Source organism: Pteropus alecto, unplaced genomic scaffold, assembly GCF_000325575.1.
Source record: "Pteropus alecto unplaced genomic scaffold, ASM32557v1 scaffold103, whole genome shotgun sequence".
Lineage (NCBI taxonomy): Eukaryota > Metazoa > Chordata > Mammalia > Chiroptera > Pteropodidae > Pteropus > Pteropus alecto.
The window spans coordinates 1,014,872-1,086,960 of NW_006436288.1; the positions used below are offsets into that span (position 1 = coordinate 1,014,872).

The following is a 72,089-nucleotide window of genomic DNA, read 5'->3' on the forward strand; positions in this document are numbered from 1 at the left end:
ATTTCATTCTTAGCAGGGGTGCATGCCTAACTTGTTAATACAGAAATACAAGCATGGAGAAGCCTCCTGGAGTGAGAAGAGGAGTCATCTTCGAGTTGGAAGCCCTGGCCCACCACAAACTGCTGTGTGACTTTGGCAAGTCATTCCATTTCTCCAAGGTTCTTTTTTCAGAAGGGACCTTGGGAGCCCTTCTGGAAGCACACCTCTGACTCTGGTCCTGTTATACCTGTTACATGTAACAAATAGGTATTAAGGACAGATAAATTAATGGGGAGGGATGTGGAGCAGCATGAGGAATGAAGGCAAAGTAATTACCGCAGAGGCATTGGTTCATTAGAAACGTCGAGACAGTCAGACTCTACTCTTTATGTGCACCATCTAAAATCCTTTATGAGCATCAACTGAGGTGGCTCTTCCTTTGCTGTTATTGGTTCCTCAAAGCAGGTCACCGACCTCAGCCACATCTGCTGTCATACTCGCCATCATGGGGTGCAAACATCATGGGATGCAAACATCATGTGAGAAATCCTGCCAGCTTACAAGTCCATGAAATGTTTATTTTAAATGCCCAATTGTGAAGATCTTGAGAATTCTACTTTAACTTTTTTTGCAAATGCTGGGTCACTCATATTTGGAAACCATTTATGAAAAATGACTAGAAGAGTAATCCAATAGAGTTGCTACCGACCTCTAGACTATGTCATATTAGCATGACCCTAATTTCTTCAGACCAAGGTCTTTTGGCTCCATTAGTAAGAGGCTGCAATTTGTTCTAGCGTTGCTAAGGGAGGGAATATTTCAGTTATATGAAGAAATAGACACGTAGTCAAGGTAGGGTAGCCAGCAAGATTGTAATCACACTTGAAAAGGCAGTCTTCTAATGAAGGATCCAGATGAATGGAAAGTACCAGGAAGAAGAAAAGGAAGAATGAGCCAATATTTTGTTGGCAGCGTGACTCTGTGAGCTCCCCAGTGGCCCATCGGGGCTACATTAGGATGATCTTCTGGGTTTTCACTACTTGTGTTTCCTGTGGACTTTCTGATTCTGCCTCTTGCTGGGGGCCTAGCATACCCCATGGGATGAAATACTCTCGTGTGGGATCAACAGTCTGAAAAGGGAGAAATGCCATCATGAACTTTCCAAGCCAATACAGGAGATATTATCCCCCAGAACTGTGTTTGAAATATTACTATTTCACCATCATTTAACCCTTTGTTAATTAAAAAAGGAAAAGAAAAAAATTGAGCCTATACATATCAGAACTTCTTTACCATCTTTCCTCCTAGCCATTAATAAGAATCTTTTTGCCAGATTCTTGAGTAGCTGATCATTGGAAATTGAAAGTAATCCAAGAAATTCTTGGAAGGGATAATAAAGATTTTCCCATTGTGTAAATATCCTCCAGAGAGTTAATTACAGCAAATGACACAGCTATGTCCTGGTCTGTGTGTCGTTCCAGGAAAAGAGAAATTCTCAGATAATAGTCCAGAGGGATTAGCCTAGTTAGAGTTTGCCTATTGCAGTACAAGAACAGTCTGAGCATGACTTTCACTCTTGGATTTTAGTTACTTCTGATCCTCATAATACAAGAATTGTGTCCCATTGTGGTATTTTTGGCTGTCTGGATTTGTGTGTCTTTAAGGCACTGTGGCACAAAGGCACATTACCTTCAGTTCTACTCAGAAGTGCTCCTGTTTTTGCATGGCAGGATTAAAATTGGCACACCCATCTGGGCATCCAGATAATGTAACAGACCTAGCCCAGCACTTGGGGCAGCCTGGGCAGCTGGAGCTAGACAGTGACTCAGAGGCAGCCAATGTAGCTCAGGGTATACATTTAAACAACCAATACTAAAAACAGTTCCAACACTCATACATATTTACAATCCCCCATTGTGCCCAAGGCAAAAAGTGGTGAGCTTGTTCCTCTTCATCCTTAAACAAACCCTTGAAGATGCCTTCTCTTTCCACTCCCCTGCATCAGAATGTATTGTTGATGGCAGTGGCACTGGAGTTGGGAGGGGCTCGGGTGGAGGCAAAAGGCATGACTTGCCTTTACTGCACTGCCCTGGTGTGGTTTAATCTGGAGCTTAATGGCTCAAGCTCCAGCTGCCTGTAGGGATGACTCTGCCCTGCCTCTCCTCTCAGGTCATTAAAAGCCATTGGAGATGAAGCCTGACTGCTCTCCTGAGGAAGGAGTGCTTGCTTTGGCCCTCCTTAGTAAACATAGATGAGCACATTTACCTGCAGCTGAATATGGAGTTAATGCTATATCTTCCTCAGCTCCATCTCTGTCTCGGGCTGAAAGCCAAAGGAGGGAAGGGCTGGGTTAGTGTCAGAGATCCACCTGGGAGCAGCACATGAGGACTATAAAAAGACTCCATGGCTTGCAAAGAGGCTCTTGACCCTTTAAAAAGGCATTCTCTGTTGAGGCTGTTCTAAAAAAAAAAAAAATCTATGGTTTAAAAAAGAGTGTTTTTAAAGCTTATGAGGAAGGTTGTGTATGGATAGCGTTGCATGTTCAGAAGCTCATCTGTGTTTAGTAATTGAAGAGGCTGAAGATTCATCATATCACTCTCTAGAGAAAGAGCACTGGCACTGGGTCAGACAGAGCCTTTGCTTTCTCAGAATTACCGCATGACTATGGGCATCTCACTGTCTTCAACAGCAAAATAAAAGGCCTTAACTAGATCATCTCTAAGGTTCCTTTAGGCTTGATGGTCCACAAATTTTGATTTGATATAAAACGCTGGGCATAATATGGAAAAATCCTTAAAGACAATTTTAAGCTTTCATGGAATATCACACATGTGGTTCTTTGTTTAATGCCTGTCTCTGCAACAGGACTAAGCTCTATGAAGACGGGAGCTGTATTTGTTTCTAAGGCCAAGTCCTCGCTCAATACATATATGTTGTTTGGTGGCCACAGATATAGATGTGACACTAGTGTTCACATTTTGTGGCTCTAGCATTGGAGCAGGACGGCTCTGCTCTCACACTGGTTGGCTGTGTTTCTAGGGCTGTGTTACCAGTTCCTTAAAGCTTTTGTTGCTTTTGTTTCCTGATGCGAATAAAAGGGATCATGATAATCATAACGATAAATCTATTTCATAAGGTTGTTTTGAAGATTAAATCAATTAATATATATAAGTTCCTTGAAATAGGTAGGGCATGATATATAGAAAACGCCATACTGCTATCCTTTGTATATTATTATCTGTGGAGGTGCTGGTGGTATAGTTATAATTGATGTGCTGATATCTTCCTCCTACTGGTATTTTTTAAAGGGGTTGGAGCCTGTGAAATATAAAGTGCTCTTCTTTTCAACATTCATCCAACATTCTCAGGAGATCAGATCATAAATTAGAGAAGCCTTATTCTCCAGCTTTAGTTATTATTCATGAATTTACCAAAAGGCTGAGTGTTCCTCTCCCTTATGGTATGCAATCTGAGTTGAGTAAGAACTTACAGTTATATGTGGAGGAGGCAAGGACATGATAACCATCATTTAAAAACCAGGAGCCTGAGCTGCTAGAGGCGGTGGAGCTTGCTTTGGCCTCCAAGTTGCTAAGAAACTGAGCCCCAAAGCCAGGGTGTATGGGGCCAGATCCTGCACTCTTTCTAAGGCCCCATGCCTTCCAGTTATCTCTTGTTCCCTGAATCTTTGTGAATGTCATTATCCTTGCCTTATCTGTCCTCAGACCAAACAAGTCCTGCCCAGATTCACTGTCTTCTCCTCTGTTTTATATCAGTTCTCTGTGACATGTAGCTCTTGAGGGTGACAACAGAGTGGTTTTGCAATTCATTCCCATGAAAGAGCAAAACTCACAACCCCTGACACCATTCAATTTGAGTTTCTTGTAGTAAGGTGGGTACCTTGAAGAAAAAAATGTTGAGAATTGTTAAAAAGGGCTATGTCCAGCAAAAGTTGGTATTTGCTATAATGAAAACTACCTGAAGGTCTTACATTTGCAGAAACATTTTTCTCTTGGTTCAAAGCATTTTACAGTCATTGACCCATTTTTGTATTACACAGACTCATTATTTTTGTCTTAATATCTTCAAATAGAATCATACCAGGTGTGTCTGTACACATTCAAACACTAGACAGAAAAATGCACCCCCCACATCTTTCTTCTAGCAAACTTTATATAGCAATATTTGAATTAGTCTAAAACAGATAAAGCAGACAATAATTAGAACAGCTTTCCAGTTATAAGAAAAAAAGATTTATGGCTGATAGTCTATTATATTTAAGATCTCTGCAAATTATATCATATTTAAAATTCTCAGTTAAAAGAGCAACTAATTTTAAAAGGACAATCAATATATAGCTTTTTAGAAACACCTTTATATCATAGGGCACAGAATATTTATACCCAATCATTAGATGTCCTGTAGTAACATGCCTGATTGAATTTTCATTCTCCATCCAGATGTTTGTATATCTTGGAGTTAAGTCCTTAAGTCACTTCAGAGAGATAAAGCCTAATCCTCTTTTGAAAGACTCTTAGGGAAATGGAGTCCTTAATCTCCTTTGCTGATTTGTTTTAGTGTTTACCAACTCTTATTTTCATATTTAATCTAAATCCCTCATGCTTTAATTTGAGCCCATTTCTGAGAATTGTCTTCAGTTGGAGAACAGAAACTAACAGGACAACAGCCTCTTGGAGAGAGGTCTTTATATATTAGTGAAATTCCTTGCTAATCTTCTGGTTTTACTTCTCTTTCAGTTAAATAATTCTGTTGCCCCAGCAGTAAGTCAAATAATTATGTGACTGGAGACACAGCTACAAACAGTATTAATCATAAGAGTCACATGACAAATGCATGTCTCAGGAACTCAAACAAAATATCATTTTTTAATACAGAATTCAGAGAGCAAGAACTTCAATAGTCTATGAGAAAGGCACATTAAGAACTACCATCTCAGTCTACAGCCATGCCACCCTGAACGTGCCTGATCTCATCTGATCTCCGAAGCTAAACATGGTCGGGCCTGGTTAGTACTTGGATGGGAGACCACCTAGGAATATAGGCATTAAATCAGGTGCTATAGGCATTAAAAGAACTACTATCTCAGCTTCATTGCCTTAACTTTTCCACATTGGTCTGATGCTATAACCCTTTTATCATCTTTGTGGTTTCCCACTGAAACCTCTCCAAGTTCCCCACACATCAGTGGATCCCAGAACTGTGAGGGATATTCTTGTTAGAGAATGATAATGGCCTGCTTGTTCTTGCTGACCACATGTCTGTTTATACAGTATGGTGATTGTTTCTTGAGCAAATAAAAACAAAGACAGTGGTAAGCTGCTTTCTCACTGTCAGCTCACGACCTACAACGCACTTAGGATTTTTCAAGTAATCGTTATTATACTGTACTGGCCTGGCTCTTATCTATTTTGTGTCTGTATGTTTTTCCTAGCTAGATATAGTCCTGTACTTTTTACTATTTTAATCATTCTTCTAATATTTGAGATTTGTACTTTTTTCAGGTGACCTTAATTCAGATTCCATTCTCTAAGCTTAAGTTTCTGGTTATTAGGCCCAGTTTTGGAGCACGATCTATGTATTCTTTACTACACTATTGATTCCTGTCCCCTGCCTCTCCCCCCACCCCCTATATCAAACTACATTGACAATGACTATTACTGGGCAGGCTATTTCCTGCTCAGAAATAGATTTTCTAATCATGCTTAAGTAATAGGAATAGTACCAGGAAACACTGCTTTTGTGAACACTTGCTCTTCTATTAAGACACAACTTAGAACACTTAAAATACCTGCCTAATATTTTTTTGGCTTTGAATATTGATCATTACAAATCTCAGTGTGTTTTGCATTATTAAGAAACTAATAACTTTTTCTGTCTTCTTTCTTTCTGATTTTTGTTTCCTGGAAACATAAAATAACAATAAAACAAACATGGAAAGTTTTATCCTATCTGAGAAATAGTTTCAGGAAGGATTGACTCTACAAATCTGCTACAAACTTCAGTGATCTGATTACACATTATCAACAAGCAACTGTTATAAGAAGGATACATAGTGTTGATTTCCGATTCTCTGTCAACTGAACTGAAAAGAGTTAATGGATGCATCTATCTGAACAGGATTTAATTTGAATGTGTAATTAGTCATAGATTATAGCTCAAAAAAATTGTATGCACTTAAAAGGAAAGCTTCTGTGAATTTTTTGAGCCTTGGGAAGATTGTGTGTGCTATACAATATATAAAATAACATCATTTTTGCACATTAGAAATAAATTGTGAGTAATCAGATGCCTATTAAGACACAAGAATTGAAGTAACACTATATTTGGTTATAAATAATAGGTCAAATGTTTCAGAATGGAAATAATGAGTTTTGACATATTTCCAGATGACTGAAATTAGCCACTATTTTCCTCAGGTTGTTAGTGTCCAAGCTTCCTTAGTGTTATAGATGATATATATTTTTTTCTTTAACAAAGTATAGTCGGGTGGCTCGGTATTACTTTATATAAAGATAAAAATATGACCTAGAAATTATGAAAATGTCACATAAGCGAGTTGTACATCTGTGCCTTCACTCAGGATTCTGCTTTAATGACACTTCATGGCACTTTTTGTAAACCTTGAAGAGTTTCAAGCAGTGAATAGTTTGAAAAGTAGAAATTCAGAAGTTATTGGGCTTTGTGACTTTAACGAGGTGATGAATCCTACAAATCAGTTTATTATGATGTTTGAGCAAATTAGCTTTGAGACTTAAATTTTAAAATGTCAATCACTGCTGCCAGGATTGACTTGTGTACTTGACAGCCCAAATATCTGGACTTAGCATTATATGTCATGCAATTGCATGGCCCAAGCCTAATTTGAGACTGGTTAACTCATTTTATAGTGGGAGCCTTTCTTTACCCAGCGTGAGCATTCAGAGCCTCACCCACCTTACTTAAGGTCTTTGATTTATTTCTGTCTTGGTCTTGTTCCATCAATATTTGTATTTTGGAAGAACCGATTTTTCATAAAAGTTTAACCTTGATTCTGGGTGTCTTCATCTCCACGCATGAACTATTTAGTCATACACTAAATTCTGACCATTCCTTTTTGTTCCCTTTTGGTTCATCCTGTTGCCCGATTTCTCTCTTGTTTCTCCCACAGAAGAGCCTCCCTGCTCCCTGAATCCCCTGGGAAAGTACCTCTTGAGCATTCCTGGTTCTCCACTCTGAAGGTGCATTGGTAGCCTGGCACCGAGCCGGTGTTGTCTTGTGAAGGGCACTCCTGTTTACACGATTTGTAGAGAATGCAGAGCTCAGGTATGATGTACAGCAGCAGGAAAACCCATGCATTGGTGACCAGGGCAATGCAGATGACAGGGTCATCCCACTGCGGCTGATGCTGGAGCTGTGGGTTGCCTTTCAAGAGCATAGAGATCCACGCCACCCAGATAATGATGGAGATGAGCATGGTGACAAAGATGAGCCTTCCATGCTGTTTCCAGTTCTCACACGGGCCACATAAGGTGGTTTTGGAGACGAAGAATGTGAGGATCATCAGGAAAAAAACGTAGACCAGGAGTACGACAAAGTCCACATTGAGCTGACAGGGTGTCATATGTACAAACATCATACCTCTGGTCATCATGAGAGTCACATACTCAATGGCAATGATCGTCTGCAACAGGCTGAAACCAATAGCAATGCACAGAACTTTTGTCCAAGAGAAGGAGACTCTATCTCGGACGAGCTTCACCAGGTTGCAGGCATGAGCCAAGAGGCATGAGAAACAGAGAGCAAAGAGAACCCCAAAGAAAAAGTAACGTACAGGGGCAGTTTGCTGATTGAGCTGGATAATGAAGGCAAAAGCAAGGCCAAAGAGCCCCAGCACACTCAGGAGGAAGAGGAACTGGGTGGGGAGGACATTCCACACGCCACAGTCTCGAACCTTTCGCATGAGGAAGAGAAATGCCAAGAGCAGAATAATTGTAACCACTATGCCAATTATTGCCAGGCACTCCAGGACAATGCCCCATGGCCCCTCTGTGTCACAGAGGAAATAATAGTCCCCAGTGGACTCGACACAGTCCTCATACATGATGACTGTAGGTGGACCTCACGAGAATGGACTTCTGTTCCCCTGCAGGAAAAAGATGTGACAAATGTATGACTTTACATCTATTCTCAAGAATGCCCGTCAGGGTATTTGCAGGGCACTATAATACCTCTCAGTTCTAAACGGAGACACCTGGACAAACTGAACAAAATAGCTCAAAGCTATCCAACCCTCAAAACTATCCTAGCTCCTTCCTGTTGGAAAAAGCAGAATAGTCTCTGCTTGGGGGCTCCAAATAATTCATCCATTTCCATGTCACAATTTCCGCCAAGGCTTTTTGAAGCCTAATGCAGAATCTCTTTTCATAAAATGGGGGTGTGAAACGAGGTTTGCGAGATTGATGAGATTCCAGTTATATCAGGCTCCAGAACAAGGGCTGTCAACATTAATGGATCGTTAAATCATTTAAGACACTGATGCACTGCTTCAAGTAGACAGGCAGGCGATTTTCCCCAGTAATTCTAATGACTGTTCTTTCTTTTAATTCAAGTCAATTCAGTGCAACATGTTACTGTAAAATACCTACTAATTGTTCATCAAAGAGTTATACAAAACAGTCCCTGCCTTTTAAATAACTTTTCGGACAGTTTCACACCAAAATCTATGTCTAGGGGTTGCCTAGGAAAAAATTCCACATATTCATTTGGAAAAAAGTACCTTGCAATGGCATACTCCTAGCTCTATTCCTCTTCAGTTATTTCCAAGCCAGATGAATGGAGTGACCCAGGTTTATACCTGAGGGCATGGCCCCTTCATCTTAACTTACCTTCCCTGTGTCCACTCTGGAAGCTGAGGCTGTGGTGGCTGTGAGGTTGTAACTGCCAATGAGTAAGAAGGAGACAATCTCAGCTTCTTTATTCTCTCCTCGAATGGGCGGAAGGACTGGAGGCCCTCACTCAGATTCCCGCAGTGCCTATAAAAAGAACCGGAAGGTCAGAAAGACACACCTATTCCAGTTTCACAGCAACTTTTCTACAGAGATTTCTTTGGTGAGGACAATTATTTTCCATTCTACTGCTACCTAGAGGCACCTTGGCCTTAGGGAGGTCCGAAGGGGGTGTGCATTTAGGAGAGACTGTTTCGTCCCTTTATACTCCAACATGTTCTGGAAGCTGTGAGAGGTCCCCAGTTGGCTTTACGTAAGGACGTTTCATTCTGCTTTTGCCTCACCCTCCTAAAAAGCCATGTCCAGAGTTTTTCCAACATTTTGATTTTAATCATAAGATCCAAAGGAGCACCCATTCAACAAAGGAGTAAGACTTTTACTGGGCCATAAAGAAGGGTATGTACATTAAAAGAGCCAGTGGTTGGCAAAATTGTGAATTAGAAGAAATTTGTCTTCCGTACTCTACGACTCTCTTTTCCTCTCTTTTGGAAGCCTTTCTTCAGGCCTTGGATGTCCATCAAGTATGGGCTTTGGTGTCATTATCCTCTGTCCTTCTTCTCCTCATCCCCATCAGAATGAACTTGTCTGGGTCTCATTCCATTGGGTCATTCTTTGGGCCCAAGATAGAACACAGAATTGAAAGTTACTAGCTGACAGTGATATAGCATATTCCTTTTCTCCTGTGAGATATAATAGAGCACACAATTCCGTGTCCTCCCTATACTGACTGTGGGTCTCGCCCTACCCTTACATGCCTTCCCCTCCGCCCCCCAAATTACTCTTTGATTCTTTTTGTGGATATTGCATTTTAACAGAGGACATCTGAAGACTCCAAATTGGTACCTGTTAGTCTGGTTTCAAGTCACTTTGCGACCTGATTCTATTTTTCTTATCCATCCGTATTTCTTTCAGCTCTCCTGGCCCTGAGGTTTATCTGGGTTGGTTTTCCCACTGCCTCACAAGGAAACAAGCTCCTGTCTGCTTGCCTTCTCTTAGGTGTTGTTCCTGACCTAAACTGCATTTGCTTTATTCCTATTTATCCTTTGCACTTTATTCTCATTGATCCTGTTTCCTACCCAAGTGCTTTCCTTGCCTCTGAGATCCAGCTCATCTTATCTCCTCTATAAGCTTTCTCGCTTTCTCCGATCACTTGAGCCCTTGTTCATCAACTCTCACAATGAACTCAACAACACGAGGGTCCATGCTGTTCAAAATTACGGAAACCATATTTTCTGCCTATATTATTTGCATTAATTTATTAATAAGTAAAATAATAAGCAATTTTAAAAATAATAAGTCTCATCCCCTTGATTAGATTTACAGCTGCTTGGGGGTCAGGTTCCACATTTTACACCTCCCTCATAGCACGTGGCCCCGAGTGAAGCACCTCCTAAGTGGTGGACGGAATGTTTAATTGAAGGACTCTGATGATTGAATTCTGGGCCTTGTGAAGGTTCTTTGCAGCAGTGTGGTTTACCAACAGATGCAAGTAAACCATCTGCAAGTAAGTCAGGACCTTAACAAACCCCAGACAAAGTCATTCTGTCATGGGGTTCTATCTTTAGGATGCCCTGACTTTAAAAAGCCATTCCTTTTCCTTTGAGAAAAGAATATTCTAGGGAGAAGAGTCCTCTCTTTGCTTACTTTAGGGTAATTGAGGTCACACTGAAGCTGCTAAAGCAAATCTAAAGTTTACATTGAAAGATAAAGGGATTTTCTAGATGATGAAATGTGACATTCATGAGAATTCACTCAAAAAGCCCAGTGAGTGGTTAAATTGCTGTCAGTAGAACGACAGAGGATTTCCCATTTAATTCTTCCAAGGGAATTATTTTGGTGACCCCTTCCGTCCTGCCCCTCCCCCGCCTTCCAGCTTGTTAGTCATGGTCATTCCTCCCTGTTGACATTCCGCTGATCTTGTCTTTTTAGGAGAGTCCTCTTGACCCCAGATGGCTCTGAGGCAGGCGAATTAATGGGTTAATGACTACAAAGCCCTTTGAGCAACTTAGATAAAAGAACTTGTCTCAGGTACTAATTATTGTTATTTAAAAATCTGGGGTTATGGAATTAACCCATCTGCTGCCAGGCCTACACTCATCTGCCTCACTCACACCTCATTCCTTTGGCTTTTATGTGGCAACAGCATCACACCAAACAGTTCAGATATGACTTTGATGAATCAAAGTATATTGATTACCGAGTCCATTAAAAATGGAGATAAAACAGTCAATAGGTCAAATGCCCTTTTTTGAAACATCCATTTGTGTTATTTCTTTCTTTCAGAAACAGAGCTGGAGGAAATGTGAGAGGTCACCTAGTCTAACCCTTCCATTAATGATTAATAATAAGGAAGCTAACACTGTTAACATGAGGAATTAAGTAGTAAGGACGCAGAGGCCCAAAGAGATGGAGGAATGGCTATACCTAAGGTATGGAGTGGTAGAGGAGACAGCCAGGGTTGTCTGACTCCTGGCCACATCATTGCTGCCATACCAGGCGACCTTTCGTGATACGTCCCATCTCAGGAGGACAGGCCCCAAAAGAGAGAAGCCCTTAGAGATGACATGTGGGTCGTGATCAGAAAAAAAAAAAAAAAAAAAAAGTATGAGAGTACATCAGATATTCTTCATTCTGCAGCAAATCCTGCAGCTGCCATGCCTGGCCGTGTGAGAGGGTTGTGTTGGCAGGAATAGATCATTTGTTCTCTTGCTCACTGGCATTTCTGAGGCTGCCTTCGTGGGGGTGCAATCAGTGCAGTTGTTCAGAGCTCTCCACTTGGAAGAGTTTTGTGATTGGAGTTTAATTCTCTGTGGTCACCGTCTTGAAATTCTTAATGATTTTATCTTTGAATTTGTGTTTTGTAAGTGAGGTCATGTGGGACAATGAAACATGTGTTGGAAGCTTAGAGCCTTGGCTCACATGTGATGGTGCCTCCCATTGCCTCCCTGCCTCCCGGGGACAAGCTCTCAGCCGCTTACTCCATGCCACCACATAGTGCTCTGGGTTACCCAGCCTCCCCATTTTGGCCCCTGTCCCATGACGGCTGCCACACTCCACCTGGCGTCATCTGTCTACCATGGGTTGGGTGGTGGCCCTTTGGAAAGATGGGATTGACTACCACGTCTAGGCAGGGTGCCACACTTTCATTTGTACTGGGCCTGTAAATTATGTAGCTGGCCCTGGGCACTTCATTCAATTTTTTGGTATATGATGGGTAATTCGATCAGTATTATATCAGGATATTAACATTATACAGTTGAATCGTATATTAACATAATGTACAGTTGGTTGGAAAAAACCTCTGTGTTTTATCTGGATCAGCAAATTGTCAGGACTCTCAACTGGGTGTCATTAATGAATGTTCGGGGTATTTTTTGGAAGGGAAGTTATCTGATATTTTTTCCTGTTTGTGACTATTATAACATTTTAATTGAATTAGTATACATTGCTCTTTATATTGGGCTGTTTTATCATTATTAGAAGAAAGCAAATAATGTGGAAAATATACAGGTATGTTCAAATTCAGCTGCTGGATCTGGAAGTGTAGATATGACAATATTGAGAAAAATGTTGACTAATAAAATTTTTTATTTGACTTGCATTATGAAAAGGAAAAATAGATGTAGGACCTTATAATAAATATTATATAAATGTGATTTACTAAAATATGCAAAGCTTTAAAAAATGATAGATGACATATGATTTATAATGAAACTTTTACAAATGAAAACAAAATCTTCAAAATTAAAAACAAACCTGGGGAAACAACATGATGTCAGTAAGCCCTTCATATGTTTCCAAAAATGAATACATAAATGTATCAATAATTTCTAAGTTGTCATCTACTATTAATAAAAACAACTTTGTAACATTCTATTTCCCAGTATATTAGGTACAAGAGAAGAAATGGGTCACACAGCTGCTAAGTAATCTTTTAGGTTGTATGAAATGGCACATATGATTTTGATGATAAAATGATGAATCAGTTGATAAATTTAAAATTATACCTCTTAGTATACCATAATATCAAATCTGTACTATTGCAGAACATAGAAAAGCAACTTTTAAAATTAAAGTATGATTGACGTACAATATTATATTAGTTTCTAGTGTACGGCATAGTGATTTGACATTTATATTCCTTATGATGTGATCACCACAATAAGCCTAGTAACCATCTGCAACATAAAAGTTATTATGATAATGTTGACTATTTCCCCTATGCTGTATGTTACATCCCACGACTTATTTGAGAAGCAATTTTTAGCATGATTATAGTTTGATATAGATTTTGTGATTCAACTTGATAGAAGCATTGATGTTGTAAGTTGTCAATACCTATAGTTAGATCAGATATGGGTGATAAAATTTTATAGAACATATTTTTGTTGTTTAGCTTTACTCACAACTAGATTAGATATAATCTCAGAGTTGGAAAAGTGTATTTTTGATTCAATATTATTTGAACTGGAAAAATCATAAAGGGATTACAAGCTTGGACAACAAACACAACCAGAAAATATGGCAGTTATTAAAAATTGTTCCAAATGGTTAATGACAATGGTTTATTCATCATGAAACTTTGACACCTAAAGAAATTTTACTTGAAACTCATGAATTTATTGAAATCAAATGAGCTGTGAATGAGCAAAACTTTTCGAAATATTTTGTTCAGATGTTGGAGCTGACCATATCCGCTTACTATACCTGGTGAAATTCCTGGTTGCCATAAGGTAAAATACTAAGCTAAGCCTGGTACAAAAACTCAGAAATAAGATTTGGATTTTTTGAATTCAAAACTATCTCATTTGGCAAATATTTTTGGACATAGTATTCGGATACTAAAGTGCATATTTAGATGATTTTTAGGCATTTAGGGAGAAAACTGTGATATACTTTATATGTCAAGCACACTAAAGTGTTCCAAAAGACATGACAGTTTTAAAAAAATGGCTGTAATTATCTGACATTCTTCCCATTAAAAGATGGGGTTGAATTCCTCTCCACTTGAATCTGGGCTGGCCTTAGTGACTTCACTCTTGTAGCCCATAAAACGTGGTAGAAGTGATGATACATAGATTCCAAGACTAGATCAAAACACGCCTTGTAGCTTCTGTTTTTGGTCTCTTGGAATACTTGGTCTCCAGATGCTTTCTCCTGAGACACAGCTGCCATGCTCTGAGAACCCCGAGCCACACACCACATGTAGGTTCTCTGGTCAACAGCACCAGCTGAGCCCAGCCTTCCAGCTATCCTCGCAAAAGCACCAGATATGGCAGTGAAAAAGTCATCTGTGAGATGAATCCTCTTGTTCTAGCTGTTCAACTGAAACTTCACTGAACAGAATTTATGTACATGTCTATATGCGAGAATTATTTTCATTGCTCTAAGTTTTATATGAGTTAACATTTATTTCTACTCAGTTCTAAAAAGCCTAGTCAAAGCCAAAGGCACACATCTATACAGCATCAGATAATCCTAGAGGCACCAGCATTCCATTGACTTTGGATATTTATTCCAAATATCCAATATGTGTGTGTGTGTGGTGTATGCTTGTACTGGTGTTTCTGATTGTAGGTTGGGACAAAAATAAAAGGTTTGAAAAATGCTAGTCTCATCAAGTGAGGTCTGGGCTGGGCTCTGACTTGGGTTTAAGTATCAGCTCTGAATTTGATCTCTGATCTTGGACAAGTTTCTTGATCTCTCTAAACTTGAATAAATGTTTCTGCTTCCTTGCGGGTATGCTTACATAAAGGAAAAACTTTGTGATTTTTGTGACAGTTGGGTCTGGGCTGAGTTAAAGAGTTAAATAAGACTGTTTAACCTAGAAATACTACTAATTTTAAAGGATTTTTATACCTTAAATAGTGACATAGGAACTATTCAAATGATAAGTCTACACAGTAAAGTAGCCCATATATTTACTTTTAGAGCCTCTCTCTAGAAATATATTATTAGCATTAATTCATTCATTATTTTGTTTGTTCTTCTAATGACTTTTTTTGAACATCTATTTTGTGCCAGCTTCTGTGCTTGTGCTTGAGATAGCATTTCTAATGAGACTTAGGTCCCATTACCTGTAGTATTAGAGTTGCTTATAGACTAGGGTGGGTGGAGGTTAAACAGATAATAAAAACATCAGAAAGTGCACCAGAGAGGCAGGCAGAGAAGGCCTTTCAGAGGTAGAGGTGTCTAAGCTGAGGTAAGCTTTGTGTAATGAGGGTAACAGTGCTCTGGACAGAGGAAACAGCCAAGATGAAAAATGAAAAGTAAGTGAGTGTGGTGAGGGCATGAAATGGGTGAGAGAGGAGGAGGGTCCTAGAGCTTTGTATTTTAAGGAGAATGGATGTTATTCTGAGAGTAATTTTATTATATTTAAGCTTTATGAATTATTTAATATAATTCATTATTCAGTTATCTAATACATCGTTACAGAACATCTATAATTATTTCTTGTGCCAAATGTGATGGATATAGTGGTGAACAAAAGAGACTTGTTTCTTGCCCTCAGTGAGCTTACAGTTTGGTGGTAGAGCAGTCAGTATAACAGCAAATAAAATTGTGTGTGTGTGTGTGTGTGTGTGTGTGTGTATTACCAATTGTGGAAAGTACTATAAAAGATTCTGCAATAGAGAATAAGGGAGTGGGGGTTCATCTTTTAGGATGAGTTAGGAGAACCTCTCTGCCTCTCTGAGAAGGCAATGTTTAAGCAGAGACCCAGGGAATGGGAGAGAGCCAGCCATACCCATGCGGAGTGGGAGTAAGGGCATTACAGGCAGAAAGGTCAAAATGAGCAGGAGCTCGAAGATGCCAACGAGCATGATGTGCTTGAGAAAGTGAAAGAAGGCATTGCATCTGCAGCAAGGAGGGGAGTAGCAAAGGATGAAAGTGGAGTAGTAAGTGGGGATCAGATGGTACAGGTACTTGAGACCAGTGGAGTTTGATGCAGCAGGAAACCATTGAATGACATTAAGCGGGAAAATCAATTGTATTGTCAAAAGATCAGTCTGGCTGCAGACTGTCTAACCTGCTAAGGGCCATGAGGCATTGGAGAATGGATTAGTCAGGGTAGGAAGCAGAAAGCTATCTCAAGAGTCCAGGTGAGATGATATGATGGTGGTATGAGCTTCCTAGGGTTGGGTGGGAGTGATGGAAAGAGCCAGTAAGGTTCAAGACACTTTGGAAGTGGGATCTCTGTCTTGCTGGTGGTTGGGAGACAGAGAATGAAGGAAAACTGGGTTCCTAATAGCCCCAAACCTGCTCTACCAGCAGCCTTCACAACTCAGTTTACAGTAAATCCATCCTTCTAGTTGCTCAAATCAAAAATCGTGGTGTCATCTTGAGTTTAGATAGTCTAACAGGAAATCCTGTTGGTTCTACTGTGAAAATATATACAGATTCTGATCACTTCTCACTACTTCAATGTCACTATCCGGGTTTATGTCGCTATCATTTCTTGTCTGCATTGCTGTAGTAGACTCCTGACTGGCTGGCTGCTTTCACTCTTGTCCTCTAACCACAATCCCCATCCTGTGTTTTTTACAGCAGGGGTCCCTAAGCCCCAGGCCTGGACCAATTCCAGTCCATGGCCTGTTAGGAACCAGGCTGCACAGCAGGAGGTGAGTGGCTGGTGCTAGTGAAGCTTCATCTGCATTTGCAGCCTCCTTTTAGTGCTAACATCACCACCTCAGCTCCACCTCAGATCATCAGCATTAGATCCTTATAGGAGCACTGGTCTCTGGTGCTCCAGAGGTTGGGGACTGCTAGTATGCCATCAATACAGCAGCCAGAGGGATCCTTTGAAAAGTCCAGTTGATCATGTCATTCTTCTGCTTAATATCCTGCAATGGGCCTCTCCATTTTCCACAGAGGAGAAGGCAAAGTCTTTAAAGGGGGCTCGAAGGACTTAAATGACCTGGCCCTTCTCATTACCTCTCTGACCTCATCCTTAGCTCGCCTCGTTTCAGACTCTGACCAGTTCCTCAGTCGCAAGGCTCACCTTGTCTTGGGGCCTTTGCACTGGCTATTTCCTCTGCCTAGAATGTACTCCCCCCAGGAATCCACATGGCTAACTCGCTTACTGCCTTCAAATCTTTGTTCTCGCTGAGGTTTTCCTTGACTGTACTAGTAAAAATTCCACAGCACCCTCTCTTATCCTATATTCTCTAACACTTTCCATTTTCTTATCCTGCTTTACTTTTTAATTCTGCTACAGCATTTATTACTTTCTAAAATAGAATGCAATAAACAATTTTTTTATGTCTATTGTTTACGACCTATATCGCCTACTGCACAAGGGCAAGGGCCTTTGTTTACTTTTACATATAATTGCCCACAATGATGTTTGGCATATAATAGAGGCTTGATATATATTTGTGAAATGAATGATGAGAAGGAGTCAAGAATGTGTTAAGCCAGAGAGTGGAGCCCAACACCACAAACAACCGTGGGCTGAAGCATGGTTACTGGGGAAGACTTAGAGGCAGAGGGTCGGCACGATGCATTTGGTCTTCCAAACTCTCATTCTTGGCCAGGCATGATTGCAGGCACTGTGGGTTTGTGCTCCAGGAGCGGGTCCCACTCTGTCCCCCCCACCTCTCCATTTTAAGTAAGAGAAGTTGGGAGGAGACAGGAAACAACTGGCCAACTGATCAAGTTAAAATGGGGGTTGGGAATGCCCTTGCTGATAAGAAAAGATAATAGCTGTACAGAGGAGGGCCGTCCAGAATCTAAGGAAAATTTGTCTCTCTTTAGCATGATTTCCTGTTTTTTTGACTTGAGCGCATAGGTGAATGGTGGTGCTATTTAGAAAGACGAGGATGATTGAGGGAGGAAAAGGTTTTGGCGATGGGAGAGTCTGAACTAAGAGTTCAGTGTTGGACATGTCAAGTCTGGGATATCTGTGAATTACTTGTGTAAATATGTCCAGTAGGTCAGAAGATACATGCATCTGGAGATTTTATTTCTGCCTTTTTGTACTTTTCTTTATCTGCCAAGTTTCTGTTGGCATCCTAGACATGTACCAAGCTGGATGACATAGAGGCAGACAAGCTACTCCTCTACAGGCTACTCCTCTCCATCCTCATTTCTCGGTGTTCTTTAGCAGTTGCATGAAATAAACACATTTATTCATTTATTCCTTCCATAATCATATACTGATCTTTTGCTGTGTATTGATATTCTGCTGGGAACTGAGAATAGAAAAATGAATGATACTAAATATCAGCATTTAAGAAAATCACATCTAATTGGGCAGATATGCTGACCAATAGTTGAGATTTATGCACTCTGAGGTATGTGTAACTTGAAGAATAAATTAATACTTTCACCTCCCTTCCTACCAGAAAGAGACTCTCTCCAGAAGAGAGTGGATCTTATCAATTCCTTGTGAGCAATTATTTCAAAGCTTTTGTTACATCTTTGTAACAAAAGAGAGGGACTGTTCAGTGTATGTCTCAGCGATGGACCGACAAATTTCCTAGTTTCTCATGAGGGTAACATTTTGAAAGGAGATGGGATGCAGAAAAATAATTAAGTCAGGAAGAGAGATGGGCTAGAAATGAATACTTGGGAGTCACCAGGACATGGGTGCTCACAGAATGCGTGTGCATGATCTGCATCATCATCGATGGGCTCATTTTGGAAGTGTATGCAGTGATGCGATGTGGTAATAGAAGATAGAGTATATTCTCCAGGGAAAACCAATATTTAAGGGCTGGGCAGGGAGAGGGAAGCCTATGAAGGAAGTAGGGAAGTAGTCTGAGGTAGGTGCACCTGGAGAATGACAGGTCACAAGTGCCAAAGGAAGAATGTAAGGAGGTCTCAGTGTCAAACGGTATAGAGGAGCCATCTAACTTGATAAAGACCAAAATGCATCTGCTGGACTTTGTGAATGAAGATCCATTTCAGAGGAAGTAAATGTTGATAATTGGAGTGAATGAGAGGAAAGGAAACAAACACTTTGTGTGTAAAATTTGTAAGGCAATCGGTGAAGGAAATGAGAGAACTGAGGTGGTACCTGGAAGACAAGGTAGAATTGGGAGATTTTTTTTGGTTTTGATTGGAGAGCATTAAGTATGATTATATGTTGAGAGGAAACTGCCAGGGAAGAGGGAGAGACTGAAATCACAAGAACAGAGGAAAATAGAATGGAATTCCTAAGAAAGCGAGAGACCTGGCCCCCAGCACAGGTGCCAAGATGGAAGGTGGGACATCTCATCTTCTTAGGTGGGAAAAAAGCCAATGATGGTATTCTCCAATGGCTACCAAGTCTCTCTTTTAGGAGTGAAATCTACTTATTTAACTCTACTTCCTCCATGAAGCCCTTGAAGAGACATTCAAGTGCTGAAGTTTCCTCTTGATTCTTAGAATGGTTGAGCCTTTGCTGGACTCTGCTTTATAGTTTAGTCCCCTCCCCCCGCCCCCCCAAACACACTCTGCTCACATAGCAAAGACCACAATCTGGTAGCCCCTAAGAAAGAACTCTAAAACGAGAGCGGGACAGCATGATCACAAACATACATTACATATTCAAAAGTTTTTCATAAACATTATTTAAGGAGGGGCAATAGTCCTGTGTTAGTATTGGTGGCATAAGACCTTCTTTTAGTTGAATTTTAATCTATAGAGGGAGAGGGAGAGAAGACAGACGGCTGCTGATCTGACAGGTGGCATATAGGTGGCTGACGGCTACTTGTGCTATTTCTGGAGTCTTAAGTTCACGGAGTTTGTTCATCTAAATCCAGGCAACAGCATATACCCTAGGGACATAGGGATTATATCACTGCCACTTTGGCTGAGCCTCAAAATAAATTATACAGGGAGGAGGGAGCATCCACCCAGTGTACTCATTTGTAGAGTCACATTCTGTCTCATTTCCTTTCTTGCCAGTCAAAGAAACTAGAAATTGAACTGTGTGTTTAGTAGTATTTTGTCCTGGAATTAAACTGCCTGAGTTCAAATTCTGGATCTGTCATGTACCCTCTATGTAACCTGGAGCATGTTATGAACCTGCTTGAGCTTTCCCAGTTCATCTGTAAATGGAGTAGAGAGGACAGTGCCTGTGCTTATCTCATAGGGGTGATGTGTCGAATAAAATGGAAAGAGTTTTCATAGTGCCTGGAACATGGTGAATGTTCAGTAAATGTGAGCTATCGATATCTCTTAACTAATCTACATTAATATGACTGAGCATCTACTGTGCCCATATCCTTGTGCTATGGGGTGATGTGGAGACGATAAATCACAGAAGAAGAGGGGTGTAACTGGAGGGATCAGGGAAAAATTCGAAGATTCTTGGGCTGAGACTCAAAGATGAGTAGAGGATGGATAGGCAGGCATGGGGGGTTCTAGGTGTGAGAGCAGTGAGAGCAAAGGCTTAGAGCAGGGAGGTGGGGAGCACCTAAGGGGAACCAGAATTTATCGCCATGCTACTGGAGGATGATGAACCCAGGAGAGAGGATGAGGCATGATATGAGAAGAAGCTGGGGTTTGAGCCTTCTCATAAAATGACTTTTTGATGAGGGTCTAATTAATTCACTTCCAAGTAAAACTTAATTCAAGTTCTACCTGAAGTTTGATTTGAGATAGCTTTACACAGAAAAAAATATACTGTCATTTCCACCTGGCATGAACTGATTCTTGATTTTGCATTTGTGGATATTGCTTGGTTCTGTCCCTAAATTCCTTAAATGATGGCTGCTATAGAAACAAAATATATCTAAAGAAAAAAAACTAGAGCTAGTCAAGCATATAGATTCAAAAGCAAAATCCATGGCATTCAACTAAGCAAATACCCATCAGTGTGGCATGCTATGAAGCTTTAATTACGGTGCTCAAGATCAAAGTGACATTACTCAAGAGTGGAGAAGCCAAATGTAAATGAAGGAGGTCTTCCTTAAACAAGAGTTGGTACTCCCTTGGCTCATCGGCTCATTGAGCATTCCACTGTATTCATACACACAGTCACCTGATGGCCCTTAAACATGCACATGAGCAGAAGAGTGTGGTATTGTGATACACGCAGGACAAAGTTTACTGGGTGTTGCTATCGTATGTACAAAGCTATTAAGGCCCCAGGAAGACATCTTCTGGCAGGAGGCAGGGTGTCCTTATATAAGCAGTTCTAGAGAGACTGCAGCCTTAAGCCTGTCATCCCAAGCATTAAACCTAGAGCACGGTATTTGTTAATGTCCGTACTCTACTGTTGACTGTTTTCCAGCTTAATCATACAACAAGCTAAAATATTAGCCATATGCTCTGTTCTAGATCCTAGGGAGAAAAGGAGTGAGATGGAGCCAGAGGGTCTTTTCATCAACCTCTATTTTGGGAAAGATACTGACAAAAGAATGGATTGGAGTTAGGCAAAGAAATGGCTTTACTAGTCCATACATTGGCAGTTAGCAACCCTGGTCTCTGTCATTCTGCTTTTCATTATTTAATTTAATCCAGAATGAGAATAGACAATTTATTACCCTAGCTCCTATCTCTCTCTCTCTCTCTCTTTTTTTTTAATCACTGTGTCAACACCATCCATCGCCCCTATATCCTCATTGTGGGATAGGGGACTGACAACCACTCCTCCCTTCTTCACCTTGGGGATACTCCACCGTTTTGGATTCAGAGAGGGAGAGAGGGGAGGTGGGGGAAGCAGGAGACACTGGCAAGAAAGGCAGCAAAGTGCTCCTGAGATATTTGCATTGACTCAGAAGTGAGAATGTAGAATTTAAACCTTTAATATCTTCTGCAATCTTGCCTCAATCCATCTCTCCAACTATCTCTCACTCCTTACTTTCTCAAACTCTTGACTCTAGGTATACAAATCTAGTCATTGTCCCCTTGCAGAAACCACTGTAGATTAAACTGCCCCAAAGCCATTCTGAATATTATTCACCTTTGCTGCTCTCTACTGTAGAGGCTGGAAAGCCAAACACTTGCCCCATCTTTGTTCCAGGTATGGGTGGCTCTGAGTGTCAGTTCTGGCCTATTAGATGTAGGAAATATGCTGGGGTGGGGGGTGGGTGGGAGGGAACTTCTAGGAAAGCTTCTGTTTCCTCATAAAATGGAAAAGGTGCAACTGATACAGCCTTTGCTTCTCTCTCTCTTTTCCTGCCTTGAACACGGATGAGATGGCAGGAGTTGCATCAGCCATTTTGTAGACATGAGGAAAATATTGATGACATCCATTCTTATTATCTACAGGTTAGGTTTCTCTTTTTAGCATCAGATTTATACTTCTAACTGCCCATGAGATAGCCTCACGTGGATGCTCCACAAGCCTAAATATTCTTTTGTGGATACTGCTCCCGTCAATCTGTTCCTTACCTGTGCTGCCCATCCACCCTGCCCAAGCCCAAATCCTGGGCATTGTACTTGACCTCTTTCCCCTTACCTCACTCACCTGTTGCTCACCAAGTCCTGTTGATCCTTTTCCTTCCTCCAGACTGTCCGCTTCTCCTCCTCCCCACACCATGACACTAATGTATGCCTCCAACATCTCTTACCTCGAGTCTTGTGATTGGTCTCCCTGCCTCCAGTCACATTCCTTTCCAAACCATTTTCCATGCTGGGGACAGAATTTTCCTTCAAACATGATGATATCATGTTCCTGCTATAAGCCGTTGACTTACTTGTCATTTTCCTTAGGATGAAATTCAAACTCCTTGACATGATCCGTGACTGCAGTTTCGTCTTGGCCTTGAATCCGGTGTGTGAGCCTATGGGACCCTCAGCCCCCTCATCTGCATGCAGGGATCATGACAGTACCTCCCTCACAGAGTGTGTATGTAGAACACATAGGGTGCCTGTAAGGCGCCTAGTATAGTGTCTCACGGGTGGTCAGGGCTTGGTAGCGTGTGTACTTTCCCACTTATCATCAGAAACAGGCACAGCCTCTTGGCGCCAGGAAAGGTGATGACATAGCTCCCGTTCCTCTCTTTAACGAACTCCACTTTATGTCCAATGACAACCCTATGTGGTGAGGATTAAAGCTCATTTTTGTGCTTCTTCCCTCATGAGCACCCCATGGAGCCCTCACTACTCATGCAGTAATCTGTAGAGGGGTGTTGAGCTGGGCTTCTCTGGAAAACCTCTCCATTGTCCCAGGGAGGGCCGTTGACAGGGCCAAGCCTTGGTGCATCCTGGGAGGATCGGTGTGCCCTCCACTGCCCTGTGACCCACCCTGTGACACCTCTTCAGTCCCCACTTGCTCACCCACACACTCTGTTCCAGCTTGGCTACTTTCCCAACCTCCGCATCACCACCTCGGGTCCCCTTTTCTTCTCTGCAGACCAAACTGTACATTGTTTCTTTCATTTCTATCCTCTTCAGTTAATGAAACTGAACCCTGGCTTTTTCTAATCTCATCTCATTATCCTGAATAAATCCTCCAGGCAAATTTCCTGCCTCTAGGGTTGTGTAGCAGAGTGAGGTGATTTTTTCTCCTCTGCCTACTTTGTGGCCCCTGGGACCCTTTGTGGATGACAGCTGCAGATACGATCTGCCACTGATTACTGCAGACTCACTACAACACAGTCACGGGAAATGTCTAGGATTTAGAGATGTCCAAGCAGGTCATGCCCATCCATCTGCCCTGGGATCATTGGGTTTATATTCTGAAGCACTCTGGAACTCTAAATACAGGCTTCTTGCCACAGTGAACCCCACCAGTAGTACTCACAACTACATTATCTAGAAGACTGTAGAATTTTGAAAAAATTATACCTAGGATTTGTCTCAGCTGTTTAAATCCAAGATCTTTATTTTCGGTTTCTTTTTAGACAAAGCTTTTATAAGAATCACAGATGGAAGATCACACACAAGTCACATTTTCCTCTCAATAACAAAATTATAGATTCAATAATTTTAAAAAATCAGTTTTTCGAGACCCAGATAGCTGGGAAAATGCTGCTGGGGTTTTTATGGTCTATCACAGAATGTTCTAAATCAATTAGAGGGATGCGATCTATCTCAGCTGTGTTATTTCTCACTGTGAGAAAAAAGAGCCCTGTTTTATGAAACTTGCTTATTTCAGAAAATTGGCAGTAACTGGCTTTGAAGGAAAGTTGGTTAAACTGGAGTTGCAGTTGAAAGCACGGCTCCCTCCTGCTTGCCTCAGTGGACACTGAAGCATACATCCAGGAAGTGCTGGCCCTGTGAGTGACTCATGTCTTCACGAGCCAGACCTCATTGCGACGTCCATAGGGCTTCATGGGAGGGTCATACCCAGTGCAGAAGTAGATGTCACTCCGGTAGGTGGCCGTGCCCTCTAGGGCGTTGCGCAGCTGGGCAGCTTGAGCTACATAGTCGGCTTCCTTGGCATAACCCCCAAACTGCCTGAGGGTACAAGAGCAAAGGGCTAGTTAAGGACACAGTCTCTCAGAAAGGGGGAGATCTTTCAAAAAAGAATTCACTCACCATGCTTATGACAAGTATACTATGGCAGTAAGATTGTGGAGTGGTACTTCCTAGATGGCTAGGTTTGACCTCTCTGAGCCTCAGATAACTCATTTGTAAAACTGAGATACGTTTTCTTTCTCTTCCAAGGCTGTTATGGGCATTAAATGCAATAATGGATGTGAAAAACTCTAAGGCAGAGCCTGAACCATATTAGTTTCTTGCACTAAATGTGAGCTTCCCGTTCCTCTCTAAAATTTCCTGGAGATGGCAGGTGGAGCTTTCCCAAGACCATGCCTTCTCCCCATTCTCTAGTTTCCTCTACTGCCCCCACCGCTGCTCCTCTCAGCCTTAATCTCCCCAGCTAGGGAAGGAGGAAGGATAAAGGGGAGTCGGGGTAGAACTGCAGCTAATGTCTCTCCTTCAGTAGAGCAGTTCTAATGAGTGAGCACATCACAGCAGTGACAAATGGCAGCTTTGTTCAAAAACAGAGCCACCAAAGGCAGAGACCTGAGAAAGTCTTGGGAGGGCCCTTATGCAAGCTTTAAGCATGTCCCAAATAAAGAAATCACTTCTAATAAATCCCTTCTACTGTTCAAATCATGAAAGCCTTCTTTTTCTAGTAAGTAAAGAGACTTTTGCTAAATCAGGCTTTTCTCCTGGTGGCAGAAGGTGGGCATAAGGAAGCAGTAAAGCCTCTCTTTTCAAGAGGATTATTCTCTCCTCACGTCATCTGCCTACGCTCCAAAATTCGTCCTGTGGCCTATCCTAAATATACCACTCTAAATCTGAGTTACACTAAAATCTTTATTAGAGTTAAATACATTCCCATTTCTAATGAGCTGTATGACTCAAAAGTCTGAATCTGCATCAGGCCAAGATTAGGCCAAATGCATTATTTTTGGTGGGGTTCTCTGACTCACGCTTTGCCCTTTTATAAGTGGTTAGTCATGCCCGGCAAGCATTCAGCATGTTGATTACAGGGTTATTGACGTGAAAACACCCAGGATTTCACCTTTAAGAGATTGATTATTATGATATCTAGACAACAGCTACAGAACATGGAACAGAGCTGAGACCAATTTGGAATAGAGGAGGCTTGGCTCTTCAAATCTATTGAAGAAAATTTATAAGGCAGATGAAGAAAGCTGAGCTCTAACTTCATTGAGGCTCAAATGAAAGGAAACTGGGTTAGTAAATAGAGAATGAACAGTAAGGAAGTATTTTTCTGGCATTAAAAACCTGCCAGACACTAGAATTATTTTCAAAGAATGTCTACAGATTGAGAACCACCTGTCTGAAAAGAATCAGATGCTGGATGTGGGAGCAGGTGTTGAGTGCCCTCTCATGCTATGGTACTAAATTGCTATCTTGTAAAAATGGATGATGTTGGCTCTTTAAGCTGCTGGTTTTTGGAAACACCCAAAGGAGTGGTTCTCCAATATCTTCATTCATCAGTTGGAGGCAAAATGGCTAGCTGTTCATTCAAATCCTACGTCTGCCACTTTCTAGCTCCTGTGCTTGGCCAAATACTTTACTTTCTCTAATCTTCAGGTCCTCTATCTGTGAAACAGCGAAGATAGCATCAATCTCAGAAGGCTGTTGTAAAGATTAAAGGAGAAAAGACAGTGCAAACTGCTCGAGCAGTGCCTGTCACATAGTAAACTCACATGAAACAGAAGCTATTATGGTTATTCCACAATTCCCTCGGAACGGCCATTCAATTCCCTGATCCCGAGGTGAGGAACATGATAGTAGTTTAAAGTAGCATCAGGAACACAGACGAGAGAGCCTAATAGTAAAGAACTGGCTCAATTAGAAATCTCATCTTCTCAATGAGGCCTACTCTCAAAACCCTGTTCAATCTTATAAACCCTCTACCCTTCCCCTGTCTTTTTCCTTTGACCTACTTTTTCTTATTGTGTTCATTGCTTATGGTCTGAGTTCCTTGGTAGAATACAAGCTCTATAAGGGCAGGGATCTTTGTCACTTTTTGCTCAGCAGTGTATTCTGAGCACATAACACAGTGCCTGACACGTACTAGATCCCTTGGCTAAATGAACAATTCTGAGATAAACAGTAAAAGTTACCGTCTTCAGGCTGATAGACCTAAAGATGATAGCACTTGAGTCTGTTTGTCCTCATGTTCATGCACTCATATAATAAACACCTGAAGCACATACTAAGACAGTGGCGAGAATGCAGACAGGAAAAGTGATTGACTGGAGTCATAGTGCAAAGGGCCTTGAATGCCCTGCTAAGGACTTTGAACCTGATCCTAGATGCAAAGGTGGACTTATGAAAGAGTTTTAAAGTAAGGGACCAACATGATCAGATTGTAATTTGTAGAGAGACTTCTGGTGGCAGTGGACAGGTGGGGAAAATGGAGTCATTGGAGGCCCAGGAGCAGCCAAGTAAGAGATGACAAAGTCCTGGACAAAGGCAAATTTGAGAGGTGGCTGGCTGTGAAGGAAAGGTTGGGGGGGTAGGTGCGGGGTTGGGCATTCTCCAGGGCTTCTAGTTAAGCCTCTGGATAGACTGATGCCTCTAGCCAGATTAGGGGTTCCAGGCTGAAGAGTCATTGGTCAGGAGGGGTGGGGAGGGTTAGTGATTTGGTTTGGGGCATGCTGATATGAAGTTGTCTCTGTGAAATACATTCATGCAACAATTATTGTGTACCTAAGAGTGTGTCAGCACTCTTAGACATGGGAAAGAACTGGAGTCAGAGATATCGATTTGGGAAAGAGATGAGTCGAAAGACAGAAATTTGGGAGTCACCCGTGTGTAGGTGCTGGCTCTAATCGTGGTAAAGAGGGAGACCAGGCATAGATGGTGAGCAAACAGAGCATCAGATTACTTTTGGGAATCCTAGTTCCCAAGTGGTGACGAAGGAAGAGGACTTGGCAAAGGACCCTTAGAAGGAGTTGTCTGAGAGGTACAAAGAGACCAGCAGAGAGAGATATGGAGAATGTCATCATTCAGGGATCCCCAAATTCATTATTAGAAAAAACCTCCAACTATTTATATTTATTCCTAGGCTGACTGAGATGCTGGTAATGAGAATAAAAATTCCCCTATTGCTTCATTAGGGATGTCTTCTATTAGGAAAAAAGCAAAGCGGGTGGGCTAGGGAGTAGATACACATTCTCCTTCCTGCCAATCTAACCGACTTACCCTAATCCAGTCTCAGAACTGCACGAACAAGCCAGAAGACCAAACCTTACCAGGCACAGAACTCCAATATGTAAAGAAAGCCCAGTTCTGGCTTAAGTTCCGGGACAAGCTGCCTCATTCTTCCCCACCTCAGCTCCCAAGCTGTGCACGGAGGGTAACAACACAGGGCCCACAGCACGTGTGAATGTGAGTTAAGGAATGCTCGTAAAGCGCCTTGAGCTCCTCGAAGGAAATAAACATGAAGTCTATACATTATTTTTGTATGCCTGTTAACAAGTCTCTAAGTCTCAAAGAAACTCTCCTCTGGGGCACTGTATTTTATCTCGCCCAATGTCAGAGCTCAGCATTCCTAACAAAGATTTTTGGTAACCATGGGAACCAAGGAAGGACACACATGCCTTAGATTCCAGAAACACAAAAAGGACTGACTAAAAAGGGCTGGAAGAGTTGGAAAAGAGGGGTGACACAGGCATCAATGAGGCAGGTTAACAGAGGCTTTGGTCCAAGGGGGCAAAAAATCCTAATGTGTTATCTTTCAGGGAATGTCTGGTGCAGGCAGGCAGTGAGGGAAAAAGAAATGCAATGACTCAGAGCCTGACAATCCAACTTGGTCTAAAATTTAACAATCAACAAGTCAACAGATTTGTGGATTCTGCTATCACTGTGCTCTGTGCGGGGCTCAAGAAGTATAAGACTAGGAGCTGACAATCTCATGTCTACAGGGAAGAGGCTTAACACCATAAGGCACTTCCTTCCATCAAGTTGAACCAAGCCGATTGAGTTGAGCATCGCCGAGCACAAAACGCAAGCTAGATGCCACAGAGCTGTAAAGGTGATAAAGACGTCTTTCTACCCTTGCGAGGTCTAATTGTAGTGGTTGGGACAGAAAGACATAAAATGATATGGGCAGAAGGTGCTAGAATGGCGTAAAAGGCACAAACAGAATGCTCTGGGGGTGCGCAGTAGGGAATGACTAATTCTGACTTAGAATGCAAAGGGAAGGCATTAGGGAAGACATGACATTGAGCAATTAATTATTTGCTGAGCATCTCTCCTTGATGCTGGCAATGAACGATATGACAAAAATTCCTGTTTTCCCAGAGTTTCCAATAAGCAGAGACTCGGGAGGATGTTTGAGAGGAGCTGGGTGGGTGTGAGTGGAGGTGTGGAAGTGGATGTTATATGTGTGTTGGGGCAGGGGTTGGGAGGTGGGGGTGGGATGCTCTGAGATCAAGATGACAGTGGACTGGGGCTATGCAGTAAATGCCACAGTGAGGCATTTTTACTAGGCTTCACTGCATAGTTAAGCATTTGGGGACCCAACCCAAAGTCTACCCATCCCCCTACTCATAGGGAAGGAGCATTTTATTACTAGCTTGGGCTTTGGTCCCAGCCTTAATGTGTACCTAGGTCAGAGGCAGGCTGAGATCCACAACCAGAGCTGAACAAACAGCAGGGGGATGTGGTATGATTGGTCCTGTGCTTTCAGGCTGGCTATGACCAAAGGACAATTTAGAAGTGGCAGAGGTGGGAGAACTAGAAACAATCAGGAGGCTATGGCAAAAGTTCAGGCAAGAGGTGATAAAGACCTGTGGCCGTGTAGATGGAAGGGAAGGGGCCACTAGGAAGTGACCAGGACTCGACCAATAATTCAGTGTGGGGTGTGAAGGAGTCGGGATGACATCTGAACAGGGTGCATAGGAGGATGGAGGGGACCTTCAGTAAGATGAAGAACACAGGAGGTCAGATTGGGGGAAGAAATCTGAGTCCCATTTTGGACATGCTGATTTGGGATAGAGCCGAGGAGGTTTATACAGCGATGCCTTCCAGTGAGCTGGAAATGTAAGGCTGGTGCTTGGGAGAGAAGGCAGCACTAGCCCTGCTGAAGGGCTCATCGACCCAGAAATGGTGACCGATGCCCTTTCCAGTCACCAGTCCGTAAAAGACTGGTGGGACAACTGACAGCTCTGGAGGAAATGAATGGTGGTTAATCGTGCTTTGGAGAGAGAATCTTATCATTGGCAGGGCTCTTAGAGGTGAGGTGGCTTACGTATCAGAGATACTCGATAAACATCTGTCCAATTGAATCAAACTTCCCACATAGTACAAACATTACATAGCACAATTGTTGTACGTCTGTCCACATGGTACTTGAATTACTCCAGGGCAAGTTCATTATCTCATCATCTGTCAATTTTGCTATTAGACAACTTATGCCAGAATGTTTTTATTTTTGAGTAGAAATATGCTTCCCTATCATTTCAATCCACAAATACCAGTTCTTATCTCTGGAACAATAGTCCTGAGCTATCTTGAGACATTTGTTTTTTGTGCATTTTTTTCCACTCAAATGTTTTTCCCACTTTAAGGAGCAGGCACTTTACTTGGTCCCTGCTATATTTCAGCACCTAAGACAATTCCTGGTACAGAGTAAATGAAAAATGAATATGTGATTTTTTGAATGAATGAATAACTGTGTAAATGCCCTTGCCTTAGTCTTCACGAAGAGTCTGATGAATGATAAGGCATTCAAGGAAGCTGGGCAGAGATCAGGTTGTAGAGTTACTGATGGAAGGGTGACAAGTTGAAGCGACAGGAGGGGACCAAGATCTCCAGGGAAGAGGGCAAAAAAAGAGAAGCACAGGGGAGGCAAGGACCAAGACGCCAGATCCTCACAACATCGTAATTCCTATTTTATAGATGGAAAAACTAAAGCTCAGAAAGCTCACAGTTATAAAACTCATAATTACTAGAGCTGAGGTTGAAACTCAAGTGTATCCATAGTAACTTGACCTTTTTGTTAATTCTGAGAACACGTTATCTAATTCTCAGAGGATGGTGAAGTCAAGACATAGAGAGCATTTACTGAGTAGACGTCTACCTCACATTTAGCATTGAGGTGTTTACAGCTACCGTTTCATCCTCACGATGACCCCATGGGCTCAGTCCTCTTTCCCCCACTGTAAACGTGAGGAGACCGAGGCACAGAGAGGCTCAGTAACAAGCCACAGGTCCCAGCCACTAAGCAGCAGACCTGGGACTGGAGCATAGGTCGCCCTGACAATGAACTGAGTGTTTCCAACTCCTTCCTTTATGGTCAGACATGTCAATAAAACTCTAAGTTTCTTTAAAGCCAACAAACCTCTTCTGCAGCTGGTACCTGTTGAGAACCTAGTGTTGAAATAGGCAGAAGAGACTGAGCTCTAACCTACGTGGTCATTAGAGACCACAGTGTGGGGACAGTGTACTGGAATGTGGCCGCTCATCTAAATGTGAGGAAAATTCTACTGCTTCTTGTGAAAATAAAAATCTTCTGATAGTGTTCTTTTATCAGAGCCTTCTATTCATTTAAAGAGCACTTGTAATTAATACTCTGAATAAATGTATGTGTGGCTAAATGTATACTCCCTTTGTGAACATCCTTCACAAGGTCATAGAAAAGAAAGAGTGGATTAAGAAAGCAAGGCTTTCCTTTTAGAATTAATTTTGTCATCTAATGGGCTCATGGTGTATTAGAAACAGTGCTTTTGGCTTCTACCTCATTCACTCCACCTTCCACAGTCAGGTACTTTTAAGTGCACACTTGACTGCAGTGACACCAAGTGGCTAGTGGAGGAATGATCGTAGGCTAACTTAGGACCATACCTTAGGTTAAAAAAATTCAGAGACAAGCTGGACACTATATTTGTCACTTTCATCTGTTTAGATTTCAGAAAATTAAAAGAAAAATTCTACAGACCTGGTTTTGATAGTACCTTTTACTAGAAACCCTTTCCCACCATAAGCAACCAGGGTTCCTTAGAGAAATAGCTAATTCCAGCGGTAGACGACAATCGGACAAATGTCAAGATGTGCTTGAAACATACCATAAAGCAAGAAAGCCACCATAGAAGACTAGAGTCATGTCAAAAGGACTGAGAAACCAACTTAAAAAGGCTCCTACTGGCCAAAGATGGGACAATTTGAGCATCAATAAGAATAATAACCGCAAAGAATCAAAATATACCAATTATCTTTAAATTCAGATGTTTATATTGATACTCAAAAAACAGATCAGCACTATCTCACCTTTGGAGAATGTTAAAAAATGGAATCATTATTCTGAAAACTGATTAATAAACGGGAGGTATCAAGCTAAAGAAAAGCTATCTTACTTTTTCTCTATGACTCTATCTCAGGGGAACCCAAATAGTAAATGAGAAGTTTTTCCTTATCAAAGTATCCCAGCTAATTAATGAAGAAGGAAAAATAGAGAACATTATTATTTTACAAGCTCTAATGAAACAAGGCACCTAGGTGAGGGTTATATCTATGGCCACAAACATCACAAAACCAGGCAAACAGACGTTATGAGTTCCTGATGGAGGAACACAACACCACCTATGAAATATCGTTGCAAAAAAACTCAAACCTGAATCTGATCATGTGCTTCTAGTTCCAACTGCTAATATACAGGCAATACAGGGGGCAGAGGAACACATTAAAAAGCCACAGAAAGGGAATCAGCAAAAACCAAACTATGGGAAACAATAGGACAAATGATCCATAAATAGCAAGAAAAAATGAAAAGGTGTGGTGGTGAGGAAAGCTACAGATTAATAAAAGCTTAAAGTATATACCAACCAATTGCAATGGATGGATCTTGTTTGGATCCAAATTCAAACAAACTGTAAAAATAAATTATGAGATGACAGGAAAAAAATCTGAACATTGGATGTTTTATATTATAACATTAATGATTACTGTTAAAACTTTGAGTAATAAACTATTATGATCATATCTTTAAAAAGTCTTTAGCAGTCACACTGAAAAATTTATAAATGAAATAATATAATATCTGGAATTCACCTAAAACTAATCTAGGATAGGAACTAAGTGGAATTTGTGAGGGTATACATGACACAAAATTGGCCTTGAGTTAATTATCATCAAGGGTGAATGATGGGTACATACAATTTAATTATCTTACTCTCACTATTTTGTTACCAGCTGAAAAATTTCCATACTAAAAAGTTAAAGAAAAAAGAAAAAACATTGTACCAATTCATTATCCTGAGTCTGGTAATACAAATGATTAAAAACTAGCTCCATCTGCTTGAAGTCGTATGAACTAATTTTATGTCAACCTCATTCCTCATGAGATAAGAAGGGGCAAAAGGAAAGAATAATTACTTAAACCTATGACAGGTCATAAACATTAAGTAATTTATAAATAATGTCTTAGCAAATACTGGAAGATACTCTAACAATAATCCTATGAGGTGGGATATCATCAGCATTTAATAGATGGAGAAACTAAGTCTTAAAGAGGCTGAGTAACTTCCCGAGCATCATCCTGGGATTCAATCTAAAATATACTTGTTCATTACATTACACCAGGCTGTCTCCCAAGACACAGGAAAGAGAATGGAAAAGATGGAGCAGGAACTAGAGTGAGACAACTGAGATACCTAGGATGCAAGATTTAAGGAGGCCCTCACTCGCAGTGCCAATCCTATACTTGGAAAACTGTGTGAGCATCTCCTTAAATTGTGCACCACAGGCACCTCACTTCTCTGCCCCTAGTCCTTTCCCTGGGAAAATATACTCATTAATTAGAGTTTGCTTTCTCTGCAGCCTCCGGAAAGTATGAATGACGGCTGGAGTAAAGAGTTGCGGAATCTCCAGCGCTCGCTGCCCATTTGCAGTGCAGTCACTGTCCCCTGGAGGGCGCTGGGTCACCTGGCCTAGGACGGCCCACAGCAGCCAAGCTTACATCATCAGCATGCGTTAGCTCCAGAGAAAGCTGCGCCCTCAGGTGTAGAGTTGGAGCAAGGCAGGCAAATAACTAATTTTGAAGGCCCTGAGAGTAGACGAAAACTCTGGTGCAAGATTATTTGTATATTTATTTTTCATGAGGTTATTCTAGAACAGAACCAACCCCCCACCTATGGTTACTCTGGCGAAGCTCCTGGTAGTAGCCCCTGGGGTCTGCCTATATATGGTTTGGTGCCCATCACACGGGGAGTCACTGATTATCTAGAAGAGACTCGGTTTCTGAGAGGAGGTTGGGGCCTAAAGACTAAACACATGTAACCACTTGTACCTGTTATTCTCTACAGTCAAAGGAACATGACCACAAAGGAGGCCCTGGCAACAGGACTAGAATGATAATAGGAAGCATGTATGCTCTGCTCAAAGGACCACAGACCATGAGCGACTAAGGCCCTTCTGGCATTCAAGGGGAATGCGAGGTTCCCTGCCCTTTATGCTTCCTATGTATTTATGACCTCAAACTACAGCTTAGCTAAGCTTTCCTCTGAGTCTTCCAGAAATCTGCTGTGGCTAATGTAAGTGTTCAGCTAAAGCCAAAGAGATATTGTCTATACCCATATCAATTTGTCAACTGACAAAGGCATTTACTAAGATACAATACAAATGTTTGTGTAATGTAGGCTGAAGAAATTGAAGTGAGAAAGTGTCAGGACGCGGTATTTCTTAATTAATCAACAATATAAATTTAGAAAGCAAAACTAAAATTAATGCACTTACAATCGCATTAAAAAATATGTAGGAATAAATTTAACCAAGGTGAAAGATATGTACATTCAAAACTATAAGACATTAATGAAAAAAAATTGAAATAGATACAAATAAATAGAAAGATAATCTATGTAATTATTAATATTGTTAAAATGTCCATATCACCTAAAGAAACCTACAGATTAATGCAATCTCTATCGAAATTCCAATTTAATTTTTCACAGAAATAGAAAAACAGTCTTAAAATTTGTATGGAACCAGAAAAGACCAAAGAAATCTTGAGAAAGAACAAAGCTGGAGGCATCACATTTCCTAATTTCAAATGATAATATAAATAACCAAAGAAATCTTGAGAAAGAACAAAGCTGGAGGCATCACATTTCCTAATTTCAAATGATATTATAAACCTATTGTAATCAAAACAGTATAGTATCAGCATAAAAATGGATAATAGATCAATGAAACAAAATAGAGAGCCCAAAAATAAACCCATGCATATCTGGTCAACTAATTTCTGTAATCAAAACAGTATGGTATCAGCATAAAAATGGATACATAGATCAATGGAACAAAATAGAGAGCTCAAAAATAAACCCATGCATATCTGGTCAACTAATTTACAACAAAGGAGTCAAGAATATACAATGAGGATAGGATAGTCTCTTCAATAAATGGTGCTGGGTAAACTGGACAGCTACATGCAAAAGATTGAAACCGGACCCCTATCTTACACCATTCACAAAAATCAGCTAAAAATGGCTTAAAGGCTAGTACATTAGATCTGAAACCATAAAATTCCTAGGAGAAAACATAGGCAGTAAGCTCCATGACATCAGTTTTAGCAATGATTTTTTGTATTTGACACCAAAACCAAAGGAAACGAAAGCCAAAATAAACAAGTGAGACTACATTAAACTAAAAAGCTTCTGCACAGCCAAGGAAACCAACAACAAAATGAAAAGTCAACCTACCAAATGAGAGGAAATATTTGTAAATCTGATAAGGGGTTAAATTGGTAAGGGGCAAATCTGGTAAGGGGTTAATATCCAAATATATGAAGAACTCATACAACTCAATAGCAAAACATTTGAACCGATTAAAAAATGGGCAGAGGATCTGAATAGACATTTTTCCAAAAAGACGTATAAATGACCAACAGGTACATGAAAAGGTGTTCAACATCACTAATCATCAGGGAAATGCAAATGAAAGCCACAATGAGCTATCACCTCATACCTGTTAGAATGACTACTATCAACAAGACAAGAAATAACAAGTGTTGGTGAAGATGTGGAGAAAAGGAAAACCTTGTACACTTTGATGGGAATATAAATTGGTACAACTGCTATGGAAAACAGTATGGCGGTTCCTACCATATGATCCAGCAATTCCACTTCTGAGTATGTATCTGAAGGAAATAAAATACTATCTGGAAATGATATCTGCACCCCCATGTTCACTACAGCTTTATTTATAATAGCTGAGACATGAAACAACCTAAGGGTCTATCTACAGATGAACTGATAAGAAGATGTGATATATATTTGTGTGTGTGTGTGTGTGTGTGTGTGTGTGTATATATATATATAATATTCATATATATATATTTATATATAATGGAATATTATATTTATATATAATGGAATATTGTCCAGCCATTAAAAAAAGGAAATCTTGCCATTTGATGACATTATGCTAAGTAAAATAAGTCAGATGGAGAAAGGCAAATACTGTATGGTCTCACCTATATGTGGCATTAAAAAAAAAAAAAAATGAAGTCATAGATACAGAGAACAGATTGATAGTTGCCAGAGGTGGTGGATGAGAGAAATGGGTGAAGGTGGTCAAAAGGAACAAACTTCCAGCTATAACATAAATTAGTTCTGGGGATGTAATGTACAGCAAAGTGACCACAGTTAACAGTACTATATTGTATATTTGAAAATAACTAAGGGAGTAGACCTTAGAAGTTCTCATCTTAAGAAAAAAATTTGTAACTATGCCAGGTGATGGATGTTAACTAAACTTATTGTGGTGATCATTTCATAATATATACGTATATATCAAAGCATTATATTGTATGCCCTAAACTAATACAATGTTATATATCAATTATATCTCAAGAGAACTGAAAAAAAAAAATTAACACAAATGCTCACTACAGATGATTCAAGGAGTGGTTACAGAAATCAAGAGCTACCCTTGGATACCTAAAGAATTGTCTCCTTACGTGGAATAGACAGTGATGCTTTCCCTCTCCTCGATCTTAACGCTGTCATCACTGGGAACTGGTGGGTTGCTCTGAAACTGGTTTGGAATCCGGAACCAGACTTTCAGTTTCTTCTGTAGGGAGCCATCTTCACTGGGGAACACGGCAAAGGAGATAGGAACTGTCATCCCCATCCCAATTCCTGAAAACAGAAAAGCCCATAGAGTGAGGTGGTTATGAGAGACAGAACTTGCTCAGGCCTGTGGAAGATCTGTTAGTCTCATTCTTCTTCCAAGACAATATTTTTTGTTCATGAAATTAATTATAAATATTGGAATCATTAAAAATATAGTCAGACACACAAAACACCTCCAATTTGTATATACTGGATAGAGGTAAGAGTGTAGTGATTCAACTATATACATCAAGACCATAAATATATCAGTATCTAATTAACCTCCTATCTAAATATCCATTTTAAGGAAATATCCAAAATATGGAAAAGGCTATATAGGTAATTGGATATTCATTGCAGCAGAATTTATAATTGTGAGAAACTGGGAGCCATATAAATAGGCTCAAAATAGAAATAATTCTAAGAAAATTACAGGCACATGATGCAATACAATGTAGCTAGTAATAATTACACTGAAGAAGACTATTTAGCAACAGTAGGAAATAGTTATGAAATAAGTAACAGAAGCAGGATATACAATTGCACAAACACTATGATTATGTTTTAAAAGCCTATTAAAAAGCCCTAAAGAAATATATTCAAAAGACAACAATAATTATACTAGAAAAGATGGATGAGGGGTGCTGTTATGTTATGTTCAAAATTTTCTTTAATGAATTTTATACTTTTTACACCTATTTTCTTCTAAAAAAAATCTTATGACAGTGTTAAGAAGGAGAAGATTTCTTCTTGACTTCCTACTGGTCAACTTATTGTCTAAGGCCTGATCACTTTGGTCCTAGTAAATGTTACAAAGATTAATACCAGTTTTTAACTTTCTCAATTATCAGCTTGAGAACTACCCTAAAAATTAAACACAGTATCTCTTTTTTCACCTTGCTTTCTGATCCATTTTGGGTTTGCAGTAATTCCAAAGTATAGTCTAAATTAGGGAGCTTAACAGCTAAAGTCATATTTAAATATGGTTTACATGCTAACAGGTATAGTGAAACTTCAGGCCTATCATTTTAAAAATAAGGAAGCAGCCAGCACGGACTGCCAAGTTTTTAGGAGTGTGACAGCCTGAGAATTCTCAGACCCTTAATTTGCCAGAACAGAGCCAGGGACCTGCCACACTCATCACTCACTGAACCTCAGTACCCCACAGAATCTGAGCTACCAGGGGACGGACTCTGGAGATTGTCAGCCTAAGGGTGGAGGTCTCAGGTCAGAGGCTGGCCTTCCCTCTGTGCCTTGGCTTACTGTGGGCACAATTCACCCAGTCCATCCATGTGAAGACAAAATAAGCACTGTAGGGTAAAAAAAAACAACCAAAAAACCCCCAACAAACAAACAAAAAACAACCCCAAAAAACCCACCCAGCATACAGCTCCAGATCTGGGAGAAACACATGAACTCACTGATATTGAGCAGAGATAGTACATAGTGAAGGGTAGGCTGGGCTGAAATCAGTGTGGTCTCCCCAGGCTTTCTTGTTCATGCAGCACAGCAAGTTCACAGATCACTATAATAGGTAGTGACAAGTGACTTGTGGTCCCTTCCTTGTGTTTTCCACGATGAAGTGGGAACATGCAAGGCTCACCTCTGAGACCAGAACCACATCCCTCAGGGATACTGACCCTTGTCATTGGTGCCTCCCACGTACTTCATGACTTTGGGCATTGCTTCTCGTAGAGCCTCATCCACAGGCTTATCTGTCACCTCCACTGTGGCAAACCTCCCGCCTTCACAGGCCCTTTCCTCATATGATACTTCTTCCTAGAGACAGAGAATACATAATGCTTAAGAGATATAAAGTAGCAGTCTGTATGTTCTAGAAGCAGGAATAGTCCAGCTACAAGAGGCACAAACTAATAAGAAATTTTCTGTAATGAGCTTGGGTATGGTGACAGGGTAGAAGAGACAGGCCTGAATATGAAGGGCCATGAGAAATAGAATCTGGGATGTCTTATAAATGCAGACAGCAGAAAAAACTTCATATATCCAATATTCTCAGAGAGAGAAGAGAAGATATTGCCTCTCAAATTACCAAAAACAGCCCCAGAATGCTATAAAAAGAGAATGTTCAGAGATCCAAGAGCTCTTGGAAACTAAAACTATAACAGAATACAAAAAATTCAGTACAAGTCAAATAAAAGGAAATCTTCCAGTTCAACTGATTTTTTTGTGATCTAAATGTAGGCTTTTGCAAGTGTGTCTGAGTCTTAAGTGGGAGGGATCCCCAGAAAAGAGTTCTGGGAAATGGTAAGGTTATCTGTGCTCTCAGCCTGTTCCTCAGGCTCGCAGTCCACCGCAAGAAGAGAAAGGCTGCCAAGAAAGGAATCAGTATGGTTCAGAGAGCAAAGGCCCCCATGATAAGTCTATTATCCTTTAAGGCTTAACTCCATCTCCTCATCATGAGTGATCCTTCCTTTCTGTGAACTCTGAAGGCAGAAAACTCTAGAACTAGAAGGGCCCTTACATATCTGTCAGTTCACCTGTCTCCTATTACAGATGAGCAAACTGTCCATTGTGCAGCTGGACACATGGGACTGGAGTTCAGCAAAAGACTGGCATAGGGGATACATTTGGGAGTCATCAGCATAGGGGATACATTTGGGTAACTAAAGCTACGAATGTGGTTAAGATTGACCAGATAATGTATACAGAACACTCTATATAAATCTAATCCTGTCAATTAATCCCCTGCCTAAAACTCTTCATTCACCAAGTTCTTAACCTATATTCGATGGTCCAAGGACCACTTATCTTCTACCTATTTGCCAGCCACACCCAAAGCACCTCCTCACTGGCCTTCTGCTCTTTTCTTTAATGCCACAGTCATTCTCACCTCAGGGCCTCTGTACCTGCCACTTCCTCCGCCTGGAGTATTCTTTTCCTATCTTTGTCTGATGAACTGCTACTTATCTAACACAGTCCAACCTAAAAGTCACTTCCTAAGAGAGGATCCCAATTTAAAACAGGTTCCCAATGATATTTTTTATAGGCCCTTGAACTTTCACATCGTAATACTTATTGTAATTATAACTGAATGATAATGTTTTTAACCTCCATCTGCAACCATAAATGCCATGGGGTCAGGGATTGTCTGTATTGTTTACCATTGTATCTCTTAGCATCTAGTAGTAACATGTCTTCCATATAGAAGGCACTCTATATGTATTTGAGGGAAAGGAGGCCACAAAATAAAACCTGGTTTTACTCTAATGAGAAGGAATAGAATAACCATAGCTGGGTGGAGAGATGAGAACCTAGTCTATTTATATTTATCCTGGAAAAAAGCTGGTCATAATGTCTTCAGCTGGTTCTACAGCAGGTACCACCTGTTTTCACAGCATCTGTATCCATACCCTCATTTGAACCACTGGATCATGGTGAAAATTTAGGTTTGAGAGATGGATGTTATAAAATTATTCTAGTTCTCTAGGGAGCCGAATTGAAATAGAGTTCTCTCTGTTTCTGAAGAAAATAAAACATCTAAGTTAATGCTGTTGAGACATTTGATTTTTCAAATGTAATGTCTTTAAGTACGTTTCCTTGTCTCATGGAACATAATAATCGCCCTCCTCTGCCCCATATCCAGCTTGCTTATGCTCATAATCAGTTATGAGATGAGAATTTTGGCCTGTGACCACAAACGCTAATTTTCAATATTCATTGGGAACCCTGGTCAAGTTCAAGTCCCAGACAGAGATATTGCAAGAATGTTTCTTGCTATGAGATTTGCAAGGTCCTCTGCAAGGTCAGTTTTTTCCTTGCCACTTAGGTGGGTATATATGTTGACTGTGGAAGCCAGTTTTCTCATCAAAAGAAAATATTAATAATACTTATAATAATCTGAGTACTTTCTATGCATTGGGTCTTATTTTAAACATTTTACATGAATTCATTCATTCAATCTCTCCAACAACCCTGTGAAGAAGTTAGTGTTTTTATCTCTATTTTCAGATGAAACTGGAGCATAAAATATTAAGTATCCTGGCTTCTCCCTTCCTCTCGCTCTCTTATCTCCCACTAGCGCCTCCCACTGGATGAATCTTGCTGGGAGCCAGCTGACACTGGAGCTTGGGAAATAGATGACAGGGATCTCCACAATGAGACACAGAGAGCAGAACAGGATATGGGTAAGGAAGGGCAGCAAACCAGTCCAGACCCTCCATTTGCATTCACAATGGTCGTTAGCCCGAAAAGACCAAGTGAGCTGGATTCCACCACAGAAAGGAAAGCTCTCTGGGAGCTGTTGGTAACACATAAATTCTTCAAGTGTTAGGGACAACAGGGACCCTAGAGATCGTTAGTCCGAGTCCACAGACTGACAGGTGCACAGGCTAGATCTGGCCACAGACAGATCCTTTGGCCTGCAACGTTTACAAACATCGGCAGTCAGTTGCCAACAGTTAAAACTGACATAGTTGTCCTACTCAAAACCACAGCCTCAGTCTTAACATTGCCTATTCCTTCCTCCTCTTCTCTGCTTGTTTTCCTTCGCAGCACTAATCATCATCTGATATACTTGACTAATTGATTTGTTCATTAGTCACTAACGCGTAAGCTCCACAAGGACCGGAATTTTGTTGGTTTTGTTCACTGCTTTATCCCAGCTGCCTATATGAGTGCCTGGCACACAGTTGGCACTCAACAACTAGTTATTTACTGAATGAATTTTAAATTGAGAGATTTCACACAAAGAATCGGAATTTTTTTTTCTTAAAAATCTGGCAACCCTGGTTCACATCACTGCATGGCGACAGCTGCCCGAAGCTGCCCTTTATAGATGGGGGCCTGAGTTCTCTCCCTGACTTGCCTCAGTTCCCATCTTGCCTTATAGTCTAAAACGGCCAGCTTCACTCATTCCCATTACCTGCCTGGCTGCTTGTAGGCATTTTAATATGCCACTCTTGATCAAGGCTAAACGGTTCATTCTATACCTGAGGAAACAGATACAACAGATAGAGTGACAGGGCTCTGGCTCTAGTTGCTTGAAGAGTCCCGAATCCAGTTGAGGGCTTTTGTGACGACCACTGTACTAGGTACCAGAACTTGGCTCCCAGACAACGCAGTCGTTTAACAAATGAGGCACTGAGTTGGAAGCTGAGTATACAGCCACGACGTGCACAAAGTACCTGTCGGCAAGATTATAATCTAGTGGCAGATTCCTTGTTTTCAGCGGGCAGCCGGGATTTGCCTGGGTTAGCGCTGACGTCAATTGGGTGGGGAGGGGATATAGCAAGTCTGCCCTCCTCACTTACCCTGTATTCTAGGCACCCAACTCTGGAAGTTCTATTGGCCAACAGCCATTTTACAGCTCTGGGCCTTTGCACATGCTGTTTTTGTCTGTGCACGCCACATCTCTGAGGCCCAGCTGAAGACACTGCCTCGGGGAAGGCCCATCCTCACCCCCTGGCAGAATGGATTGCTCCTTCACCTGTGCTCCCCGCCTTGCGCATTTACCTCTGAGCAGCACGAATCTTGTTCTTTCAGACTCAGTTCACTAGCAGTTGAGAGTTTCTTAAGGACAGCACTTTTTCAGTCCTTCCTGCAATCAGAGTCTCTCGGCAAACAAATGTTCAGAATGTTGGAATGTTTAAATGAACGAATGCGTTCAACAGGAGTTGTTGATCTCGCCAAGCTGGGATTCTCCCAGCCAATCAACCTCGCTTCTTTGTGTCCCCTCCTCCCAGCAGATCCCTTGGCCTCGCTGCACTGGACCTCTCCTTCCTCCTTCCCAGTCCAAGCGCTGGGCATTGGAGGGCCATGCCCATGGCAGAAGCCATAACGCACAATCCGGGGCACATTCCTGTCCCACCTGCCCCTCAGAACCCGCTCGGATCAGAGGGCGGTGGGGGCCCCCGCTTCTCGGCAGCCCTGCGGGCCTACCTTGCCCCCTGTGCTCAGGACCTGCCAAGGCCACGTCTCTACACTTCCGAACAGCGAGTTCTTGATCATGCCCAACATGATGTCACTGCGGTGCTCCGGACACACTAGCGGACGCTTGGTGGCAGGCACACCTGGGGCAACCGGGGGCGACCCGGGCGAACTTGCGCTGGCAGCGCGAAAGGGGGCGGCAGGGTTGGGCGCCTCCGGCTCCGCCCCGCAGAACTGCGCGGATTGGGGCAGGCCCGCCCGGGAAGAGGCGGGAAGAGCCGCGCTCCTCCTCTTCCCGGCTACGCGCTGAGGTCCTGGGTGCGGTGCTGGTCTGTGGACCCCAGGCCCCAGGCCGCCGATCATCCTCCGCCGGTCCCTGCCTCTGTCATGAATCTGGCTTGTTCGCGGAGGGCCTGCAAACAGATTGTCCCTTGTACAGGATTTGGGCAGCGGCGGTGGAGAACTTCTTACCCTACCCCACCCACCTGTATTTCTGTCCACGGCCGCGGCCTCTCTCTGGTACCTGGGCGCCAAACTCAGGAATCTCTCTTTTCCTCGAATGCTGTCCCGGGCCTCCACCCTAAGGCTCTGTTCCCGGCAAGTGCTGCACAGTCTAGGTTCAGTCTTGGTACCCTCCCCTACCCTTGGCTCCCGCCCCTAGACACATCTGACAGCTGCATCTCCACCTACAGAGACCCCTAGATTGCCATCCCCGTCCCCTACCTCTTGTCTGGGCAATTGAAAAAGCATCTCAATTAACTTTCTCCTTAACACTTTCTTTCATCCAATCTGTTTTAATCACAGATTCCACATCAATTTTCCAAAGCACAGCTTTGCTCGTTCACTCCTATTCAAAACCTAGACAATTTTATTAGCATTTATTGACTGCCTGCTCCCCTTGCTGAGTGTTTTGCAAGTATTATCTCTACTCCTCACATCACTAAGCATAAATATTTTATAGCCATTTTATTAAGGAGAAACTCGAGGTTCAAAATAATTGACTTTTCCAAAGTCAAAAATCAGTGTGAGACTTGACCAGGATTTGAATCCGTGACTGTGGCGTCAATGTTCATAACACTGTTATTGCGGCCTGTCACCCCGATCTATCACCAGTTAACCTCTACCCTCTGCATGTCCCTGTCCCTGTGCCACACCGATCTCACCATCTTCTCTTTCTAACTCATCCCTTGAAATCTGACTTCTCTGAAAGTAAAACGTTCAATGTGTCTCCAGGAACACTGTGTGCTCCTTCTGTCTGAACGCATGTACCATTTTATTTATTCTTTGTGTAGGCTGCTCTGAACCACCTGGAGTGACCTCCTGCTGTGCCTGCATCCTGAGAAAGGGGATTTGACTCTGAGCCAGGCAGAGGTCATGGTGGTACTGATGACCTCTATTTTTGTGGTAACAGATATTAACTTTATAAACTATATATAAAAAAGGTCAACTTTTTGATGTAAATATTTATGATTGCTATAAAATAAATGGCCATTTAGTTTATATTTTCTTGATTCTAAGATGCCATTGGTTATAAGGCACTGTTATTTTATGTGCCACCAAGAAAGTAAACAAGTAAACTATGACATTCAATTGATTTGGAAACATCTAGAGACGTTAAAATTTTAAATAGCATGCAGCTCATAATTCATAAGAGATTGTATGTTGCTTTGTAAGAGTCCGTGAATATTTTTCTTACAGCTATGTCTTCTTTTTTACAAATTAATGTCTTAAAGGGCAAAGATCTATTTTTCTTTAGCTTTTTTTCCCTCACTCGCCATACCTGGGGGTTGCTTAATAACTACTGAATGATTAACAGAACTGTTCTTAATATTAGATCTAATCACCTATTTTAGTTGCTAAACTAGGTACAGTGAAATGGGTTATTACTCAACACAGTCAAGGAGCAAAAGCATTTGGGAATCAGAAGACACTGGGTCAGAAGATCTGGATTCCAATCTGACTCTGTCCTGCTAGTGCGACTAGTGTCTCTTCTGCAAATTTCCTAACCTCTGCAGGCCTCAGTTTCTACATCTGTAATGTTGGGGTAATAATGTCACCTTGCAGTACTGTTTGGAGGATTAAAGGAACTCAGGTACTCTCCACCCCCATGGTCAAATTGGTTCTGCTACCAAGAACTGAACCCAGCTGTTTCAAGAGCATTACATGGATGCATCATTTTAAGGCACAGCTATTAGGTGTTTTCCTTTATCTAAAGACTTTGAGATATTGTGAAATACTTGCCTTTGTAATTTATTAGGTATCGTGATTGAATAATGTTGAATGTGTGTGTACTGTGGACAAAAGATATCATATGTATTGTTTATACAGTGGTTTTAAGAGTAAAATGTTATGATGAAGTGGAATTTGAGGGCTGGATATGAGCCAGTAAGCATCAAAGGTCAAGTGTGTTTTTAATCTGTGGGTGGGGATCCACATATGTGAAAGGCTGTTTTAAGTTATACTGAGATTTTCGACTGCGTGAGGGCTTTGTACCCCTAACCTCTGCATTGTTCAAGGATCGACTAACAGGGTAGGTGGTATGTGTTGAGGCAGAGGTGTGTCAGTGTGTGCCACTTTAGAGAGGGTTGTGACATTTGAACAGAGACCTGAAGAAATGAGGGCATAATCAAGGAGAGAGCTAGGGGAGAAATTTTCAAGTCAGTGAGAAAGAACACATGCAAGGGACCTGAGATGGGAGAGTACCTGGTATGTTGAGGCAATTGAGGAGGCCAGTGTGGCCGGAGGTGACTGAGAAAAGAAGGTAGTAGCAAGAGTGGGTGCATGCATGGGCTCTAGAGGCAAGCTGCCTGGGTTCAAGTCCCAGTTCCACTGCTTACAAGCTGGGTATGTGAATCAGTAGACCAGTAAACCAGATTGTCCTCCCCCAGTGTTGGTGGGCCCAGTCTGATGGAGGCCTGAATGGAACAAAAGGCAGGGTAGGGGAGAATTTGACATCTCTGCCTGGATTTGAGTTGGAATATTAGTCTTCACTCAGACTAGAACTTACAACACTGGCTCTCCTAGGTCTCTATCTTGCAGATGGCAGATTGTGAAACATGAACTAATTCCTTATAATAATCACACAAACCAATTTCTTATAATAAACATGTATATGTATACAATTAAATATACTTAGATGAAATAAAATAGATTTATATATATGTGTGTGTATGTGTATGTGTGTATATATATACATATAATATACATATATATGTATGTGTGTGTGTGTGTGTGTGTGTATTTTTTGTTCCCTGTCTGTTTTTTGGGATAACCCTGACTAATACAGATAGAATACAAGGCAGATCATGTAAGACCTTGTAGGTTATTCATTATCAGGACTTCGGATTTATTCTGAGCAAGGTGGGAAGCCATTGGAAGGTTTACACTTCTCTTGCTGCTGTGTTGATCACAGACGGTAGCAGCAGGGGCAGAAGCCGGGAGACTGGTCAGCAGGCCCTTGAGGTGATGCAGATAAGAGTTGTTGATGGCTCAGACAAGGGTGGGGGCTGTAGAGATGGTAAGAAATGGTTGAGTTCTGGATGAACTTGAAGGTACAACTAATGAGATTTTGCTGGTGAAATGGAGTGTGAGGTGTTGAGGATGATCCAGAGATGTTTGGTCTGAACAACTGAAAGAATGGAAAACCTTAATTAAATACACAATATGTAGAACAGCAGCAGTTGGTTATCTTTGTGGCTCTTCTTCAGGAGTGAGGTACAGATAATGTCTGTCAGTCTCTCTCGCACCCTTCTTTGCCTCAGGTACTCATCTCTTGATTGCAGTTTGCTCAAATAAGGATAAATATATCTCCCTCAAATAATCATTTATGTTTTAGCTACAGCACAGTCTAAATTCATACTTAACCCGAACATTTTTTTCCAGAGGAAGTGACCTGCAGAGACAACCTCAGCTGGCATGTGGTTGACCTGTTTCGCCAATGCTCAGAGTCCTTTGGTTCCAGGGAGTCACAGCTTCCCAAACATCGCCATTTCCTATCACAGTTTCTGCTTCAGTTCATTAAACTAAGTGGCCCATTTGAGCAGTATTCCCAAACATAATAGCCTGCACCAAAGGGGAATTCGAGCCTCAATTGCAACACACACACACATGCACACACACACACACTCACACTCAAGTTTGCAGTATTTGAGGTGAGTTTTTTCAGCTTCTACCATTCCTAGTAATGGTATTGAAATATTTTACAGTCAATGTCATCCAGGATTGAAGCTCCTCTCCATACCAGCAGTCATTGCAAGGAGCACTTAGTCTTACATAGCTCAGCCCTGAGGTAGTGTCAAAGAAGTCCTATTTCCTCCATTTTACACCTCACCTCTTGATTTGGCAGCTCAGATATTTCCATGCCTTGAGCAGCCTCGGCCCAGATCTGAATGGGACTTCAGCTATGCTAATGTTTTGGAATCCCACTCAAGCTCTTCTCATTCAGCAGCAAGATTTTAGAGCCTGGAGAGGCCACAGCACAGCAAATACCCTCAGCAGAATGAGACGATGTGTGTACATGTGAGAAAAGTGGGGAGCCCACAGTTCAACAAAAATTTATGAGCTCTATGTGCCAGGTACGGGAAATAGAATAATGACTTTCCTTCTCCTCAATCATAGAACTTCATTCTTGTAAGAACTGTTAAGAATTTATGATCTCTGCCAGAGACCGAAAGACACTTAAGAGACATACCAACCAAATGCATTGTACAGGACTTCTTTGGATCTTGTTTTAAACAAAAGGTTAAGGAATTTGTCTAAGTAATCTAGAAAATTGAACCTAGGAATTATAGTCAATTTTCTTGGATAGAAATTAATGTATTTATGTTTAAAGAGTTCCTTTAATGAGGAGTAAGATTTTTATATGCTCTCAAAATATCTCTCCAAAAGAATAATGGCACAGTGGAGAAACTGGACAATACCTTCCCCAAATAATCAAAATGATCAAAATCAATGTCACCAACAAGGGATGATGTGCGTCTGGACTGAGGACTGATACTCTGAGAACAGAAAATCACCTATGTGGCATTCCAGCCAAACACCTGTAACCTGAATCTAATCACGAAGACATTAGAAAAATCCAAGTAGAAGAAAATACTATAAAATTACTGGCCTGTATTCTTTTAAAATGCCAAAATCTTAAAAAGAATAAGGAACTGATTCAGCTTAATGGAGAATAGAGACATGCCAACTAAATGCTGTCTGTGATTATGGCCTGGATCCTGTACTAGGAAATAAATGCTATAAGAACATTAGTGGAATAATTGTTTAAATTGGAGTATGGACTAGAGATTAGATAAATGTATCAATGTTGAAGTTCCCAAAATTCATAACTGTATTGTGGTTGTGTAAGAGAATATCCTTGTTCATAGTAAATACACACTGAAGTATTAAGTGGGTAAGGGGGCATGATATATGCAACCTACTATCAAACATTGTAGAGATAAATGGTAGAACGCACGCACACACACACACACACACACACACACACACAAACACACACACACACACTCTACTTATTTCATCTAATATCTTAGTGTCTTCCTTCTACTTTCCTATACTGCAGCCATACTGGTTTTCTTAGCATTTCTTAGAAATGCAAGCATGTTCTAGATCAGGGCCTGTGCTCTCACTATTCCACTGTTCGGAATGTTCTTCCCCTAGAAATTCACTTGCCTGGCGTCTCCTTGTCATTCAGGTTTCAGATTACCTCTTTAGAGAGACTTCCCTTGACTACTCTACATAATGTGTTTCCTTTCCCCCAGAGCACTTATCATTATCTGAAGATATTTAATTTATTTTTATGCTTTTTTTTCTTTTGTCAGCCTCTTTCCACTGGAATCACACATCATAAGGAGGGACCTTGATCAGGAATCTGTCCCCAGTACCTAGAATAGTGCTAGAAACATAAGCTCTCAATAAATATTTGTTGAATGGAGGAAGGTGGAATCGGGGGATGGTGTGGGAGGGACAGGACTCTAGGAAAGTTGGCAACATGGACAGGGTTACTGTGTGTGTGTGTGTGTGTGTGTGTGTGTGTATTAGTGTCTAGTGTTCCATTCTACACCAAGTACATTTTTTAGAATGGAGAAGGAAAATGCTGTGTAAAATATGCTTATTTGAAACTTACAGGCTGATCAGAATCAGCAATTTTGGAGAAAAAGAGGAATCAAAAGAGAGGAACTTTATTATGTCCATAATTCAATTGTAACGTCAGCTATTTTTTTATTTTTGATGACATAGTCTATCTATATTAAAACAGCAGCTAGAATGGTAGAAGGATCTAGTTTCCAGTTACATCTACACGGATGGATTTTCCTGTATTTTGGGACGTTCCCCTTCTATCCTATTTAGAACAACGTTATAATTTTCCCATTCTACTGAGATCAGTACCTGGATGTTTTCATCCTCATTTCTCTGTGATACTTTTCTTGTAATCTTTGCTATGTGGACCTGTGATGTGGATCCATGTTGCTCCAAGTGTGCTCCTTGCATCTGAATCACTTGCACAGTCTGTTAATAACGCAGAATCCTTGGCCTAAATCAAAATCTCTGGGAGGGGAAATAGAGAAACTAGTCACTTTTTAAAAATGTTATATATTTTTTAGAGTAAAAAATATGTTTCAGAAATTCAAAATGTACTGGGATGTGTAGTAAACAGTTTCCTTCTAACCCAGTTTCCCACCCACCTGCTTTCCTTTCTCAGAAGCGTGTATTGTTATATTAGTTTATTGAGCTTTTGTATCTCTGCCTTTTACTTTTGTTCTATAATAATAACTACATCATTAGATTTTTTGTAATTCATGACAAAATGTTAGGTCTAAATTTTCATCTGATCTGTATATAGATATTTTTCTGTTGAGTGTTTTTTAATTCCCCTTTTCTATTCCTTTCCCCTCTCTCTCTCTCTCTCTCTCTCTCTCTCTCTCTCTCTCTCTCTCTCTCGCTCCATATAGAGTACTTCCAATCTTTTCTTTACACTGACTTCTATATTTTTATATATATATACTATACTATATATATAGTATCTATATATATAGTATACAGAGATACTATATATATAGATACTATATATAGTATCTCTGTATGGCTCCTATGCTGGTTCCATTTTGATTACTCAATTTTGAATGACTTGAGTTTTTACTGAGTCAGCTGTCATAGAAGATCAATGTGGGAAAAGGGCAAGAATGTGTTTCAAGTTAGGGACATTAAAAGAACAATTCTGTGATATACGTGGGAATTCATTGGTCTTTTTTCTCTCCTCTCCAACCAGATAAAATTAGTTCACAGTGTAAATTGTCTCTTTACCTACCTCCTTATGAGCAGATGATCACAATGCTGTTGCTGCTGCTGGTGATGATGATGATGATGATGATGATGAGGAGAAAAAAGATGGGGAAGGGGTGAGTATGCCTAGTCTAGGGGGTTCTTCTTTAAGACCATCTCCTGTATCTTTTGGAATCAACCTGTGGATCCTATTCCCCACTGTTGCAAGCAAATTATTACAATTTTCCACTCCAGCGTATACCCTTAACCTTGGTGAAATGCCTTTGCCAACTCTTTCTGAGATCTATAGCCCTGGGTGATCGCCCTTCACTGAATTTTCTTGAATCCCTGCTTAATCCTCTCTGCTTTTATCATTCTTTTGTCTCCTTTGAGATTCAGGGCTTCAACTGCTTTTTAATTTTGCTGAATATTATGTTTGTGTTTCCTCTTCCTCTTGCTGTTTTGGGGTATTTCTAAAAGGCATTCTGCTTTTACACCACTGTATTTAATTCAAAAGTTGGAATCCGCATTTTGTATTTAACTAACTAACTAATTAATTAATTAATTAATTAATTTTATGCCTACAGCACCCCATCTTCCTAGGTGGTCTCCCATCCAAGCAAGTACTAACTGGGCCGACTCTGCTTAGCTTCCGAGATCAGATGAGATCGGGCGTGTTCAGGGTGGCATGGCCATAGATGGAATCTGCATTTTGAAAGGTACTCCAGCATTACATTTTAAAGATAATCACAAATTCTTTGACATTCTTTCCACTGAGAGGTGGAATCTAATTTCCCTTTCCTTTGAATTTGGATTGGCTTTAGTCACTCACTTATAGTAACTCATTTATAACAGAATGTGACAGAAATGACACTACATGACTTCTGAGTTAAGTTAGAGAGACCATGATGCTTCTGTCTTATTTGCTTGCCCTTGAAGCCTTGAGCTACCATGTAAGAAGGCTGGCTACTTGAGGTTACCATGCTGTGAGAAGGTCCAAGCCACATGGAGATGCCATATTAAAAAAAACTGGGTTGATAATCCCAGTTGAGTTTAGCCTTGGAGTTATCCCAGCCCAGGCACCAGACATGGTGAAGAAGACTCTAGCTTATTCCAGCCTCCAGCCATCTGGGACAACCCTGTTTAAGTCTTTTGAACAGAAATTGTGAAGCAGATATTTTAAAGCAGATGTTGTGAAGCAGACACTAGTTATCCTCAGTGTGCTCTGTCGGAATATTTGACCTATAGAAGCCCTAAGCATAGTAAAACAGTTGTAGTTTCATGCCTTTAATATGGGGAAGGTTTATTAAGTAGCAGTGGATAGAATGCCCGATGATACTTTTGCACAATAAAATTTGAGAACTACTTCTGTGATAATTTCCACTGCACTCAAGATAATCGATGGGGTGGCTTTGTGCTGTTTGAACGTAGCTAAGCTAGAACTACATTTCTCAGAATTTCCCTCCCTTTGATGTTCCAGGTTGAGGTTGGTGACAAAAGAAATTTGTGCAAGATTTAAAAGGTGGAAGAGAAAAAGCAGCCATTTTTAATGCTCTGAAGGTCAGTATAGGGCATCATTTCTTATTGCAACTCAAATATGTTATCACTGATCTGCTGGTTTATGTTGTCATGGAACAGAAGCCTGTACCTCTTTCAGCTTCTGATGGAGTCTTTTTTTTTTTTTTTTGTATTTTGTTTGTTTGGATAGTTTTTTTTTGAGCCTTGGGCCAGGTGAAAGTGCAGCTGCATGATGAAAGATACCAGAGACTGGGAGAGTTAGCACACCCCTGGAGCAAAGCAGTGAATAAGTACTGCTGTCCATCCAAATTAAAAACAAACAATGAACAAAAAATCTTTTTCTCCTCTATACTGCTAGAGATTGAAAAGAACACACTTGCCAGATTAATAATGTATACCAATGACAGGCTGTTTCAGAAAAGGTATCACATCTAGTATAGAAACTGTGATTGAGACTACCACTTGGTTAAGTTTATATAAGTTTATAATAATAAATCAGCAACTGTCAGTCGATCAATTTTCCTTTTTCTGTTTCCTTTAATTCTTCTAACTTCTGTAATTCTTCCCAGTATGTGGTATCCCTTTTGACATAGTATCATGACCGGAAGAGGAGGAAGGTGATTCCAGAGGCTTTTACTTGGCCATTTCTACCACAATGATGCTTATGCAACAGGTCAAGAAACAAATCTGAGGGTTTTCCCCATTTTTAAATATAATCATCCCAAGGATGCACTCAGGGACTTGACAACTACTGGTAGGTTCATGTGCTCTCTATACCCACCATGAGATAGAATGGGGCTAGGACTCCACTTAATCTCCTGTCTTTCATAAACCTCCACTCTATCCTGGGACTATGATGGCATTTCAGGTCCCCTGGCATCAGTATCAGCCCAAACTGTGTATCCAATAGCTCTCAAAAGGTCTGGGTATTCCCCTTTCCCCATTATGTCTGGAAAATGGCTGCAGATCCCTTTGGAGGAGGAATGGCGAATTGCTTGTTGTATGTTTTTGCAGTGGCATTGCAGGGTCATTTATCGAAGGGATTAGGCTTCCTCTTCAATCAGTAGGCTCTGAGTCTCAGAACTGCCCTAGATCTAGAAAATGAGACTGCAAGTACCCATTGTGACTGATATCTGCCTTTTGCTCACTAATTTTTTGTGTGGTTATGTAATTTTTGTGTGTTTATATAAACCAAGTAATTTTCTAATCTGTTGCCCATCTATATTTCTCCTAGTAACACCATGGTCTATTAGCCACTGCCACAGATCTTGATAGGCCAAGGGACCTTGATTATTACTCAGCCTTTATCTGTACTACAATAATTTTTACCTCAACTTTTAAGATTAGGTGCTACCATCTTGCTTCTGTTATTCTGGAATCCTATCACCCTGGTTGATGATAGAGAGCCCAATTCCATGGCAGCATCTCCTGCAATCAACTATGATGTGTAGAGGACACTTACCTTTGAACTCAAAGATGTTGGTGCCCATCACCAGTGTTACCTCTCATTGCTCTTGTGATGGGAGTGCCCCCTGGGCCTTCCTAGGGAACCTACTTAGGCAGCAGTTTCTCTGGTTCATATAACACTCATTTTAACATTTGTACTTTCCTGAACCTAACTAACATCTTCAACACTCTGTCAAAGGCATTACCGGCATTTTTATCTCATGGCAGACCAGCATTATGTCCAAGCTTCAAGGAGTCATCCCAACAGTGTTTGAGGACTGACTTTGTGTGTCTTTATCAGGACAATAAGCCCCATATCCTGAAAGAGTGCTCGCATGTCAATAATCGCTCCCTTGTCCTGCCTTATATCCTTCCCTCCCTGTCTAACATCCTCAAGCTCCACTCCCACACATGCCCCAGTTCCTGCCGATACATGTTGGCCAGGTTCACTGGGTGTGTATACAGTATGTTTCTAGAGGAAACCCCAGTTCCTGCCGATACATGTTGGCCAGGTATTCAAATTCACTGGGTGTGTATACAGTATGTTTCTAGAGGAAGAATTTCCCACTTGGGTTGTGCCATGACTTGTCCCTAGTCATCAGTTTGAAGGCAGTTAGGGAAATGGAGCCAGATCTTGAGGAGGACAAGCACCGTTTTGTGAAGAATCTACCTCAGGTGAGATCGTTTGGATGTCTCCAATAGAATGGAGGCTGTTCTCTTTTAGTGAGATGGGGATGGAGCTGCTTTTGCCAACTTGGAGGATTAAGAGGTATCAGAGCTCAAGGTTATTAGACTCTTACATCCAGATATCCCCATCTTAGTCTCTGGTTTTCACTATCCTCACATCAGGTATTAGACCTTGACTTGAGACCTGTTCAGGCTGTTGTTCATTATTATTTGAGCTCTGCTAGCCTAGCAATGAAATCCTGGACTTGCTTTTCAGCAGAGTCTGCCCCCTGTGGCTACACAGGGTAAGAACCTCTTTAAACACTACCATGGGGGCTTTCTCTTACTCTCACAGGATGTCTTGAGATGTCTGACACTTTCACAGGATGTTTCGAGTTGTTAATCTGAGCACATATATTTTTTTCTTCAAAGCTTCGAAAGCTATGAACAAAAGCCAACCAACTCTATGCTCTTTATAATTATCTCTTTCTTACTTATCACCAATAATAGTATCCGTACCAATCAATGTCTGACCTGTAAGTAACCCAGTTCCAAATTTCTTTCTGAGGGTCTACTTTCAAGAGCTACTTCTACTACCAACTGTTTTAGCCTAGGTTCTTCAAAAATGCAGAGTCTGAGACAAGGACTTGCATGATGGTTGTTGGTTATTTTGGAAAATGATCTATGAAGGAACAGAAGAAGGAAGAATGAATCAGGAAATTGGAAGATAACCTAAGAGCACATCATTGAGTTGATCCCACTGTGGGGAACAGAGGTTAATCCTTCCCAGAATGCTCTTGGAGGTCATATAGAGCGTGCGTAAAACTTGTCTTCTTGAAAGGGAAGGAGGGAATATTCATCATTCATTTCTTGTGCAAGGATTGCCCCATGAGGTATTAACTTTCTCGAATTTTCAGTTTTTAGAAAAATTATTTGGTTCTTTTGTATTCTCTAAAGGTGATCACTGAGGTTTTATTTTAAAGTATCATTATAAACTTATAGATTTTACTATATTTTATATGTTTCATTTTATTACAATCATGATTCTTATGGATAATATCCTGTCTTTGGCTATTGGGAGACCCTTCAAATTGCTTCCATTTTTGACCATTGGGAACTCCTTCGCATTGGTTCTTGTGACCTTTCGACATGACCCCAGTGGACTTCAATAGCTTCCTTGTTTTCTAGTATGACTAGATATTCAAAAACCTGCTCCACAGGAGCTCATTCATTTGCCCAAGGAGCCCGGGGTTCCTTTTCAGGAGAAATGGTATTTATAGATTACAGTCTGGGCACTAGGGGTCCTCATTGGGTTGGTCATAGGCCTTTTCCCTGGACAGAGCTAGAAATATGTATTGTATGAAAAAGAAAGCTATCTCATGGGTAAATACTCATATTTCCAATTTAAATAAAATATTAATTTTATTGACTTTATATTTGTATCTTTTTACTCTTATTTATTAACATACTTAATTTGCTTTAGCTTATTCTATGTGTATATATGATACTTTCAAACATCATTAACAAATTACTTATTTCCTTTAGCCTATTATATACATGTGTTTAATAGCTTCAAACTATTGTTATTAGCAATGTGATCCCTGAATACAACTTAAGATTATTTTGCAGTTTTTTTTGCAGATTTTTGCAAATGTTTTTTCCTTTAGATTATATTTCACTAGGAGGGTATTGTCAAATTTCTGTATTTTCAAGTTATTGAATTAATTCTCCTTTATATAGTTAAGCCATCAACTTGATATACTTGATATTTTGTTTTCAGTTTTCAGGGACTGATATTTTCCTATCTTGATTTAATTTTGTTTTATAATTATTGAGACTATTTACATGGTTTCTAAGTTAAAAGTTATAAAACAAAGTATATTCAGAGAAGTTTAGTTTCTAAATCTATTTTCTCTAATCCACTTCTTCCTCCTAAAAGTAACCATTTTCTATTACATTTTAATGTATTCTTCAATTTTTGAAAATATATGGATTTTTTCATATTTTATCCATTTTTATGTAAAAGATAGAATACTATACACTTCACCCTGCACGTTGCTTTTTCCACCTAACCATATATCATGGAGTTCATTCTGTAGTGGCACATAGAAATCTTATTCCTCTCTACAGCTGCATAGTTCTCCATTGTGCAAATTTATAAATCGAAGATAGTAACATTAGATTTGGAATAAGTAACTAGAAGGCTAAAATAGTCAATTATTGTAATGGGGAAGGCTACAAAAGGAACGGGTTTTGAGGGTAATATCAGGAATTTGGTTGAGGTCACATTTTGTTTGAGATGCCTATTAGACACCCAAGGAGAGTTATGAGTAGACAGTTTTGTCTATATGAGTCTAGAGTTCAAGAGCAAGGTCTGAGCTAGATATATAATTTGAAAGTTAATAGCCAGGGAGTATGGTGAAATAGTATGGAGGGGTAAATGCCCGAAGCTGGTTAATTCTCCCTTGTTTTCGTTAACTCCTAACTCTAGCTGAGATTTTGGTTGCTTGATTTTATTCCCTGAACCCCTCTTTCACTGATTTCCCTTGTGAACGCAAAGGCAATCATTGCCTCAAAGTGGAGCAGGGAAAAAGCAAGAGGAAATGTAACTTGTTTTCATTAACCTATTTCTTTCTACGCGTGTTCTGCCCCAGGCCATAGCCAACCCATCTGCCCCCGCCCACTTCGGGTGCACTACTTCCATCTCCCCAGAGGTCTCTTACAGCCCATGTCATTAGTTCCTGGAATTCATGTTCCCTTTAAGCTTTTCCTTGTCTGATTCTGGGGAAGGGAACCAGCAATTTATGCCAATTTTCTGTCTTTGCAGGAACCAGAAATTCTATTTGTTTTTAAAAATTAAACAAGGGAAAGGAATATTTATTAAGCAAAAGAAGATAGGGGAGACTCTGGTTTATCATCTTTTTCAAATATCCTATGAAAACATCTCCAAGAAATTGAACCCAATTAGAGTCAAGTTGAGGAAAACAGATTTGACAAAGCTGGGACCTGCATACTGGGTGAAAAAATTAAAAATTGCTAATTGCTAGAGAAAAGAATTCTTTGTGAAGAAAGGTTATAATATGAAAACTCAAAAATTTTACCATGGGTAAACATGTGTAATGTCTCCTTAAGAGATATTTTCCTAGTCTACAGAATGCGAGGGGAAAGATAGCAAAGTTCATCACAGATTATTTCATCGGGAAGTTATAATCAACGTTAAGTATAATAACTACTAAAATAACCAGGAGGGGTAGATTATAAAATTAAACTAGGTGACATACTTTGAAGTAAATAAAATTTAAGTAGATATTAGGAAAGTATTTATGGAAATTAATATCTACATTTTATATAATTCCTCTTGATTGACTCTATGTCCTTAATATATTTACCCTTTTCTATTTCTGTTCTGGTGGCAACTTCAAAAATTTTACAAGAAATATATGCTCGTTATCCCCTAATACAAGTGAATACAGAGTCAAAAGTGAAAGTTTTCCTATAACAGTACTTTCCCTTCTAGATGCAACAGAACATACCTCCCAGAGATAACCACTCTTGACAGTTTTGTATTTATCTTGCCTGTCTTAGTCCATTCAGGATGCTATAACAAAATACCATAGACTGGGTGACTTATAAAAAACAGAAATTTATTTCTCACAGTTCTGGATGCTGAGAAGGCCAAGATCAAGGCGCCAGCAGATTTGGTGTCTGGTAAGAAACTGCTTCCTGGTTCATAGATGGCCATCGACTTCTTGTGTCCTCACCTGGAAAAGGGGTGAGTGAACTCTCTGGGGTCTCTTTTATTAGGGCACTAATCTCATTCATGGGGGCTCTGCCTTCATGACCTAATCACCTCCCAAAGGCCTTTCTTCCAAATACCATCACACTGAATATTAGGTTTCAACGTATGAATTTTGGGGAGACACAAACATTCAGTCCATCGTACCCTTTTATATAAATTAAACATATTTACATGTAAACAAACACACACGGGATCACTTTATACATATATATTTCTGAAATTTACTATGGGCGTATTCCCATATTAGTACATTTAGATCTATGTCATTATTTTAAGTAGCTGAAATTCATTTTGTACATATATTAATATATGACATTTTTTATTGAAATGACACACAAAAAGATAAAGAAATGAATCATAGCTTCTTTTATGCTTTTAAAATTAAAATGATATAAAAATAATAAGTAATGCCTGCTCATTGGTCCTAGTTATACATCTTCTCTACGTTGCCAGTTTGTATTTTTTGCCTGTTCACTAAAGAATAAATTCACAGATCTATAAGGCTAAGGTGTAAAAAGCAATACATTTGTACCAGAAGCAAAGAGACTCTTGCATATTTGATCTTTAAGACTGGGGAGTAGAGGAAAATGTATTCAGTAGTTTTTCAGATAAGGGAACAAAGGTGGAAGATAAAAATTAACATTAAAGAAAGAATTTTTAAGGTATTATATGAGATAGGCAGAAAAGGTTCATGTAAAAATCTTTTCTCAAAGGTACTTTCTCTTATTTAAGGTAAATAAGGCCTAGTAAAGAAGAAAGGAACTTCATTCTTATAAATGAGAACAAAACCTCAGGTCATTAAGGTTAACATAGAAAGAGAAACAAGGAGAGAGTTCTTATAAAACCTCTCTAGAGAATGTGAGGCTTGATGGCTGAAGGAGAAATTAATGTCAAAGGAAAGCTCTTGCACCGAGAGACAAAACTTCATGTACTTATGGCAAAAGGAAGTGGGGAACATTTTTTTTTTTTTTGGATAGGAAAGAGGAAATAACTTCAAGCAAAATTTCTTAAGATCCCTGCCTCAGTATTTCAGGCATTTGAAGGACTGCCATATGGAACGGGGATTAGGCTTTGTTCTCTAAGGCTCAGAAGGGAGGTTAGTATTGCAGGGCGTGGTCACGGGTAATAGTCACAAAGTTATCCAACCGCGGTTATCTGCTGCATGCCAGGAGCTCTCAGGAGCTGATAATGTCTGAGCAATGATGAAATGACTGAGGATTACAGCAGCAATTCCTACTCAGTGGGGATTAGATTTGTAGACTTCTGAGATCCCGTCTAATACTGAGATCCAATGTTATTAAAAGAAAGAACCACACATACTCAAATCCCCTTCAGCAGGGCTGACACTAGTTATGGGTGTGGGAGTGAGGTGGGGTGGCTCTGCGCGGTGGGGAGGCTGTTGGCGGGTGGAGGAAGAGCTGGGGAAGTATTTCTAGCAGACTTCATTAATATAAACAGTTTGATTTAAAATGTATTACAAAGTTCATGGGCATCTGGGTGGGGGCAGGGTCTGAGAGCTCCCCTAAGGAGAGAAGCAGAAGCTGGCAGGGGCATGCTCCATTTGAATGGCACTGAACCCCACTTTATCTTAGGCGCTGGAGGGAACTTTGACCATTTCAAGGAAGACAATTCAAAGCCTGGTGTAGCCAGAGCAGTAGCCCCTTTTGTTGCAGTATGAAGGTTGTACTGCCCTTTAATTGGAAATTATCAATCTGGATTTACTTAGAAGGCATAAAAATAAAGTTGATAGGTGAACAAACAATATCTGAGGAAATACATCGAATGCGATTATGATTAAAGAAGTTTTTAAATTTATTATTCCATTTTAAACTAAATTTTTGCGTAATTTTCTCCTTCATTTAAATTAAAATGTAAGAACATGAACTTTACCATGTACCAGGAACTGGAAAAGATGTTATATCATCAGTGGGATTAATATTTTAAAGCCTGAATAATGATGTAATGCAAAATAGGTTGAAAATTAAATTGTTATTCTACTTAGAAAAAATTACATAACATAAAGTCTAAGGGTAATGAAATTCTTCAATGTCTAATATTTCTAGACCTAGTTTCAAGGTGAGAGAAAAGATGCATACAGGTTTTTCTCAATAAAAGAACACAATCATAAGTATTTAAGGCCGAGAGAAAAAAGAAATTTGTAGTCTTAAAGAACAATTTAACGTTATGTGAAATGTCCTCTGTCAAAAATCCTCTTGTCTTAAAGACTCTAGTAATAAAGTTTTGAAAAAGTAGTTTTATGTAAATGAAAATCTCCAGAATAAGACAACAGAGTTTCATGCCTTTAATGCCAAGTTATAAAAAGAAACATAAAAATAAATGTTTTCACAAGAATGAGAAAGTGGCTTGATGTACAATCTCTTGCATAAAAGAATAAAATTTTACTCCTAGAGAGAAAGGGGGCAGTAGAATAAAAATAAATTATTTGTGATGGTAACAAGAAAAATAGCTTTATTTTGTCAGTCTCTCTAAGAATCCTACTTAATATTCTTTAAAGCTATTGACAAGGCAAATGACAACGAAATACTCTAGGTCTTTAAGTCCAACCTAAAAGAGAAAATGAAGAATTAATATGTATAATTTCACATGCAATATCATCTCTTTAAGAAATCCTGTTTGGTTTTGTTTTTAGGATCTTCTGAAATTATGGCAAGTGTCCTTTCTCAGCTAGATTGTACCTTGGTGTTTTTGATCTTGAAATAGAAATTTCAGACACCCAGGGCCAGAGGCCATCAGAGGATTTCTTATCACCTTTACGGCTTTGCTGACTTCCATTCTCCTCCGCCTGAGGGTGCTTCCTTTAAGCTCCTGGTGGTCTCCACCTCTGTCAGGACATAAATGAGAGAGGGCAATTGAGTGTCTGTAGGCATGACTTCGTGAATTTTCCAAGGAGTAAGATTATTTTTCACTTCACCTATTATTTTGCTCAGAGCAGATACTATGAGCCCATGGAGATATCTCATCATATTTACGTCATTTGAGTCACCAAGGGGCAAGTTTGTTCCTCTCCTCTTAGAAACATGAAAACATACAAGCATGGTTTTTCCATAAAGAGGGTTTATTTTTATTTTTATTTTTTTTAAATTAGTAAAGTTGTAAAAAAATCTACCTTATTCTCCCTTGTGTCAGAGGTACAGTATGGCTTCTGGGAAGAGGTTTATGAATCTTGCAGTACCTTGTTTAAGAAAAATAATTAAGAATGGTCTGTTAATCCCATCTACTGCTAATGAGAAGAAGAACAGGGTTGGAATAGGGTCTCTGGCTCCATGTTGAGGTGTTAGAAAGCTGAACCAGAGAAGAAAAAAGTAGACTAGGGGAGAATTTCTCTAAGACATGGCAAGAAGAAGGGAAAATAATATTATTGAGAAAACATTCTATACAAGGGAACAAAACTTTACCCCTATCAAGCAGAGGTACACCAAAATAATATTTATGGTTGTTGGAGGTTTAGGGGCCAATAAGTTAATAGCTATCTTCCCTGCATAGCTTGGACTGAAACGAGAATAGATTGAAGAGATGGGCAGATGGAGATAAAAATATCAGCTTCACTATTGAAAGAAAGCTAGACTGAGTGACATGGCTTAGATCTGTGGCCAAAAGTGGTTGCTAATTCTTTCTTTGAATTAGAGACTTACCCAGAATGGCACAGCGGAACAACTGCAGGCTCCTTAAGCCACAGCACAGAGTAGACCCGAATGCATGCTCTGAAGGTAGGCAGGTCACTCCTAGTCTTTTCTTCCTTGATCTCTCTGCAGCATTTAAAACAATTGATCACACCCTCCCCAAACACATTTTTTTTTCATTGGCTTCCAGCGCATCAGGTTTCTCTGGTTATCCTTCAGTCTCACTGGCTGCTCCTGCTGGTTTCCTCTGCCGGTTCTTCCCCTTCTCTGTGAACTGTGAGTGCTGAAATTTGAGTGTGAAAATGCTGCAGTGCTCACTGTCTCCTCTTCTTTCCTTCCTTTCTCTCTGCTGTCACCCCCACTCTTTTAGTGATCTTGTTCAAATATGGGCTATATGCTAATGACTCCCAAGTTTATATCGCCACTTGGGATATCTTCCTGAACTCCAGATTCTTATATCCAACTGTCTAATCGCCATTTCCACTTGCATGGCCAATTCATGTCCACTTTAGCACGTGCCAAATGAAACCCTGATCTCCCTTTTCCAGCCTGGTCCTTCCTGTCCCCCTTTCTCTAGTTTTCCAGTTGCTCAGGCCAAAAGCTTCAAAGTCTCCTTGATTCCTCTCTCTCTCACACCTCACATTCAATTATCAGCAAATCCTGTGGACTCTACCTTCAAAATAAATTAAGGATCCTATCACTTGTCCATCTCTATTGCCACCACCCTTGTGTAAGCCAACATCAATTCTCGCCTGGATTATTACAGTAGCCAAAAGCTATTCACCACCCCAACTATCCTCACAGTCTATTCTCAGAACAGCAAAGTGATTCAATGGGATCTTTAAAAAAATCTGAGTCAAACAAACACTTCTGTGCCCCAAAACTTTCAAAGGCTTCCTATTTAACATAGACTAAAAGCCAAAGTCTTTACTTATGCCTACAAAGTCTATATAACCTGCTTCTGCTCTGGCCATATGTGACCTCATCTCTTACTCTTTCTCTAGAACCATCCTTTCTAGCCACATTTTTACTGGTCCTCAAACAGGCCAGGCATGCATTTGCCTCAGAGGCTTTTCACTTCCTATTCATGCTGCCTTCATAAATCTTTGTTCCAATGTCACCCTCTTACTGAGGCCTTCTCTAACCTTCACTTGCCACCTGCAACTTCTATATTTCCATCATTCTCCTTCCCTATTCTATTTTTCTCCATAACGTCTGTAATGATATGACACATATATTTTATTTATTTATCTATCTTCTCCCCAGCCTTCTTCTACTGCTCTCGCAAATACACACACCACGAGGGCAAGAATTTTTGTCTATTTTATTTGATCCTACACCCCCAGCATCTAGAATATGGTCTAGAAAATAGCAGTCGCTCAAATATTTGTTGAATGAATAATTTTAAAAAACCGAATAAATGAATGAATCTCAAAGGGATAGCAGCTATGGTAAACATGCCCTTCCTTCTTTTGAACTCACCAAACACAAAATTCACTTCTTACATGACACTCTAGCAGAAATCTCTCCATATGGAAATCTGAGGATTGGGGATTAAGTGTTCCCTCAAAAAGTGATGGAGGAAAATATAAAAACCTATTAGAAAACATCTTCTTGAATAAGACCACCTCAGATGAGGTGGCTTTTAAGACTGAGGAAGAAAAGGGAAGATTAGGTTCATGCAAAATATTCCAAGTAGAAAACAAAAATTAAATTTTTAAGATTAATGGAGAAAAAGAAATAAAATGAGAAAATTTGTATTAGGAAGGAGGAAATACTTTTATGCAATATCTCATCTCTAAGCAAATCACCTTTGGTGTTTAAGACTGGGGTAAGGGAATAAAAAGTAATTATTCAGGTCTCAAAGACTAAGATATAAAAGAATAATATTTATGATAAGAAGAAAAAGAAATGAATGAGATTTTAAGAACTGGATAAGTAAAAATAAAAATTTCCCAGAGCCTTCAGTGTTTTAAGGACAAGCTCGTGGAAGGAAAATAAAATAGAAGAGAATGAATGAAAGTGTTTGTGGAGGCAAAGGTGGATTTATTCGGCTATTTGTCTCACAACTTCTGCATGGTTTGTGGCTACATATATCCTTTTACTTCTGTCATTGTGATAACTCCTCTCAAACCCTCAAATAACGTTCTAGAGATAAATTAAGCATCACGTCAAGTACTGTGTCATATTAAACCTCATGCTGATGAACCAAACTCACTGTCAAACCCAGAAAGCCAGCCAGATTAAATGATGATCAGATTTTATTAGGTTATCTTGGAGGCAAGATTATAATTTAAAATATTTAAGAAATACTTTTTAGATTATAAGATAATGAAGAATATTTAAGAAATAAATTTTAGGTTTAATATAATTTATAAAATTACATTATAATAATATGCTTCAAATAAGGAAAACCAAAAGTGTTCATTGTGTAGAAATGAGAATAATGGATAGTATTTAATTGTGTGTTACAGGGAACTTACTTATATACAGTATATCGCACATGATGGCCTTTTATCTTCCTCTCAAATACCAATATAGAGGGAAAGACATTGTGTATTGGGCTGTCATCTAAGACAATAGTTTCACATAGCCCAGTGGCATCACTCAGGTCAGGAGAGAGCCAGGGAGCCTCAGTGTCTGTGTGCAATTTGATCCAGTCCTTTGATGGATGAGAGCTGACTTCAGTTTCAGGGAGACTAGCTGCTGGAGTAGCAGGTATGCCATTCAGGTTGGGTATAGGTAACTGTGCCATCTACAGTCAGGCTCACAGGAGAAGATATATGACTTCTGTAAAGCTTAATAGTTTGTATAGTTAGAGGAAAATAAACAGCATCCATATTTTCTTTCTTGCCAGAACAGGAAAGCAAGCAAAAAGTCAGAACTTGTGTCTGAGAGACAAGGCCTAAGTAACTTAACCCACCATGACCTTTTTTCTGTAACTGCTCTGTCTGTCTCCATTCTCGTTTTCCTTTGATTTATTCTCCACATAGCAGTCAATTGGATCATGTCATTGTTTTGATTAAAGTCCTTCAACGTCAAATCTCTTAAGGTGTCTACGTGATCTGGCTTCTGTCTCTCGTTTCTCACATCAGCTCTTTGGAACCTTCCTCCAGGCCCACTGGTTTCCTGCACTGAATCAGGCTCTTCTCTGACTTGGGCCTTCACACTTGCTGTTCTTCAGTCTTTACAGCACCCATTTCCACCAAATTTTCAGGTCTTAGTTGGTCAAAAAGCCATTTCCTTGTCCCTTCCCCAAACTAATCTATAGTTTCCCTGTTACTCTCCCTCTCAAGTTACTAGGTTCTTTTCCTTCATAGTGCTCATCACGATTTGTGGTGATACATTATTTAGTACTTGCTTAATGCCCATCTCCCCCAAAAGATTGAAAGGCAAGGATCATGCTGGTTTTGTTCACAATTTTACATCTAGCTCTGCCGAAAGAATTGGCCAGGAATGGCCCTTTGAGAAGGATATAGCTAGTGGACACCAGGAGCAGCGCACTTAATACCAAATGTCAGAGTTCCTTACTCTGTGTTATGATGCCTTATGGAGACACAGAGATGAGATGAGCAGAGATGATTATCAGATGCCTTATGGAGACACAGAGATGAGATGAGCAGAGCTGAGTTCATCTAACAGAAGGAGAGGGGAGAAGTGACAGCCGTGAAGCGTGGTTGGAGTGTGCAAGCACTACCAAGGGATAAACCTGCATAGGGACTGAGGTTCCTGAAGTCATGCAGGCTGGATGCTTGGACCATGGCATTGGTACGAAGAGCAATGACAGAACTTGAGAACATTTGAATGGCATGAATCAAGGAACATGAACTTAGGAGAAAAAAAAGCTTTGTTAATTATAAAAATATCTTCCCCTCCCCTCTTTTGAACTTTTTTTGTAAATTGATTTCATTCTTCTCTCATAATTTAATCATTCATTCATGAATTCACATTTATCCAATAAACGTCTGGGGCAATGTGTTCTGTATTATTTATGGTTAAAAAAGATCCAAAGATCTTACTTCTTTAAGAATTCAGCATTTAGTATAGTTTTAATATGGTAGACATATATTAAAATTGTTACAGCACACAGCTGTTTATGATAAATACTCCAAGAAAGGCAGAAAAATGAAGTGTTCTAGTACGTCAGTGACATGACCAGTGGCGCCCTAATTTATTGACTTTTGGAGCATTACTTAGAACTTAACCAGTTAGCTAGAGGCACAGAACCAAAGACTCAACTAGAGGTGCAGGTAAATATTAACAAACAGTACTACATAGCTTTGTTATGACCAATTAATCAGACATAGGTTATGTCTGACCAATCAATCAGGACATGTCTGACTCATCAGCTAAGACTCCCAACCAATTAGAATAAACATTAGTCAAATATCAGCTGCAATCATTGAACACTTATCATGAATCAGGTACTGTCTTAACAGGGTTTTTAGCCTGGTTATTATGCTTTAAGTGAGGCAGAGGTTACAAATAGTTTTCAGTTTTTAGGCCCAATCAAATTGATATGTAGTGGCCCCCTGGATAGCTGAGTTAAGGATTCTAAAGCTGAGTGTAAGCTCACTGTAAAAGAATGTGGTGACTGATCTGGGCAATGAATGGAGAAAGGACAAATTGTAGCACATGTGCCGTGTATTTGACATCTTTGCTGTGATTAAAAAACAGACAAGCCAGCATTCAAATCCTTAGGCATGTAGGACCTGTGCAACTTTGGGCAAGCAGCTTTATCTATCTAGCATCATTGTAAGACTCGGGTAGTAATACCTACCTCATAGGATTATTGCGAGAGTTAAACAAGACTATATTGGAGGTATGGAGAACATTGTGTAAGAATTCCATTGTCTGAAGTGGCAGCTCCCATGCTAAGATTCTGCTCTCTGTAGTATGGAGGTGAGCTTCCAGCTTCATGTCCAGGCTAATGGCAGCAAGAGGCAGGAAAGGGAGGAGGAGAAAGCTTAAAGGCAGGACAGACCCAGTCCTCGTGGAGGAAGATGCAGTGATGGAGCCAGGAGCAGAGACCTGGGAGAAGGGATGTGTCTAACAAATTTTTTTTGGTGAAATACTGTGGCCCTGTGAACCCTCTCCCTGATTTCCTGGAATCTTTAGGAAAACTACACAAGTCACAATATGCTTGGTCCATTGGATTTTTTGCGTGGAGAAGCTGGAGAAGGGCAGAGCTTTGGATCAAGTTTAGCAGGGGTGCAAAACAATGTCTTCTCCTATTGGTGATGAGTACTCAGTAAATGATAGTTATTGCCATCCCCATTGCTACCACAAGTGTTTCGGTAGACATATGAATAAGATATGACGATGGCCTAGAGGAAAGAGAGCTAAGTTGGCCTGGGTGGATCTGTCCTTAATTATACTGTCATTCTTAAACGTTAAGAATTCTTGTTAAGAAGAAGTCTTTGTTTAAATCTCAGGGCCCATGAGAGTCCAGAACTAAACCTATGTTTATATGGGCAAATAATTTTGACAAAAGAGCCAAAAACATACAGTGGAGAAAGGAAAGCCTCTTCAATAAATGGTGCTAGGAAAACTGGAAAGCCACCTGCAAAAGTATGAAACTACACTGTTGTCCATCACCATACACCAAAATTAACTCAAAATGGATTAAGGACCTGAATATAAAACCTGAAATGATAAATTGCATAGAAGAAAATATAGGAACTAAACTCAAGGACCCTGGACTTAAAGAGGATTTTATGAATTTGACCTCAAAGGCAAGAGAAGTAAAAGCAAAAATAAATGAATGGGACTATATCAAACTAAAAACTTCCGCACAGCAAAAGAAACCATCAGCAAGATAAAGAGACGACCATCCGAATGGGAAAATATATTTGCAAGTAATGCCTCTGATAAAGGCCTAATACCCAAAATATACAAAGAACTCATGCAACTCAATAACAACAAAAAACCAAACATTCCAATCAAAAAATGGGCAGAAGAACTGGACAGACACTTCTCCCAAGAAGACATACAAATGGCCAACAAACATACGAAAAGATGCTCAATGTCACTAGCTATGAGGAAAATGCCAATCAAAACCACAATTATATACCATCTCACACCTGTTAGAATAGCTGTTATCAACAGGACAAATAATAACAAGTGTTGGAGAAGATGCGGAGAAAAAGGAACCCTCATACACTGCTGGTGGGACTGCAAATTGGTCCAGCCACTATGGAAAACAGTATGGAGGTTCCTTAAAAAACTAAGAATTGATGTGCCATATGATCCAGCAATCCCTCTACTGGTATTTACATCAAAGACTTGAAAACATAAAAGATATTTGCACACCGATGTTCATAGCAGCGTTATTCATGGTGGCCAGGGCATGGAAGCAACCGTAGTGTCCTATAATAGATGATTGGATAAAGAAACTGTGGTACATATATACAATGGAATATTATTCAGCCATACCAAAAGATGAAGTACTACCATTTGCGACAATATGGATGGACCTTGAGATAATCACAGTAAGCAAAATAAGCCAGACAGAAAAAGTTGAAAAGCATATAATATCACCTATATGTGAGATATAAACCTAAAAGTAACAAGTAGGACACACAAACAGAGACTCACGGACATGGACAATAAACTAGTGGTTACCAGAGGAGGGCGGAGGGAGTGGAGAGACATAAATGGGATAAAAGGGGTCAAATATGTGGTGACAGAAAAAAACCTAACTATGGATGGTGAACGCACAATGCAATATATATGCCTTATTGTTGAATTGTACACCTGAAAGTTACTGGATTTCGTTAACCAATGTCACCATAAAAAAATAAATAAATAAATAAATAAATCTCAAAGTCCAGATAGCCTTTTATAGTGTAGACTCTGAAATGTTTTATAGACTAGAAGTCTATATGAATCTAAGCTGTATGAGTTCTTGGGTTTTATTAAAGGACGCTCTGGAAACATAAACTTGTTTGTCTTCCTGATAAGCCATGCAACTCCTGATCATAGAGTCAAGTTCTCTGTGATAAGAAGTGAATATGCCACAGTACACGCCCTTTTTGAATTTCCTGATCCAAATGCAAGGCTGACTGCATAAGGTCCTTGGCATCTGCATTTAATCCCAAAATAATCTTTGCCGAACACCTCTTTTGCTTTTCTCAGTCTTGCTCTGGTTGCTATTTGTTACGGTATTTTCTTTTAGCTTTTTTGGATCTCATTTTGACTATTATTTCCTGATTCTCTTTGACATCAGTGTAGCAGAGGGTAGTACTCTGAGCCTTGTAAGCTATTGGGAGTATCAAGACCAGCAGAAGTAGGGCTCCCACGTAGGGCTCTTAGAGATTTTGAGCAACACTTGGGACATCACAAAGGTAAAAAGAACCAGCAAATATGAAATTCCTCTACAAGGTATTGAAAGCTTAAAAGGTTTGAGGAAGAATATTCCCACTGCAGATCAATGTATGAATAGAGGGGGCTCTTCTGGCTTTAGCTGTGACTCAGAAATAGAATTGCTTCTCTCCATAGCAGGCACAGCAGTCTGGAGGTTAGGCTGTCCACAGACATCCCTCTCCAACCACCCTTGTTTCACTTCTCTGGGAAGTAAGCCAAGTTGGGAAATCAAGAAGCCCCAGGCGGTTGCATTTTCCACAGTGACTTCAGTGGGTGTTTGGGCAGTGAAGACACTCATATTCTGACAGGTAACTAGAGAGGAACTCAGGTTTTCTCTTTGTAAAAGCTAGATCCTGATTCATTTGATGGCTGGTTTGATTTTTTTCCTTTAGTTAGAAGAAAAGTCCATTAAATTAGAGAAAGCCTGTTCTTATCTGTGGTTCCGTGTTAAAATGGAAAACAATGGAAAACAAATAGGAGAGCTTTCCAGGGGGCAAGTCAGGCAAAGAGGAGGAAAGCTCAGGGAGTGGGGAGGGACAATTCCTCAGCCTCTGCTTCCCCCTGAACATCATTTGGGCAAAGCTGGGGTGATTATAGGGAGTGGAAATGCCATAAAGATTAGGCATGGGAAGTTGAGGGGCTGGAGATGGCACATCTATGGAATGTATATACACTCACACACTTTCATGTGCACACACAGAATTCTATTTATGCACACTGGTGCTTTGGGTGACTACAGCGACTGAAGCAAAGTTTTCATCAAAGTTTAAACTGTACAACTTTATTTTACTTGCATCGCATAAGAAGGGACTCTCCTAGAATATACCCTTTCACTAAGAAAAGTGGGCAGATTTCCTCCTTTCCTCATCTCTTATGTAACCTGGCTGTTCCAGTCCACTCATACCCTCTCCTAGAAATACAAGTTCCTGTTCATCTGCAGCTAAAACTGACATTTTCTATATCTTATCTTAAATGTTATTTTTTTTTCAGTTTTCAGATATTAAGAATGTGTTCCAATCTGATATCAGGAAAGCAACTATTGACTTATTGTGACTTGTAATGCTGCTCCTCCTAGATGACCTATATAGATGTAAAATATGATTTTTAATCATATTTCACTCCCAGAGAAGTGGCAAATGGTAGAAATTTCAGGTATTGTAGAAGGCTGAAAAAATAAATATATAAATTACTAACCTATTAAATTATTATTAAATTTATTATTGTTATTAAATTGTCAAAAAATTGATGTTATTAACAAAAGAAGCGCTAACACTTATAAAGACACTTTCTAGGTGCCAGGCATTTTACTTAAGTGCTCTGCATATATCCATTTAATTCTCAGGACAACTCTGTGGAATAGAAACTATTTCATTCCCATTTTGCAGATGAGGAAATTGAAACAGAATTTGAGCAACTAGCCCTGGATCTGGCGGCTAGGAAATAGTAAAGGCAGAATTTGAACTCATGGCCTGGCTTCAGAGTCTGTGACAATTTTTTTTTTTTTTTTTAGTGATGAAAAGGGTGATGGAGATGGTTGTTAAAGTCTCTCAAATTACACCCTCAGGATAGTCCTATTAAAAATTTCTCATGGGAATCAGGTGTCCAAGTGAGAGGTGTCTTAGAGCTTTTGTTTGACACTAAGAAGTTACCTCACCTTTCTAGAGCTCAGTTTTCTCTTCAATGAAACAAGGAGGGTATACTAGATAACACCTTCAGCATTCACACCCTAAAATGCTGATCTCTTGCTGCATGTGAGGAAGAAGCAGGTCAGTTCCTACTTCCTAGACCTTTCAAGCTAGAAGTTGCCTGGTAGAGCGTGACGCAGATAAAGTGGTAACAAGGGATGAGGGCTAGAGCTCCCGGAAACCTCAACCTTTACCTAAGAAACGTAAACAGGTGCCTACTGTGTACGGTATGTTTTAAACAGATAATATAATTTAATTCTCATGGTAAGCTTGTGAAGTCGATAGTATTGTCTCTATTTAAAAAAAATGAAGTTGAAACTTAAGTCATACCAAGTGACTTGCCCAAAGACAGCCCAGCTAATAGGGGATGCTGGCAGGAGTCTGACTCCAAAACCCATGGTGCATTTCACAGCTCACGGCGCATTTCACAACCCGCGCCTCCTTTAGGATGAGTTTGTCATTCCATTCTCGCTGCAAGCCTACGTGGGAGTTACCATCTCCCCATTTTACTGAGGAGGAAAGTGACAGGCTGGTAAAGTCACCTGCCAAATAAGGGGCCTGGTTTCGACTGGGCGGGAGAAGTGCCTACAGGCGCTTGCACAAGGGCGCGGAGGCCGCAGCCCAGCTGCTCCTCCTGGCCTTGCCTCCCCGCGGAGCTCCCACCTTTGCAGGTCCTAGCCCCGCGCACCGCCCGCTCGAAACTACACTTCCCGGCAGGACGCGGGAGCGCGCACGCGCACCGGGGCCTCCGCCATGGCGACCGTGCTGTCCAGGGCGCTCAAGCTCCCGGGTAAGGCGTCGCAGCCTCGCGACCACCCCGCCCCTGCAGGGCCTGAGGAGACTGGGAGGCAAGGCTCTGGGGGCGAAGCCGGTGGGGGCCTGGCCCTAACCCGGGTGGAGCTGCAGGCGCACGGAGGGAGCGGGTGCAGTCTTTGCAGGCTGGGGTCCGTGCACCACCAGGGGGCGAGAGATGCGACCGATGGGTCGGGGGTCGCCGGCGCGGGGCGAGCCTGGGAAACTCCAAAGGAGGGATAACCGGAGGCTTGCGGGGCAGGTGGCGGGGAGCGGGCTGGTGCTGCTGCGGCGGCGAATGTCAGAGCTCGTGTCGCCGCCGTCTCAAGGGGAGGGCTGGTGAGGGGAGCATCCTTTCCCTGGCGCCGCGGTTGATGTACCGCTGGGTCTCCAGCTCCTCTTTTGGGTTGGACCTGGGCGGAGGGAGGGGGCAGCAGGACGACGTGTGACCTTCTGGAGTAGCCTCTTCATTTAATGACAGCATTGACGCAGCCGTGAGGTAGGTGGCACAGGTATTTTTCGTCCTAGTTTACGAAAGAGGAAAACGAGAGACATTTGGCTAATTGACTTGTCCAAGGTCGCGCAAGCAGTATTGAAAAACCTGGAATTGAATGCCCGGGGTCTTTTAACGCTAGATCCTGGGCTTTTGATTCCTCTTGGTCAGCCTCTGGTTGTCGAAGCTAAATATTTATGAGGGAAATGATTTGGCACCTGCAAGTTGCAGGTAATGTATGGAATATTGTTTAAAGACGCGCTGGTGGTGATGACAGCCTCCAGAGCTAATTCAGTACTTTAGGGAGCAGCTCCAAGTTTTTTTCAACCCCTCTTAAACCTCCAGAATGGGACTGTGCTGTTAGAAAACTGCTATTTAAGTAAGAGTATATTTATTCTGCCCAAATAAATTTTAAACATTAAGGCTTTAAAAAATTTATGGTTCTACCTAAAATTTTAACATTAAGCTATAAACATTTGCTTGCTGATAACTTAAGGTGTTAGAAAAGCAGTTGCTCTCACTGGCATCTTTAAAAGGGCTAGTTTGGATGTCTCCTGGATATCCAGCATAAGACTGCGGGAGGATCGCAGGGTGCTTGTTCTTAAGGAGCTTCCAGTATGCTACATTGAGCCATGGATAACTGGGTTAGATATGATTTGATATAAATATGCATCTCTGTCCCCAGACTTTATGACCCAAGACATTTCTTTTCACATAGGCTCATTAGAACATTGGAAGAAATGTTGATAATATCTTAGAATGTGTGTGTAACATTTGAATAAAATGGGGCACATGTCCCTTTACTTGCAGGATTAATTAACTTTGAAGAGAGTAGCCTTGTGTAGCTTTAGTGTAGGATGATATCCTCCCAAGGGGGTAATGAGATATTAGACATATTTAGCTTGCTTTCTTTTTTTTTCTTTTAGGTTCTTTCCCCCTCCCCCAGCATAAGTAATTGTTATTCTCTGAGGATGGGAATGCAAGACAATCTTGCTTTTGAAACTTTTGAGCTCTTCTTCATTCTCACATCCTGAGGCTGTGGCATTATTACTCCCTGGAGTATTCAGTTGTAGTAACTTGG

The 72,089-nt window shown here is 40.5% G+C and overlaps 3 protein-coding genes and 2 pseudogenes across 3 annotated transcripts in view; 2 read left to right on the plus strand and 3 right to left on the minus strand.

Annotated features, from left to right (window-relative positions):
• Positions 1-1,045: 1,045 nt before the first annotated feature.
• GPRC5D (G protein-coupled receptor class C group 5 member D) lies at positions 1,046-8,096 on the minus strand. Its single transcript, XM_006912633.2, has 3 exons — positions 7,183-8,096; positions 2,245-2,301; positions 1,046-1,109 (listed from the first exon to the last, which is right to left on the minus strand). The coding sequence occupies exons 1-3, from the start codon at positions 8,075-8,077 to the stop codon at positions 1,102-1,104; spliced, it is 960 nt and encodes a 319-aa protein (XP_006912695.1). The 5' UTR covers positions 8,078-8,096; the 3' UTR covers positions 1,046-1,101.
• LOC112480370 lies at positions 4,933-5,062 on the plus strand (annotated as a pseudogene).
• A 15,618-nt stretch (positions 8,097-23,714) lies between the features above and the next one.
• On the minus strand, positions 23,715-42,553 carry HEBP1 (heme binding protein 1). The gene is made up of 4 exons (XM_006912634.3): positions 42,353-42,553; positions 38,095-38,233; positions 36,301-36,481; positions 23,715-24,314 (listed from the first exon to the last, which is right to left on the minus strand). The coding sequence occupies exons 1-4, from the start codon at positions 42,428-42,430 to the stop codon at positions 24,143-24,145; spliced, it is 570 nt and encodes a 189-aa protein (XP_006912696.1). The 5' UTR covers positions 42,431-42,553; the 3' UTR covers positions 23,715-24,142.
• Positions 42,554-50,181: 7,628 nt separating this feature from the next.
• LOC112480351 lies at positions 50,182-50,303 on the minus strand (annotated as a pseudogene).
• A 19,875-nt stretch (positions 50,304-70,178) lies between these two features.
• Positions 70,179-72,089, plus strand: part of FAM234B (family with sequence similarity 234 member B) — a 33,099-nt gene continuing 31,188 nt past the window's right edge. Inside the window, exon 1 of the mRNA XM_006912635.3 lies at positions 70,179-70,513. Within this exon, the coding sequence (XP_006912697.1) occupies positions 70,477-70,513 (37 nt within the window). The 5' untranslated portion in view covers positions 70,179-70,476. The remainder of the gene's footprint in view (positions 70,514-72,089) is intronic.

What these genes read in the sequence shown, in the direction of transcription:
- GPRC5D (XM_006912633.2), bottom strand. Translation starts at nt 8,077, where the DNA reads ATGTATGAGGACTGTGTCGAGTCCACTGGGGACTATTATTTCCTCTGT. An exon ending in GAACCAGGAATGCTCAAGAG is followed by an intron (nt 2,302 to 7,182) that starts GTACTTTCCCAG and finishes TTTGGCTTTCAG; the next exon opens with CCCGAGACAGAGATGGAGCT.
- HEBP1 (XM_006912634.3), bottom strand. Translation starts at nt 42,430, where the DNA reads ATGTTGGGCATGATCAAGAACTCGCTGTTCGGAAGTGTAGAGACGTGG. An exon ending in TCCTGAGCACAGGGGGCAAG is followed by an intron (nt 38,234 to 42,352) that starts GTAGGCCCGCAG and finishes CTCTGTCTCTAG; the next exon opens with GAAGAAGTATCATATGAGGA. An exon ending in AGCATCACTGTCTATTCCAC is followed by an intron (nt 24,315 to 36,300) that starts GTAAGGAGACAA and finishes TTGTACCCTCAG; the next exon opens with GCAGTTTGGGGGTTATGCCA.